This window comes from Triticum aestivum, chromosome 5D (genome assembly GCF_018294505.1).
Source record: "Triticum aestivum cultivar Chinese Spring chromosome 5D, IWGSC CS RefSeq v2.1, whole genome shotgun sequence".
NCBI classification, from domain to species: domain Eukaryota; kingdom Viridiplantae; phylum Streptophyta; class Magnoliopsida; order Poales; family Poaceae; genus Triticum; species Triticum aestivum.
Genome location: NC_057808.1, coordinates 263,898,501 through 263,970,589, shown reverse-complemented (window position 1 = coordinate 263,970,589; position 72,089 = coordinate 263,898,501).

Below are 72,089 nucleotides of genomic sequence, written 5' to 3'. Positions count from 1 at the left end.
AGTAAACTATGCATTGAAAACAGAATCTGTCAAAAGCAGAACAGTCTGTAGTAATCTGTACTCTAACCACACTTCTGATACTCCAAAAATTATGAATAAATTATGACCACGTGAGAAATTTGTATATTAATCTTCTGCAAAAAGAATAAACTCAAAAGCACTCTTCTGTTAAAATTGAGAATTCTTTTCGTGAGTGCAGAAGTTTCTGTTTTTCAGCAAGATCAAACCAACTATCACCCAACATGATCCCAAAGGCTTTACTTGGCACTTTATTGAAACAAAAGCAATAAAACGTGTTGGGCCTCCAAGTGCAGAGTTTTGTAGGACAGTAGCAATTTTCAATCAAGTGGATGACCTAAAGTTTATCAATCCGTGAGAGGTGAGGATGAAGATGGTCTCTCTCAAACGTCCCTGCAACCAAATACAAGAAATATCTTGTGTCCCCAACACACACAATACAATGGAAATTATATAGGTGCACTAGTTCGGCAAAGATATGGTGATAAAAGTGTAATATTGATGGTAGAAATATATTTTTATAATCTGAATAAATAAAATAGCAAGGTAGCAAATAGTAAACGAGCACAAAAACGGTATTGCAATGCTTGAAAATGAGGCCTAGGGTCCGTACTTTCACTAGTGCAACCTCTCAACAATGCTAAAATAGTTGGATCATATAACCACCCCTCAAAGTGCGATGAAGAATCACTCCAAAGTTCTTATCTAGCGGAGAACATAAGAATAAATTGTTTGTAGGGTACGAAACCACCTCAAAGCTATTCTTTCCGTTCGATCTATTCAAGAGTTTGTACTAAAATAACACAAAGCTATTCTTTCCTTTCGATCTATCCTAGAGTTCGCACTAAAATAACACCAAAGCAAATTCATATTCATAATACTCAATCCAACACAAAGAACTTCAAAGAGTGCCCCAAGATTTCTACCGGAGAAACAAAGACAAGAACGTGCATCAACCCCTGTGCATAGATTACCCCAATGTCACCTCGGGAATCCGCGAGTTGAGTGCCAAAACATATATCAAGTGAATGAATGCGATACCCCATTGTCACCACGAGTATTCAATTGCAAGACATATAACAAGTGTTCACAAATCCATAAAAGTATTCAATCCCATAACAACGAAATCTCAAAGGGAAAAACTCAATTCATCACAACAAGATAGAGAGGGGAAAACACCATATGAGCCGACTATATTAACAAATCCCGCGATACATCAAGATCGTGACATCTGAAGAACATGAGAGAGAGAGAGGGATTAAACACATAGCTATTGGTACAAACCCTCAGCCCCGAGCGTGGACTACTCCCTCCTCATTGTGGTGGCCGCCGGGATGATGAAGATGGCTACCGGAGATGATTCCCCCCCCCTCCGGCAGAGTGCTGGAAAGGGTCTAGATTGGTTTTCGGTGGCTACGGAGCTTTGCGGCGGTGGAACTTCTGATCTAGGTTAACCCCGAGGGGGTTTTCAGAATATTTGTGAATTTATAGGGTAAAGAGGGGGTGCGGGAGGCCACCGAGGTGGGCACAACCCACCTGGGCGCGCCTGGGCCCCCAGGTGCGCCCTGGTGGGTTGTGCCCCCCTCGGGCACCCCCCAGGTGCTTCTCTGGCCCATCCTGGGTGTTCTGGTCCATAAAAAATCTCCAAAAAGTTTCGCGGTGTTTGGACTCCATTTGATATTGATTTCATGCAATGTAAAAAACAAGCAAAAACAGCAACTCGCACTTGGCACTAGGTCAATAGGTTAGTCCCAAAAAATGATATAAAGTTGCTATAAAATGATTGGAAAACATCCAAGAATGATAATATATTTGCATGAATACTTCATAAATTATAGATACGTTGGAGACGTATCACCACCACGGAGGTGGAGCACGATGCCCCTCCCCCGGACAGGTGACCTTATACACAGTGATCTTTTGAAGATTACCTCGGCATTGAGTGCTTAACTATCTGATCTTCCATGCAGGCAGCCTACTCATGCGTCATCAACCGAGGAGGCAAATGCCATGGGAACCTCGGCCCCAAAGACCAGTGCCAGGCCAATACCCGCTTCAGGGAACGTTCCCGATGTACCTTAATCGGAGACTTCGGGGACTTGTTCGGCCACCACCTCAGAGGTCAAAAGCGGTATGAACCATCGGCGGAGAAGGGCTTCTTTAAGGAACCCCGCGTTCTCCAGCTAAGAGTTCAACACACTCAGTTTGGTGGATGCCTATCTTGGTGTGACCCGTTCCGTCTTTGAGAAGGCGTGGATGTTTTGTCCAAGGATTGCACGTAAGATGCCTCCAAGCTCAATAGCCTTAGTCATCCTTTCGTACCAGTTGATACCAGACCCTCTGGATGTCCGTACTCCCGTTCGAGCTTTATTAATACTTGGTTACATCTGACGACTCTCAAGGATAGACTGAGCTGCCGCATATGGTAGTAGCACCTAAGGCACTTGTCGGATGACACGTTCGATGAGTGGATTCAGAGTGACTGAAAAGTCTTTTAAATGAGCACGAATCCTAGTAGCCCCAAGCCTTGATTTGGACACGGGTGGCCATATTAAGGGTTGATTTGATGGAAACATGCTTTTAATTTGTAGACCTCTCGGAGAAAAATGGAAGTCTCTCCGAGGTACTGATCCAGACCAAGACGAAGCTTGATGTCGCGTAGTCTGAGGTGGAGTACATTAAAAAATTCACTAGAGAAGCTCATAGTACTTGCATCCAATTTATAGTTTTTTGTTTATAAAGAACGTGAGGGCTCTATTAATGGGGCTTTTATTCATAGCAGTGGAAGCCATTGATCAAATGGAGAAGAACCTGAAGTAGGCCCGAGAGGAACTCCTATATGCCGAGTCACAATGATTGGCCGGGCACCATTTGTTGACCCGAATTAGAGAGGACACTAATGTGCTCAAGGCAAAAAATGATCCGCAAGCGCAGAAGATTGAGAGGCTAAAGGCTCAACTGGATACTGCTGACGCAAAGAACCATAAAATGAGCAAGGTTGTGTCCGGTAAGTGCACCTATCCCTTTAAATGGCTCTTGACACATGATATGTTACCAATGGGAGCTAACCCTTGGAGCGCACAGTTTTGTTGACAGGTCAGCCACAAGAAACCAGTGATCCTTTGTCTGAAGACGCCCTGTTGGAGCTGACCGAGGTATACGAGAGGTCTTGGAAATCTATGAAGATCGTTTTTAAATCTCTATGGCCCGATGAAGAGAATGTGCCCGAAGGCATGTTCGAGCTCGCCGAGCACCTCAAGGTGGATCGACACCGAATACAGGCTTGGAATATATCGACCTATCGGGAGGGAGCACGAGAGGCGTGGCAATGGTTAAGACCCGCTTCACCGCCATAGAGACGGGACACCTTGCCGAAGTAGGACCTGTAGGGGCTGGCGGGAAGGAGGTGCCGACTTGCCTGGTGTATGAAAATGTGATGCCTGTCGCTCGTCTTTCTCAGTGGGACTGGGCCCTTAATTCTTTAATATACGGTCTTGATAAGGTGTAACGAATAACGTATAATGACTCTATGTATCAAAGTACTTTACATCATTTTGTGCCAATCTATGCACTTAGACTTTTTAACCGGACATCGGCTTCCACCTCCTTGTCTAGTTGCCAAGGAGTGTCTCCTACTCCTAGTGTGAATGCCCAGGCTAGATACTTCAGAAGACAAGGCAATCCGGCCATGTGGTGCGAAAAATAAAAGTGAGGCAGAGAGTTGTGTTATGTTACTATTTAACGTAAGAAACATCTTCCAAGAAAAATAGTTCTTCCAACAGTTCCTCTTATCCCGGTGTCATGTTGACCATGCGTGTCAGAGGACATGTGATCTCGGTGGCGAAGCCCATGGCCATGGTTTAAAAGAACCCTACTATGTTTCACTTCCATCGTTGCCGACCGATTATGTTCGTTAAGAATGCTAGCTTTCGGCTTTACCCGTCTGAGGTACTAGCCCGAATGACTCAAAAGTAACAATCATAGCGGTGCTCCCTTTGCCCCTTAGCCGAAGAGTCGGGAACATAAGGGGCAAGCACAGTGTCGGTGGGAACGACACCTATGGGATCACTGGAATCCCTTCTATGGTCGGCGGGCGCGGGGTTGTGAGAAGAGCAGGTCCAGGAGCCAGCACAAGGATCGTTTACCCAGGTTCAGGCTGCGTGGATGCGTAAAACCCTAGTCCTGCTTTGGTGGATGTATTGAGTGTTCTCGAGCTTTTGAACTAGCTACGGTGGCTGTGTAGTTCCAAAGAGCCGAATCCCTCTCCAGTATGCCTTGGGCCTCCTTTTATAGTCGAAAAAGGGGTTGCCACAGTGGCACACAGGAGGTGGAAAGGCGTACAGTTCGCGAGCTTATCGCTCGACATTACGGGACAAAGCGCATTAAATGCGCTACTTAGGTGTCCATTAGCTTTATCGGGGACGGAAACGAGGCCCGTCCCGTCCGTCACCGCTCCGTCTCGCTTCAACACATGCCTAGGCCAGCGATGCGTGCGGTGCCATGTAGGCAGGCAGGCTGCTGAGGTGGCGCGGTGGCAGGGTCTTCATGAAGATCTGCATGCCACCACGCAAGTGCTTGCTGAGCTGGTTTGGAAGCCGCGTGTTGCCACGCAGGTGCCTGCCCAACTGGTTGGGCTGGCAGCTGCATGCGAATGGCGGCGGAGTCTTGGCTGGTGCGGGCCCGGCAGTGGCCCTGCTGGCGCCCATGGCAAGGGCCTTGCCGGGGGCCTGGCAAGGGCCTTGCCGAGGGCCTGGCAAGGGTCTTGCCGTGGCGTCGTAGTCGTCCCCGGCAAGGCGCTTGCCGGGGGTCTTGCGGATCTCCTCGGCTAGGATCCCGCTGAGGGTCGCCGTCTTCTGGTCCTCATCTGATCTTGTGTGTTTATGATCTTGACAAAGATCTGCATGCCACCATGGAGGTGCCTCCCGAGCCTTCGTTCCAAAGTAGTTGTTGACGGTGTTAGGAACCCTTGGGCTCAAGGGTGGCTTGCTCTGCTGGTGTTGGGCAAGTTGCCCCGACAAGGCCCTTGCCAGGGCTGCGGAGGCTGCCTCGGCAAGAACCTTGCCGAGGGAGTCCACCTCGCCTCCTTGCCCTCTTGTGTTCCTAGTCTTGGCGTTGCCTTGGCCGTCTTGTGCTTTGGCTTCTTCCCAGTTTCCCACCTCTGCCCTGCTTAGCGTGGCCGTGGGCACGGCTCTGACTGTCCGTGTACAAGTAAAGGGGTATAAAGGAGTGCCCCTACTTTAGTACACCGACCGGAGCCCCCGGGCCTGGGCCACACATAGGCGCGACACGTTGTTGGGCCAGGCCCAGAACGGTGCGTGGGCAGTCGGGGCGGGATTTTACTGCAGTAATTTTTCGCCCGCTGCGCTTCCCCATGACCTGTGCGCGATGTGGACGGTCGTGCGTGACGTGGGGGTCATGCGTGGGGCGGTTCCCGCACGCATGCGTCATGTCGCAGTTAATGGGAAAAGAGGCGGCCCGCGCCTTCCCCGTAAAAAGGAATAACCGCGGGCGCGCTGCTCATTTACCCTTCGTGCCTTCCCCAATCTCGGAACCGCCGTCCCCTTCTCCTTCCTTCGCAAGCCTTCGCCTTCACTCGTTGCCGCCACATCTCCGCCGTCTTCTGTCCCTTGCTCTCTGCAGCCGCCATGGCACCCAAGACCAGCAGAGGCAAGGGAGTGGCCAAGGACGCCGGGACGAGTGAGCCGCCGAAGAGCGAGTTGGCGGCGTAGCGGACGCAGCTCGCCATTTCCCCTCGACGGTCGATGTGTTCGAGCTTCGGGACTGCTTCAAGCCCCGATGGGGATGCAAGACGGGGGGGAGACGACGGGGCATCCAGCCACGCGTGTTATCCCTGCCAATTGCGCCGAGGCCGCCCCGAATCGGTACCTGTTCTTCGTAGATTACTTTTCTTGCGGCCTTTGCCCCCTTTCTCTGATTTCTTCAACAATATCATGCACACATTTGGCTTCCACCTTTTGGATTTTACTCCAAACGCTGTGGCGTGCATGGCTCTGTTCGCCCACCTCTGTGAGGACGTCGCCGGAGTTCTTCCCAACACGGCGCTCTTCCACCATTATTTTTACCCCCGCATCCAGAAGGGAGGCGCCATTTCTGGCTGCATCACCTGGATCCCAAGGTCCAAAGGGACGTACCCGGAGGGTGCCCAGAAGGAGAGGTGGGAAGAATGGCGGGGCCGGTGGTGCTGGATTGAGGAGGACGATCCACATGAGTTTTGCCGGGTCCGCCAGGCGCCGGCGGTCCGCAGGAACGACTGGGGCGACGTCGACGCCCAAGACGACAAGCTCGAGATCACCACCTCCAGGATCCACCGCCTCACCGTTGCCGGGCTTACCCTGGAGATGATTGGGGCGGATTTCCTCCGTCACCGAATCGCTCCTCTGCACAACAAGGGGAGGCCGGCCTGGCTTTTCCAGAACGCAGCTGACATCATGAGGCTTCACCCCGGCCTCAATCACAACTTCACGGTGATGGGGCACGCTCACTTCTGCTAGCGGATCTTTCAGCTTGACGTGAACCATGAAGGCTGGGCCGAGAGGTCCGGCAAGGCTGCGAAGGCCGGCAAGGTCGTCAAGGGGCCCTTGTTTGGCTTGCCGGTGGGGGTGATCCCGCTGAGCAACAACTCGCGCCAGACCAACATCATCGCCATGATGCCGGACTGCAACGCTCACGGTCCCGTCCAAAATTGGGCCCCGCCGCTGGAGGAGCAGGTGCAGGAGTTCTTTGACGGCCTGGCGGAGGTGTACGTCCGCAACGAGCCGCTGCTCATTCAGGACACCACCCAGGCTGAGTTGGATTACATCGCCGCCAGGGCGGCGGAGGCGGAGCTCGTCGGGTAGGCCGGCAGCACCGGCGGCGTGGAGGACGAGGTCGCGGCAGCCGTGGAGGAGAAAGAGCTCGCCCAGTGGGCGGAGTTTGCTGGGGAGGCCAGCAGCGCCGGCGCCAGGGCCCCTCTTGTCGAAGATGTGGTCGACAAGTCGTCATCGGAGGAGGCCGAGGCTGTCGACCCTCTGGCCACGGGGAGAGGGCGAGTCCTGCGGTGGGCCACCTATAGCGAGCCAGTTCGGCCCGACAGGGTCGTGTTGCCCCGGCAAGCTCAGGAGGCGTCCGCGCGCCAAATGAGGGCCGCGGCTGTGAAGAAATCGGCAAAGGCCGCGGTGGCGAAGGAGAAAGCATCTGCCTCCTCCTCATCCAAGCGCATCCAGACTCCACCCTCCTCCCCTCCTCTGGCAGACGTCGACGCGGAGGTCACCTTTGACTTCGGGTCCCTCAGCCCAAGGAGGAAGAGGAAAGCAGCAGAGGAGGAGGTGGAGAACGAGTAAGTATCTTGTCCCTTTCTGTCATCTCCGTCTCCTCGGATCGTGCCACTTATCTTGATTCGTCTTCATCTTTGCAGGGATGCGGAGACACTGGCCCAAAGGGTGAAGAGGGCCAGGGCTTCGGCGAGCATACAGCCCCCGGCAGGGATTTCCGGTACTCCGCTGGTGGTGTTGAGAAGCCCGGATAGCATCTCCCGGCACAGCCCCCAGCGTAAGTTCACCACTCACCCCTCGTCGACGTGTGTCGGGGGCACGATCTATTGGTGCTAACCTTGCTGTGGTTGCAGGAGGAGGATAGCAGCAGGAGGAGCCACAGAGGGCTACCTCCAACACGCCACCCCCATCAACCACGCCGCCCCGAGGGGCGTCCCTAGCAAGGGCGCTAAGCACCGAGCCCGTGCACACGGAGGAGGAGGAGGAGAACCCCGGTGCTGGTGGCTTCGCCTCGGTGCCAAATGTTGGCGGGGAGGGGACCTCTGCCTCCCAGCCCAGCATGGGTAAGTCACTCGTCTTCCGTCCCTGTCTTTTCTTTTTTTTTGTTCTTGGCTTCGCCTTATCCCCTTTTCGGTATCGAGGCCCTTCTTTGGTGGACCCGGAGGACATAGACACCGTCATTGATGACGTTACCAAGGACGCCGCGATGGAGGCCGACAATATCGCCGCCAAGGAGGCCGCCAGGGGCACTGCCGAAGACGCCACCAAGGGGCCTGCCGGGGAGCCCGGCGAGGCTACTGCCGAGGAGGCCGGCAAGGGGCCCGCCGGGGAGGCCGGCAAGGCTGCTGCCGAGGAGGAGGTGGTTGACGACCAGCCTTCCTCCTCCGCTGCCTCTGGCTCCGGCAAGTACCTGAGGGTGAGCGACGACCTTTTCGTCCACCTTCCAGGAGCATCGAGCTCCAGGGCGCCCGTCGAGGGAGAGGTGTTCGACGAGGAGGTGCTTGCCGCCGCCGGGCTCGAGGTTGTTGACGAGCCGAGCACTCGCGGCGACGGTTCTTAGGAGGAGCGGCTTCTCCAGGCCATGGGCGCCAATTTTCGGAAGCTCCAGGCGCTCCACCGCGGCCCGTCTGGACAAGGCCAAGTCCAGGATGGCAATGGTGGACAAGGTGGAGGTGGACCTCAAGGTGCGCGTCGCCGCGACGCAGACTTGGTTCCGCCAGGCTTGCGAGGAGCTGAAGGTCGCCCAGGGTGAGCTGGCCATGCGTGACGTGGAGCTCACCATGAAGCGGGCCGACATCAAGAAGGCCCAGGAGACAGCGGAGAGCTTGGCCACCGCAGCCGAGGCCACTCGGGCCCAGGACCAGGCCACGCTGAACTCCCAGGAGGAGGACCTTGCCACGCGTGAGGAGAAGCTTGCCGCAATGCTCCGCGGCAAGGATGAAGAGGTGGAAAAGCTCGTCGTGCAGCGGACCCGGGAGCTGGGGCAGAGGCACAAAGAGGTGCTTGATGCCCAGGATCTGGTTCATGCCTGCAGGGTGAAGGAGCTGGAGGTGGAGCGGGACGAGCTGAAGGACCAGGCCCTGAAGCTGTCCAAGGAGAAGGACACGCTCAACGGTGCCCTGACGGAGGCGCAGGGCGCGGCCGTCAGCAGGGTCGGGGAGCTCTCTGAGGCCAACAACTCCATTAAAGACCTCAAGCTGAAGCTGGAGGGTCTCGAGGGGATGTTGTCGGAGAGCAAGGCCCGGGAGGAGACCCTGACCAAAGATCTGGAGAACGAGAAGTAGCTGCGGAAGGACGAGACCGCCAACCACAAAGACTTTGTGGAGGGTGAGAATCGCTGGATCGGCCGCCTTGAAGACGTCACTGGCAGGATCACCATGCAGCTGGCCACCATGGGGATGCCAACTGTGAGGTACGCTCCTGATCGCAGCACGACTCCCAACGCCAGGCTAACCCTGTTCTTTGAGGGTGTTCTTGGAGCCCTGGAGCATTTCCGCTCTACCAGGGCAACTTTCCTGGCCAATGAGGTCCGGAGGCTTTGCCGGGGTGCCATGACCAAGGTTCTCACCAAGGTGGCATACTGGAATCCCAACCTCGACTTCGATGCTGCGCTGGAGAGCTTGCTGGAGGGTGTGGACCTCGCGGCGCTCAGGGAGCGGATCGAGCCCATCATCAGCGGCATCGAAAAAATCCAGAGGGTAGAGGGCCAACGCCGGGACTAGGAACCCCGCTTCTTATCCTCGCTGCAGGTTCATGGCCAAGACAATTTCTATCTTTAGTTAGAACCGCAGCAATAACTGATGTAATATAACTCTGCAGTACTTCTGAATCATCGCATGTTATTTTCCTGTTCAATCTCTCTCTCTGTATGTCCACCCTACGTTAATCGGGTAGGCTTGCCGGCGCGTAACCCAGGGCGCGGCGCCTCGAGGACGGATCCTTGATAGTGTCGGGTGGTAGGTGCGACATATGCCAACGGGTGGCTTATCATGGTGGGTGCCAGTAAGACGTCGCCGGTGCCTGGAAAAGGGATGAGGCGAAGACATGCACGCCGGCGAATCTTACCCAGGTTCGGGGCTCTCTGTGGAGATAACACCCCTAGTCCTGCTCTACGGGATCTCCGCATGATCACTAGATCAGAAAGAGTAGCTACAAACGCTCCTAGAGCTGTTGGGTTCAAGGGAGAAGAAGAGCAAGGCTAGCTCTCACTTCCCTCTCTATATGGTGTGTGTGTTACTCTAAGAAGCCAACCCTTTGCATGGGTGCCCCGGGGGGTTTATATAGGCCTACCCCCCGGGGGTACAATTGTAATCCGGCTGGGCGCGGGTCCTAGTCGTCAGTGTCTGCGCTCGCCGGCTTCTTCGCCGGCCGTTGGGGCCCGCCGACTAGTCGGTCCCGCCGGCTGCCGGCCTCTTGGTCGACAGGCCGGCCCCACTACCTAGGGTCTTGTCGGCGGCTGCTTACTGTAGCCTCATCCCTGATGACGAGGGCTTCGTCGAGGTAAGCGTGGCTACAGTGTGCCGCCTCGAGGGCTCTCACTGTAGCCTTACCTCGTCTTGTCTCCTTAATGTGGCACATGCTTCGAGGGAGGGGGTAGCCGGCTTCTGGGGGCCGGCTACGCCCTTGGCCGACTGGGGGAGGCCGGGCCGCCTTCGCGCCTCTCTCTGGCTAAAGGGGCCCGCCGCCCGTGGGCCGTACTGGCGTTGGTCGTGGATGACGTTGAGGCCAGCATGGCTACAGTGCCGAGCCGGACGGGGGATGGCTGACCCGTACGGCGTCCTGTGGCCATGCCTGCCTCGGGCTTCGGGGGTAGTGGGCCGCACTGTGGCCACACCCCGTCTTGTTACCGTTATGTGGGTGTAGCTTTGGTGGGTGCGGTCTTCGCCGGCTTTGTGGAGTCGGCGCGCTTCATGGCTGGCTCTTGGGAGTCGGTCCTCTTGGCGCCGGCTTCCTGGAGTCGGCCATCTCGCAGCCATCTTGGGGAGGTTACCGGGGCCGGGTCGCCTTTGGAGAGCCGGCCCCTGCGGTAGTTGGCTAGGGGAAGTCGGCCCAATGCTTCGAACGCTTGAAGGCTCAATTGGCCTGATAATTTTTGAAGAACCAGGGGTAGTCGGTTAGGCTACCCGTGGCCATTTACTCCGACAGTAGTCCCCGAAGCTGATTGGGCTTCGAGGTTGGGTGGGAGTCGACAAGCTCGATCAGCTTCCTATCTTGACGAGCCGGCAGCTAGGAGCTGACTTTGGTTGGGGGCGTCGTCTCGGCGAAAATTTCTTAGGAGTCGGAGGGCGGGAGCGGGCCAGCGCGCGCACCGGGCCACGGGCCGGCCAGTTGTCGGCTGCGAACCACGTGGCAAAAAAGCCTGCCAGCCCACGCGCGCGACGGGACGTCGCCACAGGTCGGGGGCCCGCCACGCCCACGCCCGGGCCCAGGCGTGGATTCTCTTCGGCCCGAAGCCACCCGCACGTCTCCCTGCGGCGGTTTCGGCATGCTTTTAGGGCGTAATAATCGCGAGGCGTGGGGGGAGTGGGTGCAGTTAATCCCACGTCTCACCCCACGCCCTGCCTCCCCGGCTTCACCTTGCGAAGCTATAAGTAGGGGGAGGGGGAGAGCGGCAGGCTCTCGCACGCTCCTCCTCTTTCCACCATCTTCTTCGTCCTGCCCTTTCTTGCAACAGCGCCTCGCCGCCGCGCAGTTCCACCACTCGCTCCTCCGCCGCCGCGCTCGTTCTCGCCAGCCCCACGCCACGATGCAGTACGGCGGGGATTGGGATGGCTCCAACGTCCACGAGGATCACGTCGAGTTCCTCCGCAAGACGCGGCAGCTGCCCGGCGCGGACAAGGTGGAGGTCCGTCTCGCGCCGGCGAAGGAGATTACGCCGGAGCCGCAGGAAGGCGAGCGGGTAGTCTTCCGCTCGCACTTCTTGCGCGGCATCGGCCTGCCCGTGAGCGCCTTCTTCCGCTCTTGGCTCGAGTTCTACCAACTCCAGCCGCACCACCTCCCCCCGAACACGGTGGTGCTGCTGTCCGCCTTCGTCACCTTGTGCGAAGGCTACCTCGGCGTCCTCCCGACCCTCGAGCTCTGGGGGGAGTTCTTCCAGTCCAAGCTGGGCACACGCATGCAAGGCGTGCCACCTCAGAGTGGCGCCTTCATCGCGATGCGGAGGGTGGCTGCCGACAACCCCTTCCCCGTCATCACGCTGGTCCAGTCGGTGAAGCTATGGCAAAAGTCATACTTCTATGTGAGGAACGTCGCCCCGCAGGGCGACTACGTCAATCTGTCGGCTTACGTAGCCGGCCCACCGGCGGGCAGGCGGCCCCAGTGGTCCTACCGGGCCGTGACACTGACGACGGCTGGAACCGCAGCCGTCGCCCGAGTGCGAGCGATGATCCAGTCGGAGGGCTTGTCGGGGCCCGACATGCTGGCCGCCTTCGTCACGCGCCGGGTACTCCCACTCCAGAGCCGCCCTCATCTGATCTGTCAGATGAGCGGCCAGCTCGATCTGAGCCGGATGTGTACCAAAGACATGCCGCACGACGAGGTGGCCTATATGGTGAACTACCTTGCGAACTGCAAACTCTCCGCAGAGTGGCAGTTCGGCAAGGAGCCATATTGCCGAGCCAATCCGCCGCCCACGGTATGTTCTCCTTGTCTCTTCTTCTTCTCTCAGTTTTGTCGCCGAGTTCCTTTTGGCCGACTCTGACTAGTCGGCTTGCCTCGACAGAGCCCTCTTCTTCGTCCTGCAGGCGGGTCGGACGCGGAGCACCGATTCGTCCCCAACCGGACAGAGCATGATCTGGAGGACCCCGACTTGGGGGCGGCTGCTATGGACGACAACACCGAGGCGGGTGGTGGCCAAGCCGTGTCACGACCAGTTTTTCAATAAAATATTTATTGAGAGACCAATCCCTTTTACGGACCAACGAGGAAGAATTCCTTCTCACTTGTAGACAATATCTTGGTCACAGAAGAAAAATACCAGGAGTTCTAAATATAATACAAGGTTGAGCAGAGACTGCCCAACAATTTATTACATGCACGCCGCTAAAACAAGACGGCGGATAGGGTGGCAAACTACTAACTTACGATAATGACGGTGGTGGAAAATATCACCGCGAAGTGAGTGATATGATTCCAGAAGACTACAGCTCTTCGAGCGTCGGAGTGAGGCTCGAGGAGACTTATTGCGGGTGGCGGAAGCGTATACAATACAAGTGACCAATGTCCGGGATCGCGCAGGACTGACTGGGACTCCTCTAGGCATCGGACGCGCTATCAAACTCTTCATCCAAGAGATCGCCTTCATCAACATCTGGCCAAATCAACAAGCCAGGTGAGTACTATGAAAGTACTCGCAAGACAGTTCGGACACAAGATATAACAAATGTAAACATGAAGCATATGAACAAGTTAACCGGTGCGATTAGACATAGCGGTAATAAATATTGGGTGCCAAGCGAGGGTCTGAATGACGCCTCGAGCGGAAACTGCAGAATAGTAATACTGGTGCCAAACGAGTGTCTGAAAGACTCCTCGAGCGGAAAATGCGGAATATTAATGCGGGTGCCAAACGAGTGTCTGAAAGACTCCTCGAGCGGAAAATGCGGAATATTAATACGGGTGCCAAACGAGTGTCTGAAAGACTCCTCGAGCGGAAAATGCGGAATAATAATGCCACAGTCGGGCGTCGGGGCGACACCACATAAAGGGCTTATAACAGAAAATAATAGACAGTGCATGCCGCAGTCGGACGTCTGAGCGACATCACATAAAGGGCTTATATTTAAAGTGAAAAACGAGTACACGCCACAGTCGGACGTCTGCGCGACGTCTCATAAAGGGCTTATATCACAACTCATTAATACAATAGTTCGGGAACATAAATTATCACAAGCATGAGGCAAATATAAAGTTAGTCCATCCACAGGAATAACAATAAATCTGAATTTACCACTTGAGCTTGTTCACCGCGGACAAGTTTTTCACACAGATAGATATGGATATAATACTTACACTGCTTGATCATGGATACGATGATTTGGAAAGAATTGACTCTGCAGAGTTTGTACTTAACCACAGCCAACGGATTTCAGTAGTCACGGGGACTAGTTCCGTCTACGGTGTTTTGGAAGAAACACGTCTAACCAGTACACACCCAATTCAACCATCCGAAGCCAGGGATCACCCTCGGCAACATTCAAGAAAAACCTTGAGACGGGGAGGCTACAACCTCGCGTAGCATGGGATCAAATTTTTATACGCGCGCTCTAAGGGGGTGCCCCCCCTCTCGGTCCCAACCGGAAACACCCATGCCCCCTGACCGGATGACTGGCTTTAATCCTGGGCCAAGGTACCATCATCCCGGCCTCTCTGTTTGGTGTGTACACGGAAAGAGGTTACCAACTTACTAAACCGCATCCTGGCAATGAGACATGTGGTAGCACGGAAAGGGGAAAGAACGGTAACGCGGCTCCAACCACGTTAACGTCGGAGAAATTCGGATGACGCAAGGCTGGCATGCTACAACAGTACCACCTTGCTGCCCTTCATGTCACCACATGATTAGGCCATCTCTCATCAGAGATCATCGCAACTTTGGAACATGCGGGAAAAAATGATAACGTGGCTCCAACCACGTCAACGTCGAAGAAAGTCGGATGACGCAAGGCTGGCATGCTACAATAGTACCACCTTGCTGCCCTTCATGTCACCACATGATTAGGCCATCTCTCATCAGAGATTATCGCAACTTTGGAACAACCGGGTCGTTGCCTTACAAGCAACGAGGTATTTACCGACACTCATTTGCCACGCACAAACTCTCACGTGAACATGTAAAACACCTATCATATCAAATGTTCAAAACATGCTTGCCTAGTTCGGAGAAGTCGGAGTCTAGCTCGGCGAAGTTCGCGGCTCCGTCACCTCTCCCGGAACCTACGGCAATCACGAAACGGGTACTAACGTGAAAACCAACACATGCACAGAAACTTTTCCAAATATTTTTCAAATAAATCCCATAAAAAACTAGACAAAATTTGAAGATTTTCAGAAAAAGAATCACTCAAAAATACCTTTTTATTAAAAAGTTATAAAGGTTTCTGTCCAGGGACTTATTTGTAATGAAACAGAAAAGTTCCAGGGTTTTAACTGAGAAAACAGAAAACGCTTCGGTTGGGAATGCGCAAGCGCAAAGGAGAAAACGTATTCTGCCTGAAGGCGCCAACAGAAAACGGTTCGCGAATAAAAGAACAGAGGCTGACACGCGGGGTCCACATGTCAGGTTTGAAAAGCTCGCCGGCGCCCGAAGACTGCGGTGGACGCCGGCGTCGAACCACGGCGAGTTAGGAGGAACGGAGGGTACCAAGAGCTTCAGCGTCCTCTTCCGCGTTGGTGGGTGGTGGACTCGTCCAACGGGGAGCACCACGTCGACGGCGACAGTTTCTCCGGCGGACGGCGGCTCGGGTGAGGATGGGGAACTCCGGTGGAGGGCTGCAAGCTTCAAATTGAAGTGCGGGTCAGAAAGAGGGATGCATGGTGAAGCTACTGGCAAGAGAATGGAGGCGGAGGAGCACACACGGGGGCGAATCGGGCTGGATCCCGTGGCGGGTCGCGGCGGCCGGAGTCGAGGAAGGAGACCTCCTCGGGGCTCTTCTAGTGGCTAGGCGTGCTCTAGGGGGAGTGCAGGGCTGGTGGGTGCTCGGGTTGAAGCTCGGGGCCTCTATTTATAGGCAGATCGACGGGGTGGCCGTGAACGGAGAATCTCCGGCGAGCGATTATGGCGGAGCAGTGGATTGGCAGGGGGTTTGAGCGGCCGGGCAGCATCAGTGGAGGTTACTGGATTCGTTTTGCAACTAAACGGGGTCGGTCTTGGCGTAATGGCGTCGGGCCACGGTGAGGTGACCGCACGGGCTCAACGGCGGCAGAGAGCACGCTCCACGCCTTGCGGTTCACGACGAGAGCGGCAGCGCGTTCGGGGGAGTGGAAGGCCACGCGGCGAGGTCCGGTGGTTTGGGCGGTGCTGGGTGGCGTCGTCGGCGCCGTGTCTCCCGCTGGCGTCCGCAAAGCCGCCGCCGGCGTCGGTCATGGGGCGGCGCACCTTCTGCTGCTCGTCACCGACGCCCGCAAGGCGCCAGGCATTCGTGCGGTGTAGGAACAAGGGGGCGGGGACGAGGAGCAAGGCGACGCGGTGGCACTGGCGAGATCGACGTCCTCCTCTGAAGAAAACGACAGCAGCCACTGACTGAATCTCTGAACTTTCTGAACTTTGACAAAGGCAGTGCACTGCAGGTGTTCGACAGGAGGTTTTGGCTATGAGATAAATTTTTCTGGAGCTGTAACTTGGTGAGATGACCACTCAATGCACCCAGAGGCTGCCTGATTTTACTTGGAATTTTTGGAGAAGGTTTGGAATGAATTTCACCAAATTTGACAAATCTGGTCCAAACTTGCAGCAAGTGTAGTTTGAAAATTTTGAACTGAAGACCAGTGGATCTTCATGGTTCTAGGTTGAGGGTACAAAGGACCAGGGAGGAGAGTTGGTTTGGAGGCAAAAATCAAAACAGAAAATGGAGTTCCTTTGTAAATCTCCAAGTGGTAGAATAGAAGACAGAAATTTGTTTGAATATAATTTGAATGGAAATATTCACATGGGGAGGTTCAACTTGCTGGATTTGATGCAAATCATGATCCAGAGGTGAGGGAGTGGTTAGGAGAGAGGATTTGAACTAATGCCATGGCAAGAAGGAATTGTTGAAAGTGGCAAAGGATTTTCCAAAAGCCATAGTGCAAATTCAAAAAGGTTTTCAAAAGTTATTTTCCCCAAAAGAAAAACATTTTGTCTTGAGTCCAAATGAAAGGCAAGAACTTCCAAGACCAAAGGCAGATCTTGGGTGAATCCAAATAAAACTTTTGCCATAAGGAAAAATATTTGAGAGTGAGAGTTCTCTTAAAGGAAAAATTTTAAATCACTCCCCTCAAGTCAAATAGAAATCTTTTGAAAAATCCAAATAAAAACTTGGGTGTCACAACACCTACCCCCTTAGGAAAAATCTCATCCTCGAGATTTCTGCTGATCCTCAAATAGATGTGGATACTCTGCTCGAAGGAAATCTTCCCTTTCCCATGTAGCTTCATCCTCAGTGTGGTTGCTCCACTTAACCCTGAAAAATCTTGTCGTTTTCTGACGGGTCCTCCGTTCAGACTCTTCTAAAATCTTTACTGGCCTTTCTCTGTAGGTGAGATCTGGTTGCATATCAATGTCCTCATGAGGTACATGTTTTTCTGGGTTGCTCACACATTTTCTTAACTGTGAGACGTGGAACACGTCATGGACGTCTGACAACTCCTTGGGGAGGTCTAGTTGGTAGGCCACCGTGCCTCTTCGTGCCTTTACACAAAATGGTCCAATAAATCTTGGGGCTAGCTTCCCCTTAATTTTGAACCGTTGCAGACCCCTCATAGGAGATACTTGGAGGTATACCGAATCACCAGGTTCAAAGCTGACCTCACGGTGCTTCTGATCATAGTAGCTCTTTTGTCGGCTCTGTGCTGTCTTGAGTCTGTCCCTGATTTGTTTAACTTTCTCCTTGGCCTCTTTAAGCATGTCTGGGCCGAAGATACGGCTGCCACCTGTTTCTGACCAATTCAGAGGGGTACGACATCTTCGTCCATACAACGCTTCAAAGGGTGCCATTTGTAAGCTGGCTTGGTAACTGTTGTTGTAAGCAAATTCGGCATACGGCAAACTCTCTTCCCAACTGGATCCATAGGTGAGCACACATGCTCTTAGCATATCCTCTAGGATTTGGTTTACACGTTCTGTTTGTCCATCGGTCTGAGGGTGGTATGCTGTACTGAAAGCCAGTTGCGCGCCCAGAGCTTGTTGTAGGTGATCCCAAAATTTGGAGACGAATTGGGTGCCTCGGTCTGATATTATAGTCTTTGGGACTCCGTGCAAGCAAACTATACGGGAGAGATAAAGTTTTGCCAGTCTTTGTGTGGAGTAGGTAGTCTTCACGGGAATGAAATGAGCAACCTTGGTTAGTCGGTCTGTGATTACCCATATGGCGTCATTTCCGCGTTGTGATCGGGGTAATCCGACAATGAAGTCCATTCCGATTTCATCCCATTTCCACTCCGGTATCCTGTTAGGCTGGAGTAGCCCTGCTGGCTTTTGGTGCTCGGCCTTGATGCGCTGACATGAATCGCAACAAGCAATGAACGTGGCTATATCTCTTTTCATACCGTGCCACCAAAATCTTTCCTGGATGTCCTTGTACATTTTGGTTCCTCCAGGATGGATCGAGTATGGGGCGGTGTGGCTTTCCGTCAAGATCTGTTGCTTGAGTTCCTCAATGTTAGGTACGCAAAGTCTGTCTCGGTACCATAATGTTCCTTCACTGTCCGTGACGAATTCTGAAGTCTTACTAAGATTCATTTTCTTCTTTATGCCTTCGATACTGGGATGTCCCTGTTGAGCCTTCTTGATTTGTTCCACTAGGGTGGGTTGTACCTCCAGGTTCGATACGGTGCCCTCAAAGACTAACATCATGTTGAGCCTAGTGAACTTTCGCTGAAACTCAGGCCTCAAATTTTGCTGACCGTCACTGTCCGGGCTGGGGTTTCGACTAAGGGCATCGGCCACTACATTTGCTTTCCCTGGGTGGTAGTGAATACCGACGTCATAGTCCTTGACCAGTTCCAACCAGCGTCGTTGGCGTAAATTCAGCTCTGGCTGTGTGAAAATATATTTGAGGCTCTTATGGTCCATATATATTTCACAGCGATTTCCCAACAGAAAGTGCCTCCACTCCTTGAGTGCATGTATAACTGCTGCTAGCTCCAGGTCATGTGTTGGGTAATTTTCCTCATGTTTTCGCAGCTGAGGCATATGCGAAAACCATGCCATCCTGCATTAGCACACATCCGAGACCTTTTCGGGACGCGTCACAATACACTTCAAAGCTCTTGTGTATGTCTGGTACGGTTAAGACCGGTGCGGTTGTCAGTTTCTTCTTGAGTTCTTGGAAGCTCTACTCGCATGCTTCCGTCCATACAAATTTCTTGTCCTTCTTGAGTAACTATGTTATAGGTTTTGCCACAGTGGAGAATCCTTCAATAAATCTCCTGTAGTATCCGGCCATTCCTAGGAAACTCCGCACATCGGTAACATTCGCGGGTGGCTTCCAGTCTAGTATGGCCTTGACTTTTTCTGGGTCTACGGCCACGCCTTCTTGGTTCAATATATGGCCCAAGAAACCAACTTGTCTTAGCCAAAATTCGCATTTGCTAAATTTGGCGTACAACTGATGTTTCCTCAATTCTCCCAAAACAATTCTGAGGTGCTCAGCATGCTCTTCTGGTGTCCTTGAGTAAACCAGAATATCGTCAATGAATACCACCACAAATTTGTCCATGAATTTCATGAACACTTTGGTCATGAGGTGGACGAAATATGCGGGGGCGTTCGTTAGTCCAAAAGGCATCACTGTAAACTCGTATAACCCATATCTGGAAGTGAAAGCTGTCTTGGGAATATCTTCCGTCCGTACCTTCAATTGGTGATATCCCGATCTCAAATCAATTTTTGAGAATACCTTGGCCTGTGCGAGCTGGTCAAACAAATCATTTATTCGTGGCATCGGATATTTGTTTTGATGGTGACCATATTGAGGGCTCGATAGTCTATGCACAGCCTCAGTGTCCCATCTTTCTTTTTGGCGAACAACACAGGCGAACCCCAAGGTGAGGAGCTGGCTCGAATAAATCCTTTGTCCAACAATTCCTTTATCTGCTTCTTCAACTCCACCAATTCTGAGGGTGCCATTCTATACGGCTTTTTATAGATGGGAGCGGTGCCAGGTGCTAGTTCAATGCTGAATTCTATCTCTCGGTCTGGTGGCATGCCTGGTAGTTCTTCCGGGAACACATCAAGGAACTCGCATACCACTGGAACTTTTCTCAGTTCCGCAATGTCCATTTTGTTCAGTTTTGGTTTCTGGGATCGTGGCCTTTCTTGAGCGGAAACTCTTATAGTCTTGCCGTGATGGTGAGTGAGAATCACTGTCCGATTGAAACAGTCGATGAATCCTTTGTTGGTGGTCCACCAGTCCATCCCTAAAATGACATCCAGTCCTTTACTTTCCAACACGATGAGATTCGCGGGGAATTGTAGTCCTTCGAACTCAATGACCACTCCTTGGCACTAACCTTGAGCGATTTGCTTATTTCCGGGGGACTTGATGATCATAGATTTTTCCAAGGGAAGTATCAGAAAACCATGTTGCGAAACAAAACTCTTCGAAACGAACGAATGGGAAGCTCCAGAATCAAACAAAACCGTGGCAGGTACTGTGTTGACAGGGAACGTACCGAGCATGATGTCTGGGGCATTCTGCGCTTCTTCCCTGGTCACATGGTTCAGGTGACCCTTCCTGTGGTTGTTGCTGGGGTTGAAGTTGTTGCGCTTGGGGGCTGGATTGTTCCCACCATTGTTCGGCTTGGGTGCCGAGTCTCTCGGCTTCGGGCACTGTTTAGCATAATGCCCTTGTTGACCACAAGCATAGCAGGTGACCCCTGGACGGTATGTGAACTCCTTGTCCCTGGCATGAAACTGTCTGACGGGCCTTGGCTCAGTAGTCATGGATCTCCTTGCGTCTGTCCTTGGGACCTCAGTCTTGCCTCGGTTGCTGCGGGCAAGAGTCGTCTTGTCCCTCTTCCGCTTACGGATATCTTCTAGACTACGGCGCTCATTCTCCAAGGTGATGGCCTTGTCCACTAGCGTCTTAAAATCCGGAAAGGTGTGTACGATCAATTGGCATCTTAACGCTGGTGCCAGGCCGTCCAGGAATTTTTCCATCTTCTTGTTTTCTATCATGTGCTCGTCGTAGGCATAATGAGACAGCTGGGTGAACTGACTGTTGTATTCTGTGACGGACATGCCTCTTTGCTTTAGGTCATCAAACTCTCTCTTCTTGATCTTTAGGATGCTCCTGGGGATGTGTGCCCCACGGAAGCCTTCCTTGAATTCTTCCCAGGTGATGTTGTGTTCCCTGGGATGCATGTGTAGGAAGTTTTCCCACCATGTTGCGGCTGCTCCAGTAAGGTAGTGTGGTGCATAAAGCACCTTCTCATGATCTGAGCACTGAGCAATAATCAGTTTCCTTTCAATCTCACGAAGCCAATCATCGGCTTCCAGCGGTCTATCGGTGTGAGCAAAATTGAGGGGCGAGTCTTCTGTAACTCAGATAACTTGGAATGTGGTTGATAGGGTTCACGGTGGTTTCCCATATTGATGACATGATTCATCATCTCTTGGTGCTGTTGCTGGCTTTGCTCGAAGAGATGGCATACTTGAGACAGTGCTGCTTCGCTGTCTGGTTGGCTGGACTGACCCTGAGTGAAATTGTTGCTGGTCTGCGTCCCGTAAACCTCTTCTGGCTGATTGGGCATGGAGCGAGTCCATGGGCGAGACATTTTTCCAGTCTGGGGTATTATTTGCAAAACCCATGAGAAAAACTGTGTAGCACAAGAAAAATCTTGCAAAGGCGATAATTAAAGAGGCTTCAAGGTTTTCAAAGAAACACAAATGATTCTTCACGGAGAAGAAGTGCTTAACATAAAACTTACATGCGAAAAGCAAACACATGATACAGCACTCAGGATGCGCGTACACATCCTGACATGTTATTTAAAAACTAGCGTACTACTCCGGATTGCAGCAACCACACCAATACAAACTAGCGTACAGATAAAACAACACGTCATACAAGCAGGCATAACACGTGGCTACTCGGTGCTCTCAGTCGGAGATGGTGAAGATCTCCTTCCCCTTGCCGATGGCAAGGCTCAGCGGTCCAGGAGAATCAACCTCCTCCTCTCTAGCTGGCTCCTGGCGCGCGACGCTGCGCGGCGGTGATGGTGCGGGGGCGACTGGTGGTAGAGCGCGCGCGGCAGGCGGTGCGGCTCTGACTGGAGTAGGAGCGATGACTCGGTCGAACTCCTCAGTGGTAGGCAGACGGCGAGCAGTGGCCAAAACGGCCGGTGCATACGAGGCTGAAGACGAGACGAATGTCAGAGGCGGCGCCGTGTGGAGAAGCTCCTTCCTGCTGGCTGGACCGCCCCGGACTAAGTCCATGCGGGCAGCCACAAGATCATCTACGAGGTTGTCGAAAGACTCCTCCAGAGCCTTGAGATACTCCACAACCATCTCGATGGCTTCATCTCGTTCTCCCCAATGGCAGGCGAACGCATAGTGGCTGGTGTAAGGCACATGGCATGGGAGGTAGCGGTAGCGACGAGCCTTCATCGTAGGAAGGATGTCCCGAAGGCGAGCTATCGCCTCGCGGGCAGCCATCTGCATGGCATGCCTCTCCGTAGGCATGGCCCTTCCCGTAAAACGGAAGTGGCGAGCAGCAGAACGTCCTCCCCTGAACTGCACCACGGCTTGGTGCATAGACACGTCGTCACTGAGCTTGTGCTGATAGAGCGTGAACTCCGGGCGAGCTGCTGGCCCGATCGCGAGCTTGGTGATGGAGACGAGGAGCTTGACAAACCCCTCGGGCACGTTGGTGAACACTCGATTCTCACAGCTGCTGCCAGCCATCTACAAAAGTAGGCAAAAATTCTGAGTAGTCATGTCATAAATTTATGATGACCAACAGAAAATAGCTACAATTGCAAAAATGCTGAAAAAGCAAAAGAGACGCTAATAACCGATTAGCGATCGCACCTAGTGGCTTCCTACAGTCAGCCTGGCTCTGATACCAAGCTTGTCACGACCGGTTTTTCAATAAAATATTTATTGAGAGACCAATCCCTTTTACGGACCAGCGAGGAAGAATTCCTTCTCACTGGTAGACAATATCTTGGTCACAGAAGAAAAATACCAGGAGTACTAAATATAATACAAGGTTGAGCAGAGACTGCCCAACAATTTATTACATGCACGCCGCTAAAACAAGACGGCGGATAGGGTGGCAAACTACTAACTTACGATAATAACGGTGGTGGAAAATATCACCGCGAAGCGAGTGATATGATTCCAGAAGACTACAGCTCTTCGAGCGTCGGAGTGAGGCTCGAGGAGACTTATTGCGGGTGGCGGAAGCGTATACAATACAAGTGACCAATGTCCGGGATCGCGCAGGACTGACTGGGACTCCTCTAGGCATCGGACGCGCTATCAAACTCTTCATCCAAGAGATCGCCTTCGTCAACATCTAGCCAAATCAACAAGCCAGGTGAGTACTATGAAAGTACTCGCAAGACAGTTCGGACACAAGATATAACAAATGTAAACATGAAGCATATGAACAAGTTAACCGGTGCGATTAGACATAGCGGTAATAAATACTGGGTGCCAAGTGAGGGTCTGAATGACGCCTCGAGCGGAAACTGCAGAATAGTAATACTGGTGCCAAACGAGTGTCTGAAAGATTCCTCGAGCGGAAAATGCGGAATATTAATGCGGGTGCCAAACGAGTGTCTGAAAGACTCCTCGAGCGGAAAATGCGGAATATTAATGCGGGTGCCAAACGAGTGTCTGAAAGACTCCTCGAGCGGAAAATGCGGAATAATAATGCCACAGTCGGGCGTCGGGGCGACACCACATAAAGGGCTTATAACAGAAAATAATAGACAGTGCATGCCGCAGTCGGACGTCTGAGCGACATCACATGAAGGGCTTATATTTAAAGTGAAAAACGAGTACACGCCACAGTCGGACGTCTGCGCGACGTCTCATAAAGGGCTTATATCACAACTCATTAATACAATAGTTCGGGAACATAAATTATCACAAGCATGAGGCAAATATAAAGTTAGTCCATCCACGGGAATAACAATAAATCTGAATTTACCACTTGAGCTTGTTCACCGGGGACAAATTTTTCACACAGATAGATATGGATATAATACTTACACTGCTTGATCATGGATACGATGATTTGGAAAGAATTGACTCTGCAGAGTTTGTACTTAACCACAGCCAACGGATTTCAGTAGTCACGGGGACTAGTTCCGTCTACGGTGTTTTGGAAGAAACACGTCTAACCAGTACACACCCAATTCAACCATCCGAAGCTAGGGATCACCCTCGGCAACATTCAAGAAAAACCTTGAGACGGGGAGGCTACAACCTCGCGTAGCATGGGATCAAATTTTTATACGCGCGCTTTAAGGGGGTGCCCCCCCTCTCGGTCCCAACCGGAAACACCCATGCCCCCTGACCGGATGACTGGCTTTAATCCTGGGCCAAGGTACCATCATCCCGGCCTCTCTGTTTGGTGTGTACACGGAAAGAGGTTACCAACTTACTAAACCGCATCCTGGCAATGAGACATGTGGTAGCACGGAAAGGGGAAAGAACGGTAACGCGGCTCCAACCACGTTAACGTCGGAGAAAGTCAGATGACGCAAGGCTGGCATGCTACAACAGTACCACCTTGCTGCCCTTCATGTCACCACATGATTAGGCCATCTCTCATCAGAGATCATCGCAACTTTGGAACATGCGGGAAAAAATGATAACGTGGCTCCAACCACGTCAACATCGAAGAAAGTCGGATGACGCAAGGCTGGCATGCTACAACAGTACCACCTTGCTGCCCTTCATGTCACCACATGATTAGGCCATCTCTCATCAGAGATTATCGCAACTTTGGAACAACCGGGTCGTTGCCTTACAAGCAACGAGGTATTTACCGACACTCATTTGCCACGCACAAACTCTCACGTGAACATGTAAAACACCTGTCATATCAAATGTTCAAAACATGCTTGCCTGGTTCGGAGAAGTCGGAGTCTAGCTCGGCGAAGTTCGCGGCTCCGTCACCTCTCCCGGAACCTACGGCAATCACGAAACGGGTACTAACGTGAAAACCAACACATGCACAGAAACTTTTCCAAATATTTTTCAAATAAATCCCATAAAAAACTAGACAAAATTTGAAGATTGCTAGAAAAAGAATCACTCAAAAATACCTTTTTATTAAAAAGCTATGAAGGTTTCTGTCCAGGGACTTATCTGTAATGAAACAGAAAAGTTCCAGGGTTTTAACTGAGAAAACAGAAAACTCTTCGGTTGGGAATGCGCAAGCGCAAAGGAGAAAACGTATTCTGCCCGAAGGCGCCAACAGAAAACGGTTCGCGAATAAAAGAACAGAGGCTGACACGCGGGGTCCACATGTCAGGTTTGAAAAGCTCGCCGGCGCCCGAAGACTGCGGTGGGCGCCGGCATCGAACCACGGCGAGTTAGGAGGAACGGAGGGTACCAAGAGCTTCAGCGTCCTCTTCAGCATCGGTGGGTGGTGGACTCGTCCAACGGGGAGCACCACGTCGACGGCGACAGTTTCTCCGGCGGACGGCGGCTCGGGTGAGGATGGGGAACTCCGGTGGAGGGCTGCAAGCTTCAAATTGAAGTGCGGGTCAGAAAGAGGGATGCATGGTGAAGCTACTGGCAAGAGAATGGAGGCGGAGGAGCACACACGGGGGCGAATCGGGCTGGATCCCGTGGCGGGTCGCGGCGGCCGGAGTCGAGGAAGGAGACCTCCTCGGGGCTGTTCCAGTGGCTAGGCGTGCTCTAGGGGGAGTGCAGGGCTGGTGGGTGCTCGGTTTGAAGCTCGGGGCCTCTATTTATAGGCAGATCGACGGGGTGGCCGTGAACGGAGAATCTTCGGCGAGCGATTACGGCGGAGCAGTGGATTGGCAGGGGGTTTGAGCGGCCGGGCAGCATCAGTGGAGGTTACTGGATCCGTTTTGCAGCTAAACGGGGTCGGTCTTGGCGTAATGGCGTCGGTCCACGGTGAGGTGACCGCACGGGCTCAACGACGGCATAGAGCGTGCTCCGCGCCCTGCGGTTCACGACGAGAGCAGCAGCGCGTTCGGGGGAGTGGAAGGCCACGCGGCGAGCTCCGGTGGTTTGGGCGGCGCTGGGTGGCGTCGTCGGCGCCGTGTCTCCCGCTGGCGTCCGCAAATCCGCCGCCGGCGTCGGTCACGGGGCGGCGCACCTTCTGCTGCTCGTCGCCGACGCCCGCAAGGCGCCAGGCGTTCGTGCGGTGCAGGAACAAGGTGGCGGGTACGAGGAGCAAGGCAACGCGGTGGCACTGGCGAGATCGACGTCCTCCTCTGAAGAAAACGACAGCAGCCACTGACTGAATCTCTGAACTTTCTGAACTTTGAGAAAGACAGTGCACTGCAGGTGTTCGACAGGAGGTTTTGGCTATGAGATAAATTTTTCTGGAGCTGTAACTTGGTGAGATGACCACTCAATGCACCCAGAGGCTGCCTGATTTTACTTGGAATTTTTGGAGAAGGTTTGGAATGAATTTCACCAAATTTGACAAATCTGGTCCAAACTTGCAGCAAGTGTAGTTTGAAAATTTTGAACTGAAGACCAGTGGATCTTCATGGTTCTAGGTTGAGGGTACAAAGGACCAGGGAGGAGAGTTGGTTTGGGGGCAAAAATCAAAACAGAAAATGGAGTTCCTTTGTAAATCTCCAAGTGGTAGAATAGAAGACAGAAATTTGTTTGAATATAATTTGAATGGAAATAATCACATGGGGAGGTTCAACTTGCTGGATTTGATGCAAATCATGATCCAGAGGTGAGGGAGTGGTTAGGAGAGAGGATTTGCACTAATGCCATGACAAGAAGGAATTGTTGAAAGTGGCAAAGGATTTTCCAAAAGCCATAGTGCAAATTCAAAAAGGTTTTCAAAAGTTATTTTCCGCAAAAGAAAAACATTTTGTCTTGAGTCCAAATGAAAGGCAAGAACTTCCAAGACCAAAGGTAGATCTTGGGTGAATCCAAATAAAACTTTTGCCATAAGGAAAAATATTTGAGAGTGAGAGTTCTCTTAAAGGAAAATTTTTAAATCACTCCCCTCAAGTCAAATAGAAATCTTTTGAAAAATCCAAATAAAAACTTGGGTGTCACAAGCCGGCGGCGAAGCAGGCGGCTCCGGGCTTGGAGTCAGCTTCGACGACTGGTCGGACGACGACGAGGCTGAAGTCGTCCCACGCTGTCAGCCGGCGTCTGGGCACGGCGCGGGTTCCTCTGCTGCGCCACCTGCTCGGGGCGGCGGGCAAAAGCGTCGTGCCACGCAGGGTTTGTTCGGCAGTCGGCCGAAGAAGCCCCGTGGCGGGGCTACAGCGACTAGGCGGGCGGAGGCGGCCGCGAAGGCGGCCCGCTTCCGCAAGGCGGTGAAGCAACCGCAGACGGTGTCGGCGTAAGTACATACTCCTTCGTGTACTCTTTTTTCTTTTCTCTGGTAACTCCTGAATCCTTGTCTTTTTCTCTGAATAACCAGAGCTCCATTATTGCTCGAGCGGGCTGCTGCCGCCTCCGTTGTTGGGTCGCCGGGAGGATCTGGGAGCACCACTCGCCGCGTGGACCCCCGTGCCGATCTTCTGGCGGCGACGGAGCGGAACGCGCGGGAGGCGCGGGAGGAGCGGGAGGCGCGGGAGGCAGAGGCGTTGAAGGCGGCTGCCGCCAAGGCGGCGCAGGAGGAGGAGCCGGCGAAGGCGCGTGCTGACGCTGCAGCCAAGGCCCAAGCAGAGGCTGCAGCTGCGGAGATGGCGGAGGGGGCCTTGTTGGTCACCCCACTACGCGTCGCGGTGCCTGGGGCCCCGGAGCCCCCGCCAGAAGAAGCCGGCGGTGACCAGCCGGGGCTGGAGAGGGATGACGACATCGTCATCCTGGAGAGGGCGGCGGTACCGACCCCGCCGACTGGGGCGGCTCAAGGCGGCCGTCTTGATCTGCCGCCTGCGCAGTCGGCGGGGGGCGAGCCGGCCGCGAGGACTGAGCTGGCGGTCCGGATGCCGCTGAGCCGGCGCGCGGGGAAGGCTGCGTCAGAGCCACAGAAAGTTGGGTCGGAGCCGCAGCCTGCCGCGGGCTCTAGCTCGTCGGCCCAGGATGTGGAGGTGGCCAGCGTCACCTCGGGGTGGACGCCGGGCGGAGGGACGGCCGTGATGAACGTGGCCGCGCAGGACGTCCGGACCTGGCTCCAGGCCCAGGCTACGACGCTGAGGCGATATACCGATGAATTCCTTGCAACGCGGGCGGCCATCCGGGTTAGTCTTCTTATCTTGCTTCTTCTTGATCTTGGTTTCTTCCATGGGGGCGCGTCAGCGCACCCACTGGGTGTAGTCCCCGAGTTCCGAGTCGGCTGCTGAGCAGGCGGCTTGGAACTTCTTAGTGGATTTGGCTTTGCTATTTTTGTTCTTACTTCGATCTTCTGCCTGTCTTGCAGGACTACCACAATCTTCGCGCGGCTGCCTTCAACTCCCAGGCTCGGGAGCTGACCTAGAAGACCGCCGACCGAACTGAGAGCCGGGGTAAGTGCTTTGTTCTTTATCTCACGTGGGGGCGCGTCAGCGCACCCACTGGGTGTAGTCCCCGAGATTCAGGCCGACTGCTGAGCAGTCGGATCGGATCTTCCTTGACAACTTCCTCTTATTGTTTCTTCTTTTTCTGCCGTCCCTGCAGCGGCCAATGCCAGTCTGAGGGCATAGCTGGGAGGGTCTCAGACTGCCCTTCGTGCCAAGGAGGCCGAGTTTGCCGCCTTGGTGCAGGAACGTGACCGCCTGGCCAAGAGGTGGGCCGACCAGGAGGAGGGCCACAAGGCGGCTCTGAAGGCGGTGCAGGACCGTGAAGCCGCCCTCCAGTCCGAGTATGAGACAGAAGCGGCTGGCTGGGCTGAAGCAAAGCAGACTCTGATCAATGGCTATGGCCAGATCGAAGATCTGGTTGACGGTAAGCCGCCTACTTCTTCGTCCTTTCTTGCCGTCTGCCGCTTTTTGGCTCGTTTTCTGACTTGGTGTTTTCTCTTCTTTCTCTTTCTTTCTTGCGCAGAGTACTTGCCTGGCTACTCTACCACCGCCAACCAGATCATCGAGGCCCGCCGCGAGGCACGGAGGCAGGCTGGCGCTGAGATTGCGCCAAACGCTGGTCGGTCGCTGGAGGAGCAGCTCTTGGCGATCCAGGCCCGCCTCCAGCCGGCTCACCGACTGCTCCGCCGGCTTCAACGTGCCAGGGTGCAGGTGTTGGCCGCCCTCTGGCCCGGCGAAGTGGTTCCCCGCACCCCTAGTCGGACTGCCGACTGGCTGGAGGTGGCGGTCGGTCGCTTCGAAGCCTGGAAGGCCTCGGCGGCTCGGTCCGGCGCCAAGCGGGCGCTGGAGTTCGTTAAGGCCTGGTACCCCAGCCTGAGTCTGGACCAGCTGGCTACCTGGCGGCAGCAGGCCGACACGGAGCTGGAGTCGGCGCGGCCGGCTATCATCCGGCGGGCTTCGGCGATCGCCGACTACACCGACACCAGCGCCTTCGCCCCTGAGGTAGATGACAACGGTGTTGCCCAGCCGGAGGAATGGTTCAGGCTGAACCCGGCAGACGGCGAAGACTCGGCGGAGGAGATCGACTCCAGCGATGAGGGCGAGGAGGAGGAGGAGGAGGGTGAAGACGCCAGGCCGGATGGTGGAGCGGCCGACCAGCCTCAGCCTGACCGCGCCTCCAGCACTACGTCACGCGCGGGCGCGTCGCCTGCCACCGGTGGTGACCAGGCCGAGACCCGCCAGCCGGCCACTCCTTCAGCCGGCGACGCCGTCTCCACCGACCAACCCGGCTCCCGCACCGCGCCTTTAGTCTAGTCTGCTATCTTTTGTTTTCCTGTCTTGTCACTTTTGGAACAATATTCTGTTAAGTTTACACAATTCCATCCACTGGGGGTGTATTCGAACTATGTCAATTGCCGGCATGTTGGGGGCTTTATATGTATATATGACTATGCATGCGTTTGGCTTTTCCTCGTTCTTTTCTTTTCATCCTTCTGCTGTTTCCTTTGCCGCCCTCCCTTGGTTGCCGCCTCCCCAGTCAGACAGTTGCTCTGCAATCTGTGGCTGGAGAAGTGCTTGGCCAATTGGGAGGGCAAGTACTCTAGCTTTGTTGGATTATAGCGAAGTGTTTGGGAAGCCGGCCAGCCGGCTGTTCTGACAGCCGGCAAGCGCGGTTGGAGGCCGTCTTTTTGCTATATAAGTTCGTTAGTCCTTAGCCGTTTTTCGTGTGGGCATCCTTTCTGCCTTGGCTCTTGCTAGTCCGACAGTCGGTTCTTCGGGCTGCGACTTTCAACAAGAGAGGACTCGGGAGCCGGCACACTACTTGTCTGACTTCAGGTAGAACTTTTAATGTAGCTCAAGGCGGCCAGTCCCCGGGCCGACTAGTCGAACCCGGTGCCAGACAAGAAATCAAATGTAATAATACATTCATGGATATGACACTCGTCACTCATAGATAAATAAAGGCAGTCCCCGAGTGCTCCTCGGGGAGCCTGTTCTTTCATACTTAATACAAAAGGGTAGCATGATACATACTGCTTTCAACTGTAAAATCTTCTCAGGAGGTTCGCGTTCCATGGTCGCTCCGACTCCTTGCCGGAGTCATCCCTCTTGCGTGCTCTTGGTTTTTGCGCGTCGATCAAGTAGTAGGAGTCGTTGCCTAGTGCCTTGCTGATGACGAAGGGGCCTTCCCAAGGGGCCGAGAGCTTGTGCTGGCCGGCTGTTCGCTGGATCAGCCGAAGCACAAGGTCGCCCTCTTGGAAGGATCTTGGCTTGACCTTGCGGTTGTGGTAGCGGCGCAACCCTTGCTGGTAGATGGCGGACCGGCTGAGTGCTAACAGCCATCCTTCTTGTAGTAGGTCGACGCCGTCTTCTCTTGCTTCCTTGGCCTCCGCCTCCGTGTACATAGTGACCCGAGGCGAGTCGAACTCGATGTCGGTTGGGATGACAGCCTCGGCACCATATACAAGGAAGAACAGAGTGAAGCCGGTTGACTTGTTGGGGGTAGTGCGCAGACTCCAGAGGACAGCCGGCAGCTCATCGAGCCAGCAGCCGACCGATCGCTCCAGTGGTACAACCAGTCGGGGCTTGATGCCGGAGAGGATGAGTCCATTTGCTCGCTCGACCTGGCCGTTTGACTGCGGGTGGGCAACGGACGCTAAGTCCAGTCGGATACCCTGCGTCGCGCAGAAACGTGCCAGTGCTCCTTTGGCAAAGTTCGTGCCGTTGTCGGTGATGATGCTGTGCGGCACGCCGTACCGAGTAGTGATGTCAGTGATGAATGTCACGGCAGTCGGCCCGTTCAGCTTCTTGATCGGCTTCGCTTCGATCCACTTGGTGAACTTGTCCACGGCGACAAGCAGATGTGTCAAGCCGCCGCGGGCTGTCTTGAAAGGGCCCACCGTATCCAGTCCCTAGACGGCAAAGGGCCAGGTGAGGGGAATGGTCTTGAGTGCAGAAGCCGGCAGGTGTTGCTTGGAACTGAAAACTTGGCATCCTCTGCAGCTCTTGACTATCTCTTTGGCGTCTTCCAAAGCAGTCGGCCAAAAGAAGCCGTGGCGGAAAGCTTTGGCCACAAGTGATCTTGAGGCTGCGTGGTGGCCGCATTCGCCTTGATGGATATCCTTGAGGATTGCCACTCCTTTTTCTGGCTCGACACAGCGCTGGAAGACTCCAGTGACGCTGCGCTTAACAAGCTCTCTGTTGATTATTGCATATGCTCTGGCTCGTCGTTGCACTAGTCTTGCTGAGATCTCATCAGCCGGCATCTCTCTGCTAACTAGGAACTTGAGGATGGGCTGGGCCCATGATGGAGCTGTGACTTCTTCTTCTGTTAGGACGGCCACCATGACTCGGGTGGGTGGGTCGGGTGGCGTGGAATCGGAGTCGGCCACCGCTTCTTGTGTTGCTGCAGTCCCCGGGCCGACTGCTGCAGTCCTCGGGCCGGGTTCTGAAGTCCCCGGGCCGGGTGCGACTACGGCAGTCGGCGGGCCAGTTGTCAAAGTCCCCGTGCCGCCTGCGGGGTTCCTCTAGATGGATCCGGCTGCATCTGGCACATGCGGTACGAAGATAGAGTCTGACTCTGGAGACGGCTTGATGGACGGCTTGAGGAGGCGCTGGAGGGAGACGCCGGTCGGTATGGCCTGTCGGGTGGAGCCGATCCGTGCTAGGGCATCTGCTTGGTCGTTGTCGGCCCTTGGCACGTGAAGGAACTTGCACCCTTCGAAGTACCCACTGATCTGCTGGACGAGGAATCGATAGCTCGCCATGTTCGCGTCCTTGGCGTCCCAGTCGCCAGACGACTGCTGGACCACCAAGTCTGAGTCGCCATAACACAGGATCCGGCGTATGCCGAGTTCTTTGGCTAGCCGGAGCCCATGTATGAGCGCCTCGTACTCGGCCACGTTGTTGGAGGCGGCGAAGTGGATCTGCAGCGTGTATCTGAGTTTGTCGCCTTTGGGAGAGGTGAGGACGATGCCGGCTCCCAAGCCGGTGCGCATCTTGGACCCGTCGAAGTGCATCCGCCAATGGGTAGAGTCGGGAGCCGGCGGTAGGTACTGGGTCTCGGCCCAGTCGACGAGGAAGTCGGCCAATGCTTGGGACTTGATGGCGGTGCGGGGTTGGTAGAAGATCGTGTACGGTGTCAATGCAATGGCCCATTTAGCCACCCGGCCGGATGCATCCGGTTGCCTATGATCTCGGCGAGCGGGGCGGTGCACACGACCGTGATGGGATGCTCTTGGAAGTAGGGCTTCAGCTTCTTGGCGGCGAAGTACACCCCATAGCACATCTTCTGGTAGTGCGGGTAGTTTTGCTTTGAGCTGGATAGTACTTCGCTTAGGTAATACACCGGCCTTTGAACTAGCTGGGCTCGGCCTTCTTCCGGGCGCTGGACCACGACAACTGTACTGACCACTCGGCTAGTCGCGGCAATGTAGAGGAGCATGGGCTCCTTCTCAGTCGGCGCTGCCAAGACAGGTGGGGTGGTCAGCATCTTCTTCAGCTCATGGAATGCTTGGTCGGCTTGGTCATTCCGCTCGAAGTGAGTGGACTTCTTCATGAGTCGGTACAGGGGGAGAGCCTTCTCTCCTAGTCGGCCGATAAAGCGATTTAGGGAGGCCAGGCACCCGGTGAACTTCTGCACATCTCGCAATTTGGTGGGAATCTCCATCCTCTCGATGGCCTTGATCTTCATAGGATTGCACTCGATGCCGCGTTCGGAGACCAGAAAGCCTAACAGCTGGCCGGCTGGCACTCCGAACACGCATTTCTCAGGGTTGAGCTTGATTTGGAATCGGCGCAAGTTGGCGAATGTTTCTTTGAGGTCTTCCAGTAGGGTGCCGCGCTTCTCTGTCTTCACCACAATGTCGTCTACGTTGACGTGGGCATTTTCTGCCGAGTTGCTTGAGGAGGCATTTCTGCATGCAATGCTGAAAAGTGGCACCGGCATTCCTTAAGCCGAATGTCATAGTCAGGTAACAGAAAGCTCCGAATGGTGTGATGAAGGCAGTCTTCAGGCGGTCTGCTGGGTCCAACTTGATTTGATGGTACCCTGAGTAGGCATCCAAAAAACTCAACAGCTCGCATCTGGCTGTGGAGTCTATCACTTGGTCAATCCGTGGCAACGCAAACGGATCCTTGGGGCAGGCCTTGTTCAGGCTGGTGTAGTCTATACACATACGCCACTTGTTATTCTTTTTCAAAACCAAGACTGGGTTGGCCAGCCACTCTGGAAAAAACACTTCCATAATAAAGCCGGCGGCAAGGAGCCGGGCTATCTCTTCTCCTACGATTCTTTGCTTCTCTTCTGACAGTCGGCGGAGGGGCTGCTTGACCGGCTTCGCGTCGGCTCGGACGTGCAATTTGTGCTCGGCGAAATCCTTCGGGACGCCTGGCATGTCCTTTGGGGACCATGCGAAGACATCTCGATTCTCACGGAGGAAGTCGACGAGCTCGCCTTCCTATTTACTGTCCAGGTTTGTCCCAATGACAGCAAACCTTTCCGGGTTCTCCGGGTCCAGGGGTATCTTCTTCGTCTCTTTGGCCGGCTGGAAGGAGCCTTGTGCATCACAATCTTTGGGGTTGGGGGACAAGGCCGGCTGCTTGCCGGCCATGGCCACAACCCACTCCAGCATCTTCTTCTCTTCTGCTACTACGAGGGACTCGGCCAGCCGGCTACTGGCCATGGTGCACTCGATGGACTTCCTGTAGTCGCCGGCTACGGTGATGATCCCCTTCGAGCTCGGCATCTTCATCTTCAGGTAGGCGTAGTGGGGCACAGCCATGAACTTGGCCAGAGCAGGTCGGCCAAGCAAAGCATGATAGGGGCTCTCCAGATCCACTACTTCAAACCAGATCGCTTCTCGGCGAAAATGATCTTTGTCTCCGAAGAGAACATCCATCTTAATCTTGCCGATTGGGGAGCAAGACAAGCCGGGGACGATACCATGGAACACGGTTCGGCTTGGCATAAGCTGCTTCGCCTTGATGTTCAGCTTCTCCATGGTATCGCGGTACAGTATATTGATACTGCTTCCGCCATCTATCAGGACACGGGAGAATCGGGCGGCTCGCCTCTCCGTCGCTAGGGTGACATCCAAGACTAGTGCATAGGAGCCAGGGGATGGCATCACCACTGGGTGGTCAGCCTGGCTCCAGTTGATTGGCTTCTCTGACCAGTGCATGAACTCGGCGGCGCTTGAGGCGACTACGTTGACCTCTTGATGCTGACGGCGCCGACTGCGCTTGTCTTCGGCTTGGCTGGTGAAGACGACGTAGGCGGCGTGCTCTTCAGGGAACTCATCTAGAATGGCTCCGACTGTCGGCCGAGCCGCCGGCTGCTGAGGGGCTGGAGGCGGCGGGCCGGGAGGCGGAGGCGGCACCAGCCCTTCGCCCTTGGAGATTCGCGTGAGCCAGTGGCATTTTTGGGTCGTGTGGTTGGACGGCTTTGCGCCACTGTGGAACTTGCAGGGGGCGTCGAGAGTTTGCTCGTAAGAGAAAGCCGGCTGCCAAGCCGGCCTGCCACCCTTCTTCTTGGGAGCGGGCCGCTCTTCGGGCTGCTCATCTTCAACTGTGGCCACCTGCCGACTGGTGGAAGTCGGCATGGGGGCCTTGCGCTTGTGATCGTTCTGGTAGGGGCGCCGATTGGAGTCGCCAGCTGGCGTCTTTGGAGCCGGAGCGAGCACCTTCCCAGAGGCATCCACTCGGAGCTCGGTCTTCATCGAGGAGTCGGCCGTGGCGTACTTGTCTGCGATGATCAGCAGTTCGTTGAGGGTAGCCGGCTCGTCGCAGAGGAGTCGGTGCTTCAGGAGGGTGCCCTCTCGGCACCCGGCGGTGAAGTACTCGATGACCTGAACCTCGTGCACCCCCTCGCAGGAGTTGCGGAGCTCGGCCCACCGCGTGAGGTAGTCGCGGGTCGACTCGTTGGGCCCTTGGACGCATAGGGAGAGCTGGCGAGGCTTGGGAGGCCGCTTGTACGTGCTGGTGAAGTTGCGGACGAAGACTTCCGTGAAGTCCAGCCAGCTGTTGATGCTGTAGGGCTTGAGGCTGTTGAGCCAGGTGCGCGCCGTGCCTTGCAGCATGAGGGGGACGTACTTCACGGCTACGCGTCGGTTGCCGTTGGCTATGCTGACAGCAGTGGAGTAGTCGATGAGCCAATCTTCCGGCTTCACAGAGCCGTTGTACTTGGGCGTGTCTCTGGGGAGCGAGAACCCTTTGGGGAAGGGCTCGTCGTGGATGCGGGGGCCAAAGCATGGCGAGCCGACATCGTCTTCTTCTTCTAGCGCCAGGGATGGAGCAAGGCGGTCGATCCGGTGGCGGGCGTCGTTCTCGCCGATTCCTTCTCGGCGGCCTAGTCGGTCACCAAGAGTCGGGTGCGTGACGGGCGGCGGGGTGAGACGTCTCTCCCTTCGAGGCGGGGGAGGAGGCGGATTTCCTTGGCGCTCCACCGCTCGAGGGCGGCCTTCCGCGTCGCGCTCGATGGTGATACGAGTCTGGCCGCGGCTGGCAGCCGGCTCCTTGTCTTTCCTCTGGCAGGCGCCGCTCGCAGTCGGCGAGCGGGACGTCGCGGCGTGCTCTCGGCGCGGGGGATGACTATCAGCGCGGGCGCCGGCTTCATGCCGTTCTGCGGCCGCGTCGATCAGTTGCTGGATCCGCCTTCTCATGTAGGGGAGCTCGTCGGCTCCCAGCCCATTTAGCTCCTCAGCGGCCGCCTGGGCGGCTCGCAGATTCTCGAGCGGGGTGGCGTAGACGGGGCGATCTGCCCCCAGCATGCTGGCGATAGCCGCGCCGCGCTTCTGGACGAAGCCGGCTCGGCTTGGCCCGCTAGGCGGCGGCGTACCGAAGGCGGCGCGGTCGACTTCGCGTTGGTGAGCCTCGGTGAGGCGTGGAGGCTATCTTCTGGCCTACCCCGACGAGGGCGAGGCGGCGTGCCTCCAGGGTCTCGGCGTCGGCGTCGGCCGGGATCGGGACGGATAGGTCGCGCATCGCCGCTTGCAGGGCGTCGTGGGCGTTCTCGCCCGAGTTGGCGACGTGGCTGATGACCAACACTTCGGTGACAGCGCTGCTGCCACTGTCAGCTCGAGGGAGAGGATCGTCGAAGACCACCACGTCGGAGGGGTAGGCGTCGAGCGATGTTGTGTCGGAGTCGACGAGCATCGGGTCGGTGGAGCCGACCGACTCCACATCTGCAGCAGGCTCGCTAGAGACGTGAAGCTGGTCGAGGAGGCTGACGAGGCGGCTCTCGGGGTAGTCCGTGCCCGCGTCGGACGCGGGCTCGTCGGAGATGCGAGTCTCGCCGAGCAGATCGGCGAGGCAACTCGCCGCGCAGGCGTCGTCGACGCCTTGCAGCGCGTCGAGGCGAACGCCATCGGGCGCAGCAGGCTGGCTGCGCTCGCGGGGGAGGAAGAGGGTTCCCGTCCAGAACAGGTCTTCGGACGACAGTGCACCTGGCCCCACGGTGGGCGCCAAATGTCGGGTGGTAGGTGCGACATATGCCAACGGGTGGCTTATCATGGTGGGTGCCAGTAAGACGTCGCCGGTGCCTGGAAACGGGATGAGGCGAAGACATGCACGCCGGCGAATCTTACCCAGGTCCGGGGCTCTCCGTGGAGATAACACCCCTAGTCCTGCTCTGCGGGGTCTCCGCATGATCACTAGATCAGAAAGAGTAGCTACAAACGCTCCTAGAGCTGTTGGGTTCAAGGGAGAAGAAGAGCAAGGCTAGCTCTCACTTCCCTCTTTATATGGTGTGTGTGTAACTCTAAGAAGCCAACCCTTTGCATGGGTGCCCCGGGGGGTTTATATAGGCCTACCCCCCGGGGGTACAATTGTAATCCGGCTGGGCGCGGGTACCAGTCGTCAGTGTCTGCGCTCGCCGGCTTCTCCGCCGGCCGTTGGGGCCCGCCGACTGGTGGGTCCCGCCGGCTGCCGGCCTCTTGGTCAACAGGCCGGCCCCACTGCCTAGGGTCTTGTCGGCGGCTGCTTACTGTAGCCTCGTCCCTGATGACGAGGGCTTCGTCGAGGTAAGCGTGGCTACAGTGTGCCGCCTCGAGGGCTCTCACTGTAGCCTTACCTCGTCTTGTCTCCTTAATGTGGCACATGCTTCGAGGGAGGGGGTAGCCGGCTTCTGGGGGCCGGCTACGCCCTTGGCCGACTGGGGGAGGCCGGGCCGCCTTCGCGCCTCTCTCTGGCTAAAGGGGCCCGCCGCCCGTGGGCCGTACTGGCGTTGGTCGTGGATGACGTTGAGGCCAGCATGGCTACAGTGCCGAGCCGGACGGGGGATGGCTGACCCGTACGGCGTCCTGTGGCCATGCCTGCCTCGGGCTTCGGGGGTAGTGGGCCGCACTGTGGCCACACCCCGTCTTGTCACCGTTATGTGGGTGTAGCTTTGGTGGGTGCGGTCTTGGTCGGCTTTGTGGAGTCGACGCGCTTCATGGCTGGCTCTTGGGAGTCGGTCCTCTTGGCACCGGCTTCCTGGAGTCGGCCATCTCGCAACCATCTTGGGGGAGGTTACCGGGGCCGGGTCGCCTTTGGAGAGCCGGCCCCTGCGGTAGTCGGCCAGGGGAAGTCGTCCCAATGCTTCGAACGCTTGAAGGCTCAATCGGCCTGATAATTTTTGAAGAACCAGGGGTAGTCGGTTAGGCTACCCGTGGCCATTTACTCCGACAGATAGCCCGCCGGGTGTGCTTGCTGCCAGGCAAACCACCTTACCACTCTCGACGCGGCCGCTCGAATTGTCGAGCTTGACTCGAGTCAGAATCGAGAGCGTTGCCAATCGTGGAAGGCTACCGTGCCGCTCTCGACGCGGCCGCTTAAGCTGTTGAGCGGACTCAAAACAGGGTAAGGGCATTGCCAATAGAGGAAGGGCCCCTTTGCGTGCAGGTTTTCCATACAAAGAACGAGATCTCCGAGGGGAATAACCTTATATAAAAAGGAAATATTTAAAGTTTGGTATGACTTAGCTTTCCTGTCGCCGCACTGGCGTCCTTCGCGCTTGCAGGCGGCGTCGTCCTCTTGGCCATCTTCTTCTTTGAAAGCCGTGGCCACGAAGAACTGATAGGCTAACTGCTAGACCAGATTCTCACAACCGCGCCCCCTACCTGGCGCGACAAAGATGTCGGTGGGAACGACACCTATGGGATCACTGGAATCCCTTCTACGTTCGGTGGGCGCGGGATTGTGAGAAGAGCAGGTCCAGGAGCCAGCACAAGGATCGTTTACCCAGGTTCGGGCCGCGAGGATGTGTAAAACCCTAGTCCTGCTTTGGTGGATGTATTGAGTGTTCTTGAGCTTTCGAACTAGCTACGGTGGCCCCGTAGTTCCAAAGAGCCGAATCCCTCTCCAGTATGCCTCGGGCCTCCTTTTATAGTCGGAAAAGGGGTTGCCACAGTGGCACACAGGAGGTGGAAAGGCATATAGTGCGCGAGCTTATCGCTCGACATTATGGGACAAAGTGCATTAAATGTGCTACTTAGGTGTCCATTAGCTTTATCGGGGACAGGAGCGAGGCCCGTCCCGTCCGTCGCCGCTCCGTCTCGCTTCGACACGCGCCCAGGCCAGCGATGCGTGCGGTGCCAAGTAGGAAGGCAGGCTGCTGAGGTGGCACGGTGGCGAGGTCTTCACGAAGATCTGCATGCCACCACGCAAGTGCTTGCTAAGTTGGTCTGGAACCCGCGTGTTGCCATGCAAGTGCCTGCCCAATTGGTTGGGCTGGCAGCTGCATGCGAATGGCGGCGGAGTCTTGGCTGGTGCGGGCCCGGCAGTGGCCCTGCTGGCGCCCTTGGCAAGGGCCTTGCCGGGGGCCCGACAAGGGTCTTGCCGTGGCGTCGTAGTCGTCCCCGGCAAGGCGCTTGTCGGGGGTCTTGTGGATCTCCTCGGGTAGGATCCCGCCGAGGGTCGCCGTCTTCTGGTCCTCATCTGATCTTGTGTGTTTATGATCTTGACAAAGATCTGCATGCCACCACGGAGGTGCCTCCCGAGCCTTGGTTCCAAAGTAGTTGTTGACGGCGTTTGGAACCCTTGGGCTCAAGGGTGGCTCGCTCTGCTGGCGTTGGGCATGTTGCCCGGGCAAGGCCCTTGCCGGGGTTGCGGAGGCTGCCTCGGCAAGAACAATGCCGAGGGAGTCTACCTCTGTCAGGACCCCGATTCTAAGTCACACCGATCTAGCCTGTAACACCTCATATCACTTTGCGGCCTCACGCACGGTATTCCCACGGGTGTCGCCTTACCATGGCCCGGGACCATTTGCGCCTTTTGGCTCGCATATATGATAGTGTCGCTAGCATCCATATGACAGAGAACCCGGGCCGACATGGCTAGTCATGAACCCAAAGTGGCACTAACTTACGGTGACAGGCATACATGAATCAACATTGAGCATGTCGGTCAGCAGCGTGTGAATCCGGGCTGTAGCACTGGGCTAACAGGACTCCGGGAACCCGGGCTGTAGCAGGCTAGGCAGGACTCCGAATGTCACCGCGTGACATTTCCCCGAAGGGACAGACACAGGAGCGAAGTGAAACACATGCCGGCCAGTCAAGTGTTCCGGAGCAGTAGTGCTGGGCTAGCAGGACTCCGGTGAACCAGGCTGTAGCGGACTACTATGGCTCATGGAAGCACAAGACTACATTTCCCCATAAGAGAGGCTACCAAGGATAAACAACTAGGTTGTCGGATCCCACACATACCAAGCATTTCAATCATACACACAATATGCTCGATATGTGTAAATACAACATGGCATCACAACATAACTCTACGACTCAAGTACTTATTCATTAGGCTCCGAGGAGCGAGATATTACAAACATAGGTCTCATGACCCAACATTCAGAGCATACAAGTCAAACACATGCGGAAGCTTAACATGTCTGAGTACAGACATCTACAAATGAAAAAGGCTGAGAAGCCTGACTATTTACTAGATCCTGCCGAGGGCACAAGATCGTAGCTGAGGTATCAAGCTAAACGTCAAAGTCCACACGGAACTACTAGCGAGACTGACGTCTCTCTGCAAAACATAGAATAAGCAAACGTGAGTACAAATGTACCCAGCAAGACTTACATCAGAACTATCTACATATGCATCGGTATCAACAAAGGGGGTGGTGGAGTTTAACTGCAGCAAGCCAGCTTTGACTCGGTGGCTATCCTAACTACGACTGCAAGTAACTCTTTTGAGGTGGCGCACACGAGTCCACATATTCACCATATCAATACTCCACTATGGATCCGCTCCCGTCTCCCTACGAGAACGCCATCCATAGCACTCACGCTTATCTTGCGCATTTTAGAGTATCCACTTTCACTTGTCTATGAACTGTTATAGGCAACCCAGAAGTCCTTTACCGCGGACACGACTATTCGAATAGATCATATTAACCCTGCAGGGGTGTACTTCGTCACACACGCTCTCACCACTTACCGCCGTTTACACAGCATGTACTCGGCAACCTTCAAGCGGAAGCCCAGCGAGGGTGTCGGCCACAGCCTACCTAAACGCTCAAGTCTCTAGTCCAGGTTTATCGCCTATTCAGGTTCCATCCGCAGGGAGTCCGGCCGAGGTTTCCACATACGGCCCCGAACGATGTGTGCAGGGTTCCCGAGACACCAAACGGGCACCCAGTACACCGTGCCACGTGCCTACCGCATCACAGCCCACCCCTCGGGTCAGCGCTGTCCATGGCCTCCAGCATACTACAAACACCAGAAACTACTTGCAACTCCTGGACAGAGGACAAGGGTGATTAAGAAGCCGAGAGGGTCCATTGGTTTCGGGCCCAATGCGTGGTAGTAACTGTTTCATGGATCACAAACACAGAACTCAGTTCCTGAGGACGGCTGCAATGAGACAACCCACCATGTACTCCTACATGGCCTCTCACCGCTACCTTTACCAAATCGTGTTCACACACTTAGCTCACACACAATAGGACATGTTCATCACCATTCCAACTCATCCCCGATGAATCAGACCCGACTCAACTCTAATCAGTAGCAGGCATGACAAACAACCATGAATGAGTAGGCACATCAGGGCTCAAACAACTCCTACTCAGGCTAGTGGGTTTCATGTATTTACTGTGGCAATGACAGGTCATGCGGAGGATAAGGGGTTCAACTACCGCAACATGTAACAGTTGAATCGTTGTTGTCCTAATGCAGTAACAGAGAGTAGGAGCGAGAGAGTGGGATTGCATCGGAATGAACAAGGGGGTTATGCTTGCCTGGCACTTCCGAAGATAGCATTGGGTCTTCATCAGTGTCAACGATCACAGCGTCGGAACGACGTCTACCGAGGGGGAACAACACCGGCAAACAGAGAATAAACACAATCAATGCAATGCACAATATGATGCATGGACATGGCATGTATATGTGATGTTGTTTGTGCTAATGCAAACAGCAACAAGTTCAATGGAGCTCATTTGAATCAAGGATTCAAATGCAACTCCAAACTTAAGCATTTTAAATGCCCTTTATGTGTTTTCATCTATACAGCAGGTTTAGGTTGGTTTGTCATGCATGAAAGTGATACAGATGGATAGATTGCATTTTTCTGATAATTTTTCATATATAATTTGTTTCATTTGGAGTTACGGATTAATTTCTATGAATTTTAGAAGTTTTGGGCATTTTCTGGAATTTCCTGTATAAAAATAATTCCAGTAATTAAATTAATGCGTCAGCATTGCGTCAGGGTGACGTCAGCTGGTCAGCGGGGTCGTGCAGGTCAAACCTGACGTGTGGGTCCCCTGTGTCAGTGTCACTGTTAGTTAATTAAACTAATTAGAATTAATTTAAATCTAACCCGGGTTAATTAGCAGGCGGGCCCCACTTGTCATTGACCCAGGGGAGGTCAAACCCCTGGTCAACTGGGCTGACGCGCCGGCGTTTAGCCGCCGGCGAGGCCAGACGCGGCGGTGGGGTGCGGGATCCGTGCTCCGGCGACCAAATGGGCGGCGGAGAGCATCTACACGCAGCTGGGAACGAGCCGCATTGATTGGTGGTGGTGGTGGAGCTCGGGGTCGCCGGAATCGACGCCGGCGACGAGCTGTGCGGCTACCGGGGTACGGGTGTAGTCGAACCCGTCGCTAGAGAGCATGGCAAGGGGCGTGCGATGGTGCTACGGGCTCCTGGCGATGCTCTGAGCACGACGAAGCGCTCAGACGCAAGCTCTGGTGGCTAGGATGACGGCGGCGACATCGCCGGCGATGTGAAGCTCACGGGCACGGTGGCGGTGGGGCTAGAGCTTGCGCGGGAGTTAGGGGAGAGGGGAGAAGCAAGGGGATCTCACGGTGGACTCGCAGAGCAGGTCAGTGGGCTCGGGGGCGGCCTGGAGACGGTGAATCGGAGCCGGCGATCTTCGGTGCCCGTCGGTGAAGACGACAACGGTGGCGACGAAGGAAGGCCTCCGGCGTCGCGTAGCTCGGTGGAGAGGGCAAAGCAGACGCGGCGGAACTTCTAGGCTCAGAGGCAGGGCGAGGGGTGGCCGGTGGCCTGGGGTACGGTGCACGGCGGCGACGGCTCTCTGTTCGGGCGAAGAACGAGGAGGGAGAGGGGAAAATGGCCAGGGGAGAAGGGGGGGTCAGCACGGCCTCGTCCACGTCTCCTGGCGCGGGGTTGGGAGGAAGGAGGCGTCGACACGGCGAAGCAGGAGGTGGCCGGGGCACGCCTGCGTGCGTCGGCCACGCGCCCATCCTCCTGGCAAAGGAGGAAGACGACAGGGGAGGGGGCCAGGTGGGCTGGGCCGGCCACTTGGGCCAACAGGTGGCTCCCTCTCCTTTCTAATGTTTCTGTTTTCTACTTTCTGCAATTGTTTCTGCTTTATTAAAAATGCCAGAGCATTTTCAAAAATCCTGAAAATATTTGTGGGCACTATTGAAATTATTCCCAACAGCCCTCAACTAGTTTCAGAATTATTAGAGCATTTAAATTATTTATAGGATTTAAATGCCCCAATTCAAATACAACATGAGTTAATTCAAAAATCCATAAATGACCTAGAAATATGTTCATCACTTTTGGCAGAGGTTTTTACCTTTATCAGAAATGATGAACATTTCCAAAGGGCATTTTGGGTTCATTTAAAATATTTCTTTGTGATCCTAGTTGGATTTCATTTGGTGCTAGGGTTTGAACATCCCCATTTCAAGTTTAGGCAAATTTAAACATGATGCACACATGAAGCTAGCCTAGTGCAATGCCAGGAGCTAGGGATGTGACAACTCACCCCCACTAAACAAGAATCTCGTCCCGAGATTCAAGACGTGAGGTAAGAAGACAGAGGGGACACAAACTAACACGATCTTCATGATCCAATTGCTCTTCTCGAAGATGTTGATTCATTGCATCACCTTGACCTCGACGTCTTGCTTTGAGAACTACATCCAACATGACAACGAATAGAAAGAGAGAATTTTAGAAGAATCGATCTTTCTGAGATTCGAGCAACTTAGGATCATCTTAATGATCACAAGATCAATTCACGGAATGAGATATAGAAACATCTCTGGAGCTGAGAGGCAAAACATGCATCAGGAGGGGTGGAAGAAACAATTTGACGAGGGTTTCAAAGCAGCGAGGAAAATTGCCATGATTCCATAACGGGGCACCTTGGGAAAGGTGACTCATAGAATTATTACCTTAAGTGGCAAAAAGAATTACCTATGATATAGAGATCATTGAGACTCTTATATCAGCCTAAGGCAAATCGCAGCAATCGTTTGGCGGAGTTCGAAGTAATGGCATACTCGGACTAGGATGGATGATGTGGACTACCTTGTTGAAGACAACGCAAGGGATGACTTTGCTTGCGCGTGCTCTCAAGAACTTGAGCATTTCTATATTCATCAAGGTTTTACCAACATTCGCGGCAAGGATCCCGGCAACACGACATACTACCATGATGACTAGTGATGGATGATGCGGATACAAAGGAAGATAACACCTTTCTCGGACTTCCCCTTAGCGAGGCTAAGGGAACCGAATCTGAATGATCGACCGAGAGACATTTAGCACTCCGCTTTCTAATGTTCTCCTTGATGTGCTAGCGTAATCCATTCATAGATATGGTTTGATATCTAGGACATCAAGTAAAAGGTCGGACTTCGGGAACACAAAAATCCATAAGGAACATCTATTGGAATAAATTCTACGAGATCCTTATGGGGGGGTGGCCAACTTCCTCAATCAAGATACTACAATAATAGGCCTTCCGGCTGGATGTGTTGGCCACGACATCCACTTTACCGGTTATCGAGAGGGCAATATTATAATTCTTGGGAAATGTTCCAACCATCATATCTGCCTGAGATTCAGATCTAGTTGGTGTCAGAATATTCCAGACTCATCAAGTCTAGAAAGAAAATTAAAGTTTGCAACACAAATCGACGAGAAGACGTTGCAAGATTCTCGGGAGATGGACTACGGTAGTAAGCTCCAAAACATGAGCTGGTTCTGCTACAAACATGTGAACACGTTGTCCCAGACAAGCATGCCCAAATGGTAGTCTTACAATGAAACACTACCGAGTTCTGGTTGGGAACCATCAACGAGGATGTCGAAGTTCTTTCATGAGTCCGGATTAGCTCTTATGAAGGAACTCCTTCTCCTTGAACAAATCAGTCAGTGGCTTAGTGTGCTAGAGAATTCATATGGAATGAAGATGATCAGTCTACCAGACCACGGAATACTTCGCACATGCATAACTGACTTGGGATGATTCCAGAGGAAGCGAAACAAACTTTCTCAAGTTCACGGCGGCAACTTGCATCATATGCACGTGAACTAGAGGAAGTCACTTCTTCCATCAAAACATAAACTTCATGAGCTAACACGAGGAAGATGCTTTCAAAAGTTTTCAACGCTAACTTAGATGTTCAACCAAATCATGGAGGAGATAAGGATGTTGTCGATGGGCTCAACAACAAACCATCTAGGCTTCCATATAGATGGAATTCCACAATTAAGTGAACACGGTGATAGCATTTGTCAGACCAAAAGATGTAATGGTGTATGCTCGAGGGATCAACCACGAGTAAGACAACATTATGCATATCGTTGGTTCTGACTTGATTTGATGATAGCCCATACGGAAATCAAAGATTTGGGTAAGACAATAGATCCAACAATTGATCACGAGGATCAATCAATGAAGATATCATCTTTCTTCAACACACACACAGACACAACATATCCCTTTGGAAATGAACTAAGTTAGACAAGCTTTTATCTTCCAACTCTCCAAGTTGTTGTTTAGCTTGACCAACTAGCTCAGGGGTATCCAACACAGATTCTTGGAGAAGGGGTGGTTTATTAGAAAACCAACTTGTTCACGAACTCAACATATCGGTCAGGGACAACCTGGTGGTACTTCCAAGAAGATATTTGGAAAATCACGATCCCCCGACATGTTATTAAGATCGAGAACAATCTTGCTTTTCAGGGCAAGACGATATGACCGAATAAGCAAGGACTGACACTATCCTAACTCATTGATCGAAAAGGGCACCGGGAATAAGGACTAGGTAGCACGATCAACCTTAGAATGATGATTCAATAGCCAACATGCTAAGAATGAGAATATTGTCCATTTACTACCAAGCAACGGAGTTGCTAGGAGTATAAATTTCACACATCATAGTTCACTTGTCGGTTCCGATTGCAACAACACGGGACCAAGAAATGAATGATGATGGCGAGGAGTATCACTGCGTCAAGAATGCATAAGAGTTGGTGCAATTTTCATGACATTCCTGACATCAAGAGGGCAATACTTCGGGGTAGAACAGAATCAAAAGCTGGATTGGCATTTTGATCCGCGAGATACAACTACTTTGACCAGTCCAAGAAATGGATGTGGTACTGGAGTTTGTTTCTCCTAGTCATTCCGGATTAGAATGGCTTGACGGACCACAAGAATAATAAGCATCGATAACACGAATGCACAATTACTCCTGACTATCAATTGATAGACGAAGGTTAGAAGACAACTAAAGATGGACAACTCAAAGGAACATATGATTTTCTGAGTTATGGATGCATGGTTTAGCATGTCGAACAAGTTCAACATATTTCTTCCGGATAACCCATGCAGAAGAAGAAGGACTGGCAGAATCACAATATGGATGGAGAACTCGTCAAGAGCACTCTGGTTGTGATCTTTTGGTTCAAGAGAACTTCTGCCATAAGTGGTTCATAGTATTTGGAAGAAGGAAATACCACGGACCTCGAGGACTAATGCAAAGGTTACTAATAACCTAAAGGAACGAGCAAACACTATCAACATGAGGTAAGTAGGATGAATCTCGGATCCAAGAACCCAGGAATAGAATGCCTACTAACTAAATGGCATCACGGGATGCTTTCGAGAATAATGGCCAGAATCATCACACTGGGGATAGAAAGCATTGCTAGATTACTGAGTGGTTCTCTAAAACACCTAGGGTCATAATAATAACTCCAACATATATGTCAAGGCAACAGAGTACCTCAACTCAACGATTAGTGTGGTTAATCTGGCCCAAAGGAACATCGATAACGGAAAGAAGGGATTTGCAAATGCATCAGATTATTTAGAAGCCTGGGATGACTCGGACAGCATAACGGCTGTAAATGCTCAAAGGATTTGAGACATCCTACAAAATGGTGGCATAACCACTCAACATCACAATATAAACTTCCGGGATCAATGGTCAACATACGGAAGTATGAGGAACTGAACTGAGGCTTAAATCCATCAATCCTATGAGTCTACGGATTAGTAACACGTGATCCTGATAGAAAGATGAGAAGCCTAGTTCTTAATCCCCGTAGGAAAGAAAATGTTGACTCAGATCAGAAGGGCATAAGGTATAAGGAGTAAAGAAGAGACTTACGTTCCCTTCAACAATCAATTCCCTTATATAACTAAAGCATTTCTAGACTCAACTTCGACCAGTTTGGCTTGGTAATCCTACAGGCAGTCAGGCTCTGATACCAACGCTGTCAGGACCCCGATTCTAAGTCACACCGATCTAGCCTGTAACACCTCCTATCACTTTGCGGCCTCACGCACGGTATTCCCACGGGTGTCGCCTTACCATGGCCCGGGACCGTTTGCGCCTTTTGGCTCGCGTATATGATAGTGTCGCTAGCATCCATATGACAGAGAACCCGGGCCGACATGGCTAGTCGTGAACCCAAAGTGGCACTAACTTACGGGGACAGGCATACATGAATCAACATTGAGCATGTCGGTCAGCAGCGTGTGAATCCGGGCTGTAGCACTGGGCTAACAGGACTCCGGGAACCCGGGATGTAGCAGGCTAGGCAGGACTCCGGATGTCGCCGCGTGACATTTCCCCAAAGGGACAGACACAGGAGCGAAGTGAAACACCAGCCGGCCAGTAGAGTGTTCCGGAGCAGTAGTGCTGGGCTAGCAGGACTCCGGTGAACCGGGCTGTAGCAGACTACTATGGCTCATGGAAGCACAAGACTACATTTCCCCATAAGAGAGGCTACCAAGGATAAACAACTAGGTTGTCGGATCCCACACATACCAAGCATTTCAATCATACACAGAATATGCTCGATATGTGTAAATACAACATGGCATCACAACATAACTCTACGACTCAAGTACTTATTCATTAGGCTCCGAGGAGCGAGATATTACAAACATAGGTCTCATGACCCAACATTCAGAGCATACAAGTCAAACACATGAGGAAGCTTAACATGTCTGAGTACAGACATCTACAAATGAAAAAGGCTGAGAAGCCTGACTATTTACTAGATCTTGTCGAGGGCACAAGATCGTAGCTGAGGTATCAAGCTAAACGTCGAAGTCCACACGGAACTACTAGCGAGACTGACGTCTCTCTGCAAAACATAGAATAAGCAAACGTGAGTACAAATGTACCCAGCAAGACTTACATCAGAACTATCTACATATGCATCGGTATCAACAAAGGGGGTGGTGGAGTTTAACTGCAGCAAGCCAGCTTTGACTCGGTGGCTATCCTAACTACGACTGCAAGTAACTCTTTTGAGGTGGCGCACACGAGTCCACATATTCACCATATCAATACTCCACTATGGATCCGCTCCCGTCTCCCTACGAGAACGCCATCCATAGCACTCACGCTTATCTTGCGCATTTTAGAGTATCCACTTTCACTTGTCTATGAACTGTTATAGGCAACCCAGAAGTCCTTTACCGCGGACACGGCTATTCGAATAGATCATATTAACCCTGCAGGGGTGTACTTCGTCACACACGCTCTCACCACTTACCGCCGTTTACACAGCATGTACTCGGCAACCTTCAAGCGGAAGCCCAGCGAGGGTGTCGGCCACAGCCTACCTAAACGCTCAAGTCTCTAGTCCAGGTTTATCGCCTATTCAGGTTCCATCCGCAGGGAGTCCGGCCGAGGTTTCCACATACGGCCCCGAACGATGTGTGCAGGGTTCCCGAGACACCAAACGGGCACCCAGTACACCATGCCACGTGCCTACCGCATCACAGCCCACCCCTCGGGTCAGCGCTGTCCATGGCCTCCAGCATACTACAAACACCAGAAACTACTTGCAACTCCTGGACAGAGGACAAGGGTGATTAAGAAGCCGAGAGGGTCCATTGGTTTCGGGCCCAATGCGTGGTAGTAACTGTTTCATGGATCACAAACACAGAACTCAGTTCCTGAGGACGGCTGCAATGAGACAACCCACCATGTACTCCTACATGGCCTCTCACCGCTACCTTTACCAAATCGTGTTCACACACTTAGCTCACACACAATAGGACATGTTCATCACCATTCCAACTCATCCCCGATGAATCAGACCCGACTCAACTCTAAGCAGTAGCAGGCATGACAAACAACCATGAATGAGTAGGCACATCAGGGCTCAAACAACTCCTACTCAGGCTAGTGGGTTTCATGTATTTACTGTGGCAATGACAGGTCATGCAGAGGATAAGGGGTTCAACTACCGCAACATGTAACAGTTGAATCGTTGTTGTCCTAATGCAGTAACAGAGAGTAGGAGCGAGAGAGTGGGATTGTATCGGAATGAACAAGGGGGTTATGCTTGCCTGGCACTTCCGAAGATAGCATTGGGTCTTCATCAGTGTCAACGATCACAGCGTCGGAACGACGTCTACCGAGGGGGAACAACACCGGCAAACAGAGAATAAACACAATCAATGCAATGCACAATATGATGCATGGACATGGCATGTATATGTGATGTTGTTTGTGCTAATGCAAACAGCAACAAGTTCAATGGAGCTCATTTGAATCAAGGATTCAAATGCAACTCCAAACTTAAGCATTTTAAATGCCCTTTATGTGTTTTCATCTATACAGCAGGTTTAGGTTGGTTTGTCATGCATGAAAGTGATACAGATGGATAGATTGCATTTTTCTGATAATTTTTCATATATAATTTGTTCCATTTGGAGTTACTGATTAATTTCTATGAATTTTAGAAGTTTTGGGCATTTTCTGGAATTTCCTGTATAAAAATAATTCCAGTAATTAAATTAATGCGTCAGCATTGCGTCAGGGTGACGTCAGCTAGTCAGCGGGGTCGTGCAGGTCAAACCTGACGTGTGGGTCCCCTGTGTCAGTGTCACTGTTAGTTAATTAAACTAATTAGAATTAATTTAAATCTAACCCGGGTTAATTAGCAGGCGGGCCCCACTTGTCATTGACCCAGGGGAGGTCAAACCCCTGGTCAACTGGGCTGACGCGCCGGTGTTTAGCCGCCAGCGAGGCCAGACGCGGCGGTGGGGTGCGGGATCCGTGCTCCGGTGACCAAATGGGCGGCGGAGAGCATCTACACGCAGCTGGGAACGAGCCGCATCGATTGGTGGTGGTGGTGGAGCTCGGGGTTGCCGGAATCGACGCCGGCGACGAGCTGTGCGGCTGCCGGGGTAAGGGTGTAGTCGAACCCGTCGCTAGAGAGCACGGCGAGGGGCGTGTGATGGTGCTACGAGCTCCTGGCGATGCTCTGAGCACGACGAAGCGCTCAAACGCAAGCTCTGGTGGCTAGGATGACGGCGGCGACATCGCCGGCGATGTGAAGCTCACGGCCACGGTGGCAGTGGGGCTAGAGCTTGCGCGGGAGTTAGGGGAGAGGGGAGAAGCAAGGGGATCTCACGGTGGACTCGCAGAGCAGGTCAGTGGTTTCGGGGGCGGCCTGGAGATGGTGAATCGGAGCCGGCGATCTTCGGTGCCCGTCGGTGAAGACGACGATGGTGGCGACGAAGCAAGGCCTCCGGCGTCGCGTAGCTCGGTGGAGAGGGCAAGGCAGACGCGGCGGAGCTTCTAGGCTCAGAGCGAGGGGTGGCCGGTGGCCTTGGGTACGGTGAACGGCGGTGACGGCTCTCTGTTCGGGCGAAGAACGAGGAGGGAGAGGGGAAATGGCCAGGAGAGAAGGGGGGTCAGCATGGCCTCATCCACGTCTCCTGGCGCGGGGTTGGGAGGAAGGAGGCGTCGACACGGCGAAGCAGGAGGTGGCCGGGGCGCGCCTGCGTGCGTCGGCCACACGCCCATCCTCCTGGCAAAGGAGGAAGACGACAGGGGAGGGGGCCAGGTGGGCTGGGCCGGCCACTTGGGCCGCCAGCTGGCTCCCTCTCCTTTCTAATGTTTCTGTTTTCTACTTTCTGCAATTGTTTCTGCTTTATTAAAAATGCCAGAGCATTTTCAAAAATCCTGAAAATATTTGTGGGCACTATTGAAATTATTCCCAACAGCCCTCAACTAGTTTCAGAATTATTAGAGCATTTAAATTATTTATAGGATTTAAATGCCCCAATTCAAATACAACATGAGTTAATTCAAAAATCCATAAATGACCTAGAAATATGTTCATCACTTTCGGCGGAGGTTTTTACCTTTATCAGAAATGATGAACATTTCCAAAGGGCATTTTGGGTTCATTTAAAATATTTCTTTGTGATCCTAGTTGGATTTCATTTGGTGCTAGGGTTTGAACATCCCCATTTCAAGTTTAGGCAAATTTAAACATGATGCACACATGAAGCTAGCCTAGTGCAATGCCAGGAGCTAGGGATGTGACAACCTCGCCTCCTTGCCCTCTTGTGTTCCTGGTCTTGGCGTTGCCTTGGCCGTCTTGTGCTTTGGCTTCTTCCCGGTTTCCCTCCTCTGCCCTGCTTAGCGTGGCCGTGGGCGCGGGTCTGACTGTCCGTGCAGAAGTAAAGGGGTACAAAGGAGTGCCCCTACTTTAGTACACCGACACACAAGAGCCAGGAAAAATTGATGCATATAGTGACTTGAAGACAATATAATCGGAAGGGAGCACATACAGAATGGGTAGATGCTCAAAAAAGTAGGCTTTAATAAGCCAAGCCCCCAGGGCGGTGTAAGTCATACATTCAAAGATGCAACCAAAGTGTCTAAGAATGCCCCGGATTGACTTGACAACATCCCCAAGGATTAAGGCTTTAATAATCTTAAGGGAAAAAGATATATTGCTACTTGTGAGTTGCTTTGGGATTTCCTCGCAGAGGAGAGGATGATGTAGTACAATAGAGATAAGTATTTCCCCCAGTTAAGAACCAATGTTATCAATCCAGTAGGAGAACCACACAAGACCTTGTGAACAACACCTACACACAAAATAAAAAAATACTTGCACCCAACACACAAGGGGTTGTCAATCCCTTGGCGGTTAATTGCAAGGATCAAATCTTGTAGTGATATATATATATATATATAAACAATAACATAAAATAAAATAACGGTAAATAAATTGCAGCAAGGTATTTTTGGATTTTAATATATGATAAAGATAGACCCGGGGGACATAGTTTTCATTAGAGTTTTCTCTCTTGAACATATCATACGATGGGTAAACAAATTACTGTTGGGAAATTGGTATAAAAGCACATATTTATGATGATATTCGAGGCAATGATCGTGTATATAGGTATCACGTCCGAGACAAGTAGTCCGACTCTTTCCTGCATCTACTACTATTACTCCACACATCGACCGCTATCCAGCATGCCTCTAGATTATTAAGTTCATAAAGAACGGAGTAACGCCTTAAGCAAGATGACATGATGTAGACAATGTAAACCCAATCAATATGAACAAACCCCATCCTTTTATCTTTAATGGAAACGATACAAATACGTGTCATGTCCCTTTCTATCAATTTGATTGAGCAACGCAAGATCGAACCCATCACAAAGCACCTCTCCATTGCAAGATAAATCAATCTAGTTGGCCAAACCAAATGGATAGATCAGAGAGAGATGGAAAGCTATAACAATCATGCATTAAAGAGTTTAGAGAAGACTCAAATAATATTCATGAATAATCTGATCATAAACCCACAATTCATCGGATCCCAACAAACACATCGTAAAAAAGGATTACATCGAATAGATCTCCAAGAACATCGAGGAGAACATTGTATTGAAGATCAAAGAGAGAGAAGAAGCCATCTAGATACTAGCTATGGACCCATAGGCCTATGGTAAACTACTCACACATCATCGAAAGGGCAACAAGGTTGATGTAGAGGCTGATAACCCACAAGTATAGGGGATCGCAACAGTTTTCGAGGGTAGAGTATTCAACCCAAATTTATAGATTCGACACAAGGGGAGCCAAAGAATATTTGAAGGTATTAGCAACTGAGTAGTCAATTCAACCGCACATGGAAATTAATTATCTGCGGCAAGGTGATCAGTAGCAAAGTAGTATGATAGTTTTGATAATAGTAGCATCAACAACGGTAACGGTAACAGTGATAGCAGTAATTTTGTAGCAAGTGCAACAGTAACGATAGCAGTATTAACTTAGCAAGAACAATATAAGATGTAGCGACCAGACCTCAAACAGTCTACTCTCTGTGCATCAGTGTCATCCCTGGATCGGTAATGCTGACACGCACAGTACTTGAAGGATTTATAACAGAGTTGCAATCACACTTATTACATCGAATGTCTCAAAAGAGAACTTAATACAATAAATATGGCTTAAGGCCATCTAAAACGATAACAGCGGAAGGCTTGGAAGATAAAGTGAGTCCATCAACTCCAACGGCATCACTGAGTATAAGACCACGACCTATGGCACCTTACTCGTCGTCTGAAAAGTCGGCAACATGATACGTTGCAGCCCGAAAACGGGTCAGCACATGGAATATGCTGGCAATGTAACACATAGAGAGTAATGAACAGAATAATGCTATCACTACATGCATGTTTGGCTGGTGGAAAGCTCTATGGTTACAGTTTTGCGAAAAGCCAATTTTTCCCGACCACAAAGGAATAAATTTTATTTAACTATCATGGTGGTTGTTAAACATTGAGAAGGTACCTCCAACTCAATCCTAATTAAGAACGTGATTAATCCAATCAAATTAAATTAAGTAACATGATGATGAGATTCACATGATAATCCAAAAACTAGATACTCAAGATGTCCATAACCGGGGACACGGCTAACCATGATTAGATTGTACACTCTGCAGAGGTTTGCGCACTTTTCCCCACAAGACTCGATTGCCTCCGCTTGATTTCTCACACTACATGGTGTTTGAGAAACGGATGACCGAGACACAGTCTTTCAGAAACAATACTGTTTACTCCGGGTGGACAGTTACACCTACTTTCCCCTACATCTGCTAGCCCACCTCTTCAAGATGTCATGTAACCTACTCAACTATGCAAGAGCCCATAATAGTTTGTGGCTGCACACGGAAGTTTCTAGCATGAATAATCTCATGATCCCATTGAGTCTGGGTGGCGGTCCATAGGATGATCACACGGGTACTCCGGGATATCCAAAAAATACAGCCAACACTGGGTTCTCTAGGTGCCTCAATCTCACATCTGTCATGGAAAAAATTCACTCAAACCCAACCCACGTCTACGAGCATAGCATAGCAATATAAGCAAACGTAGAAGTAACTCCCAATGGTTTGATATAAATAGGGCAATAGGTACTACCTCAACTACTTCCCAAAACCCACATTTTAATCAGATCCTAATCATGCAATAGTTTGAGGATTGATCTAATGCAATAAAACTGGGTGGTAAAGAGGTATGATCAAAGTGTTACTTGCCTTGCCGATGATCCGTGAAACCTAGAGACTCGTAGTAGCACGCTTCGCACTCCGGGAACTCTATCGCAAACAAACAATACATACATAAGCAATCAAGCAAGGGTGCATGGGTAAAACTCATAATAAAAGATCTAACCAGAAATTTCAACTTAAGAACTACGGTTTGCAAAAAGAATCAAATCGAACGAAGCAACGAAACTCAAACGGCGAAAGAAACAAGCTTCATTTACTAATCTGGACCTAAGTCAAATTTTACCGTAGCAAAAACTTGTTTGAGTTGGTTAAACAGAAAGGGGGTTTCGAGACGAAACTCTAGGCGCTTGAATCGCCTGATTCCGATAAACGAGCGAAAAGTTATACTAAAACGAAAAACAGATCTGAAATCGCGATCGAAAATAATCGCGGAAAATCCGAGAAAAAGAAAAACCGACGAACAGGCTAACGAACGAACGTTCGCTGTCTGCGGTTAAACGACGAAAACCATTCGTTAAAACGAACGTACGAACGAACGTCTGCGAAATAGGCTAAACCGAAAAAAATAAAACCGATCTAATAACAAAAAATAATAATAAACCGAGGTTTTCAAAAAAACACGCACGGTTTTCCGGAGAAAACCGGCGGCGGCGGCTGTCAACCTCGGGTGGCGGGACGGCGCTGGCGGGTGCGGCTCCGGCGTCGGGCGGGGGTGCGGCAGCGGGGCGGCGACGGCGGCGGCTCCGGGCGGCGACGCGGCGGCGGCGCGGAACCGGCGGCGGCCGGGCGGTTCGGCGGCGCTAGGGTTTCACGGGGGCAGCATGGGCTGGCGGGGCGGCCTCGCGGCTTATAAAGGCTGGCCGGGCCAGAGTCCTAGCCGGACACGGCCCGCTAGGTCGGTTCGTTTTTTTTAAATCGGACGTGCAGAAAAAGAAAAAAAGAAATACTAAACGGACTCCAAAAATCCCAAAATAAATTTTCCCCGTCCTCTAAAAATAAGCCGGACAAGATGAACATTTATTTGGGCCGAAAATGCAATTTTGAAAAATGCGTATTTTCCTAATTCAATAAAATAAAAAATCCAAATAAAATCAAATATTTGTTTTTAATATTTTCCTCCAATATTTCATTATTTTTGGAGAAGTCATATTATCCCCTCTCATATATTTGATATGAAATATTTTCGGAGAGAAAATAATTAAAACAAATGATCCTATTTTTAAAATTTGAGAAAACCCAAATATGAAAATAACGAAATCCCTAACTCTCTCTGTGGGTCCTTGAGTTGCGTAGAATTTCTAGGATCGCAAAACAAAATGCAATAAAATATGTTATGCATGATGATCTAATGTATAACATTCCAAATTGAAATTTTGGGATGTTACATAAGATAAATTCGTAGGCATTGGATCGGTGACTTGTTGGATGATATTCATCATGAGACAATTATAACCTAGGGCGATACGGCACTAGCTCCAGTTCATCAATATAATGTAGGCATGTATTCCGTAAATAGTCATACGTGCTTATGGAGAGAACTTGTATGACATCTTTTGTCCTACCCTCCCGTGGCAGCGGGGTCCTATTGGAAACTAAGGGATATTAAGGCCTCCTTTTAATAGAGAACCGGAACAAAGCATTAACACATAGTGAATACATGAACTCCTCAAACTACGGTCATCACCGGGAGTGGTCCCGGCTATTGTCACTCCGGGGTTGCCGGATCATAACACATAGTAGGTGACTATAACTTGCAAGATCGGATCTAGAACATGGATATAATCATGATAACATAAACGGTTCAGATCTGAGTTCATGGCACCCGGGCCCAAAGTGACAAGCATTAAGCATGACAAAGTCATAGCAACATCAATCTTAGAACATAGTGGATACTAGGGATCCGGCCCTAACAAAACTAACTCGATTACATGATGAATCTCATCCAACTCCTCACCGACCAGCGAGCCTACAAAGGAATTACTCACTCGAGAAGGGTTGGTGATGACGAAGAACGAAGATACCCCTCTCCGGAGCCCCAAACGGACTCTAGATCTGGCATCCCAATGAAGAACAAGAGGTGACGGCGGCTCCGTCTCGTGGATCATGATAATTCTTTCTCCCTGATTTTTTTATGGGCGCGCCAGGAGGGGGGCGCCCTGGTGGGTTGTGCCCACCCAGGTGCCCCCTCCGGTGGATCTTGGCTCCAGAAATTCTTGTTTATTGTATAAAAAATCCTCGCAAAGTTTCATTCCATTCCGAGAACTTTTATTTCTGCACAGAAACAGCACCATGGTAGTTCTGCTGAAAACAGTGTCAGTCCGGAGTTAGTTTCATTCAAATCATGCAAATTAGGGTCCAAAACAAGTGGAGAAGTGTTAGGAAAAGTAGATACGTTGGAGACGTATCTACTCCCCCAATATTAAACCTTTGCTTGTCCTCAAGCAATTCAGTTGATAAACTAAAAGTGAAAAAGAAAAACTTTTACGAACTCTTTTGCTCTTGTTTGCATAAATAAGCTTAAACAGCACCCAGATTTTCAGCCAACATTATAACTTACCATGCCGACAATAACTCCTAAAGATTATATTAACTCATATCAATGACATAATTAGCTAGCGAGCAATAATAAGATATCTCAAATGGCAACATGTTGTCAAAACAACCATGATATAATATGACAACAGTGGTATCTCGCTAGCCCTTTCTGAGACCGCAAAACATAAATGCAGAGCACCTCCAAAGTTGAAGCAGCGACTAAACATTGTAATTCATGGTAGAAAAGATACAGTCATGATGCACCCAACATTAGCTACACACAATGCATAAGTCATGACAGGAGTGCACTCAGGTTCTAGCGCTTGTTTTAGAAGGTGATGACACAACATAAAAGTAAATAGATAGTCCCCTCGCAGCGGGAAGCAGTGATTTGCAGAGCTGCCAGAGCTCAAGTTTTTAAACAGAGGTAAATGGTATTTTGAGACATGCACCCTTCTAATTTCCTTCACGACCATCAGTTATCAATATCTTCCATGATAAGCACGCTAGTGGCAGTTCCCAAGCGATAAAAGTAAAGGTTTACTCCCCTCCACCAACAATCACACTCCACGGCTTGTCCGAAACAACGGGTGTCATCCAAACCAACAACAGTCCCGGGGGGTTTTGTTTAATTATTTGCATTTTTAGTTCGGGACTGGGAATCCCTATTACCGCCCTTTTCTCATGCGATGGTGTGACACCCAAAATTTCATTTGGATTTTTCAAAAAAATTTATTTGACTTAAGGGAGGTGATTTAAGTTTTTCCTTCAAAAGAACCCTCCCTTTCAAAATATTTTTATGGCAAGAGTTTTATTTGGTTTCACCCAAGACTTGATTTTTGGTCTTGGAGATTCTTTCTTTTTATTTGGACTCAAACCAAAATACTTCTTTCTTGGAAAAATGTCTTTTGACAATTTCTTGAAAAGCCCTATAGCTTTTGGAATGATCTTTTCCCACTTTCAACAAATCTCCCTTGCCATGACCTATGTACAAATCCTCTTCCATAAACCTTTCCCCACCTTTGGATCATGATGTACTTCAAATCCAGCAAGTTGAACCTCTCCATATATTTATTTTTCATTTATTTCTTATCAAAAACAATTTCTGCCTTATATCTTGATCCTTGGAGATTTACAAAGGAGCTACCATTTCTGTTTTGATTTTTGCCCTCAAACCAATTTCCCTTCCTAGTCCTTTGAACCCTCAACCAAGATCCATGAAGATCCACTGGTCTTCAGTTCAAATTTTTCAAACTAGACTTGCTGCAAGTTTGGACCAGATTTGCCAAATTTGATGAAATTCATTCAAACCCTTCTCCAAAAATTCTGAGAAAAATCAGGCAGCCTCTGGGTGCATTGAGAGGTCAGCTCACCAAGTCCCAGCTCCAGGAAAATTTTTCTGCTTGCCAAATCATTTCATCGAACACCTGCTGGGCACTGTTGCTATCAAGTTCAGTTAACAGTGGCTGAAACCACTGTCGTTTTCTTCAGTGTTCGATCTCAATCTCGCCAGTGCCCCGGTGTCGCCTTGCTCCCCGTCCCCCCCCCTTGTTCCTGCGCCGCACGATCCCCTAGAACCTTGCGGACGTCGGCGACGAGCAGGAGGAGGTGCGCCGCCCCGTGACTGATGCCAGCGGCGGCTTTGCGGCCGCCAGAGAGAGGCGCAGCGCAGACGGCGCCACCCAGCGCCGCCCAAGCCACCGGAGATCGCCGCGTGGTCTTCCACTCCCCAGTGTGCGCTGCCACCCTCGTCGTGAACCGCTGGGCGCGGAGCGCGCTCTCTACCACCGTCGTGCCCGTGCGGCCACCCCACCGTGGACCGGCGCCATTACGCCATGCCCGACCGAGTTTAGCAGTGGAACGGGACCAGTAACCCCCACTGATGCTGCCTGGCCACCTAAAACCCCTGCCAATCCACTGCCTCGCCGTAATTGCTCGCCGGAGATTCTCCGTTCACGGCCACCCCCTCGAGCCGCCTATAATTAGAGGCCCCGAGCTCCAGCTAGTACCCACACCACCTCTGCACTCCACCAAGACCCTGCCTAGCCACTGGAAGAGCCCCGAGGAAGTCCCCTTCCTCAACTCCGGCCGCCGTGACACGCCACGGCATCCAGCTCGATTCGCTCCCGTGCGTGCACCTCTGCCTCCCATCTATTGCCAGTAGCTCTCTAGTGCATCCCTCCTTCTGACCCGCGCTTCAATTCGAAGTTTGCAGCACACCACCGGAGTTCCCCACCATCGCCCGAGCCGCCGTCCGCTGGAGAAAGTGTCGCCGACGACGTGGTGCTCCCCGACGCCCAAGTCCACCACCCACCGACGCGGAAGGACACGCTGAAGCTCTTGGTACACTCCGATCTCCCTGTCTCGCCGTGGTTCGACGCCGGCGACCACCGCAGTCTTCGGGCCCCGGCGAACTTTTTAAACCTGACATGTGGACCCCCCCCCCTGTCAGCCTCTATTCTCTTCTCCCTCGAAATGTTTTCTGTTGGCGCCTTCGGGCAAATACGTTTTCTCTTTGGGCTTGCGCGTTTCTATTCGAACCGTTTTCTGTTTTCTCAGTTAAACCCCTGGAACTTTTCTGTTTCATTACAGATGAGTCCCTAGACAGAAACCCTTATAACTTTTTAATAAAAAGTGATTTTTGAGTGATTCTTTTTTTGACAGTCTTATAATTTTGTCTAGTTTTTATGAGATTTATTTGGAAAAATTTTGGGACAACTTTTATGCACGCGTTGGTTTTCACATTAGTATGCATTTTTCGCTATACCGTAGGTTCCGGGAGAGGTGACGGAGCCGTGAACTTCGCCGAGCTAGACTCCGACTTCTCCGAACCAGGCAAGCATGTTTGAACCTTTGATATGATGGGTGTTTTGCATGTTTGCTTGAATGGTTTGTGCGTGGCATATGAGCATTGGTGAGCATCTCGTTGCATGTAAGGCAACTATTCGTGTGCTCCAAAGTTACTGTGATCTCTGATGAGAGATGGCCTAGTCATGTGGTGACATGAAAGGCAGTAAGGTGGTGTTGTTGTAGCATGCCAGCCTTACGATATCCGATAAATTCCGACGTTAACGTGAGCTGAGTCACGTTATCGTTCTTCCCCTTTCCGTGCTGCCACATGTTTTCTGCCAAGAATGCGGTGTAGTAAGTTGGTAACCTCTTTCCGTGTACACACCAAATAGAGGGGCCGGGATGAGGGTTCCATGGCCCTGGATTAAAGCCAGTCATCCGGTCAGGGGCATGGGTGTTTCCGGTTGGGACCGAGAGGGGGGCACCCCTTAGAGCGCGCGTATATAAATTTGATCCCATGCTACGCGAGGTTGTAGCCTCCCCGTCTCAAGGTTTTTCTTGAACGTTGCCGAGGGTGATTCCTGGCTTCGGAATGTTGAATGGGTGTGTACTGGTTAGACGTGTTTCTTCCAAAACACCGTAGACGGAACTAGTCCCCGTGACTACTGAAATCCGTTGGCTGTGGTTAAAGTACAAACTCTGCAGAGTCAAATCCTTCCGAGTCATCGTATCCATGGTCCAGTAACGTGATAAGCGTATCCATGTCTATGTCATAGCCTCGTGGTATATTCTTCTTTCCGGTAAGCGAGCATGAGTAGTAAACTTAGCTGAACGTTATTCCTGTGGATGGACTAACCCTGTTGTTTATCACATGTCTGATTATTCTCTTGATATGATTTAAGATTCATGAGTTACTAAGTTATGAATATAAGACCTTTATGTGATGTCGCTCAGACGTCCGACTGTGGCATGTTTGTCTCTTACTTTCAATATAAGCCCTTTATGTGATGTCGCTCAGACGTCGGACTGTGGCATGTTTGTCTCTTATTTTCAATATAAGCCCTTTATGTGATGTCGCTCAGACGTCCGACTGTGGCACGCACTGTATTTTATTTTCTATTATAAGCCCTTTATGTGGTGCCGCCCCGACGCCCGACTGCGGCATTATTATTCTTGCAGTTTCCTCTCGAGGAGTCATTCAGACCCTCGTTTGGCACCCAGTATTTATTTTGGGATTTCGGGAGGACTACCGCCCGACTTCTCTGATATTTCCCCATGCATTATTGCCTCTATGTCTGAACGCACTTGTTATTCTGTTCATACGCTTCATGTTTACATTTGTTATATCTTATGTCCGAACTGTCTTGCGAGTACTTTCATAGTACTCACCTGGCTTGTTGATTTGGCCAGATGTTGACGAAGGCGATCTCATGGATGAAGAGTTTGATAGTGAGTCCGACGCCTAGAGGAATCCCAGTCAGTCCCGTGCGATCCTGGACATTGGTCACTTGTATCATATACGCTTCCGCCACCCGCAATAAGTCTCCTCGAGCCTCACTCCGACGCTCGAAGAGCTGTAGTTTTCAGGAGTCATATCACCCACTCCGCTGTGATATTTCCACCACCGTTGTCATCGGGAGTTAGTAGTTATGCCACCCTATCCGCCGTTATGTTTTATCGGCGTGCATGTAATAAAATTGTTGAGCAGTCTCCGCTCAACCTTGTATTATATTCAGTACTCCTGGTATTTTTCTTCTGTGACCAAGGTATTGTCTATCAGTGAGAAGGAATTCTTCTCTACTGGTCCGTAAAAGGGATTGGTCTCTCAATAAATATTTTATTAAAAACCGGTCGTGACAAGCTTGGTATCAGAGCCAGGCTGACTGTAGGAAGCCACTAGGTGCGATCGCTAATCGGTTATTAGCGTCTTTTGTGCTTTTTCAGCATTTTGCAAATTGTAGCTATTTTCTGTTGGTCATCATAAATTTATGACATGACTACTCAGAATTTTTGCCTACTTTTGTAGATGGCTGGCAGCAACTGTGAGACTCGAGTGTTCACGAAAGTGCCCGAGGGGTTTGTCAAACTCCTCGTCTCCATCACCAAGCTCGCGATCGGGCCAGCGACTCGTCCGGAGTTCACGCTCTATCAGCACAAGCTCAGCGACGACGTGTCTATGCACCAGGCCGTGGTGCAATTCAAGGGAGGACGTTCTGCGTCTCGCCACTTTCGTTTTGTGGGAAGGGCCATGCCTACGGAGAGGCATGCCATGCAGATGGCCGCCCGTGAGGCGATAGCTCGCCTTCGGGACATTCTTCCTATGATGAAGACTCGTCGCTACCGCTATCTCCCATGCCATGTGCCATATACTTGTCACTATGCATTCGCCTGCCATAGGGGAGAACGAGATGAAGCCATCGAGATGCTTGTGGAGTACCTCAAGGCTCTGGAAGAATCTTTCGACAACCTCGTGGATGATCTTGTGGCTGCCCGCATGGACTTAGTCCGGGGCGGTCCTGCCAGCAGGAAGGAGCTTCTCCACACGGCACCGCCTCTGACATTCGTCTCATCCTCAGCATCTTATGCACCGGCCATTTTGGCCACTGCTCGCCGTCTGCCTACCACTGAGGAGTTCAACCGAGTCATCGCTCCTACTCCAGTCAGAGCTGCACCGCCTGCCACCCCCGCTCTGCCGCCTGTCGCCCCGTACCATCACCGCAGCGCAGTGCTACGCGCCAGAAGCCTGCTAGAGAGGAGGTGGAGGTTGATTCTCCTGCACCGCTGAGTCTTGCCCTCGGCAAGGGAAAGGACATCGTCACCATCTCCGATTGAGAGCGCCGAGTAGCCGCGCGTTATGTCTACTTGTATGATGTGTTTTTATCTGTGCGCTAGTTTGTATTAGTGTGTTCGCTGCTTTCCGGAGGAGTATGCTAGTCTAAATAACATGTCAGGATTGTGTACGCACATCCTGAGTGCTGTATCGTGTGTTTGCTTTTCGCGTGTAAGATTTGGGTTAAACAGATCGCCTCCACGCAATATCGTTTATGCTTTCTTGAAAAATCTTGAGGTCTTTTAAGTTTTTGCCTTTGCAAGATTTTCCTTGTGCCACACAGTTCTTCTCATGAGTTTTGCAAAATAATACCCCAGACTGGAAAAATGTCTCGTCCGTGTACTCGTTCCATGCCCAATCAGCCAGAAGAAGCTTATGGGACACAGACTAGCAACAACTTCACTCAGGGTCAGTCCAGTCAACAGGACAGTGAAGCAGCCCTGTCTCAAGTATGCCGTCTCTTCGAACAAAGCCAGCAACAGCACCAAGAGATGATGAATCACGTCATCAATATAGGAAACCACCGTGAACCCTATCAACCACATTCCAAGTTATCTGAGTTACAGAAGACTCGCCCTTCAACGTTTGCTCACGCCGATAGGCCGCTAGAAGCCGATGATTGGCTTCGTGACATCGAAAGGAAGCTGATTATTGCTCAGTGTTCAGATCATGAGAAGGTGCTTTATGCACCCCACTACCTTACTGGAGCAGCTGCAGCATGGTGGGAAAACTTCCTACACATGCATCCCAGTGAACACAACATCACCTGGGAAGAGTTCAAGGAAGGCTTTCGTGGGGCACACATCCCCAGGAGCATCATAAAAATCAAGAAGAGAGAGTTTGATGACCTCAAGCAGAGAGGCATGTCAGTGACAGAATACAACGGCCAGTTTACCCAGCTATCTCGTTATGCCTACGACGAGCATATGATTGAGAACAAGAGGATGGAGAAATTCTTGGACGGCCTGGCACCAGCTCTAAGATGCCAACTGGTGGTACACACTTTCCCGGATTTTAAAACTCTGGTTGACAAGGCTATTACCTTGGAGAATGAGCGCCTTAGTCTGGAAGATCTCCGTAAGCGAAAGAGGGACAAGACGACTCTTGCTCGCAACAACCGAAGCAAGACTGAGGTTCCAAGGACAGAAGCAAGGAAATCCGCGACTACTGATCTAAGGCCCGTCAGACAGTTCCATTCAAGGGACAAGGACTTCACGTACCGTCCAGGGGTCACTTGCTACGCTTGTGGTGAAGAGGGGCACTATGCCAAACAGTGCCCAAAGCCGAGGAACGCGGCCCCCAAGCCAAACAATGGTGGGAACAATCCAGCCCCCAAGCGCAACAATTTCAACCCCAACAACAACCACAGGAAGGGTCACCTGAACCATGTGACCAGGGAAGAAGCGCAGAATGCCCCAGACATCGTGCTCGGTACATTCCCTGTCAACACAGTACCTGCCACGGTTTTGTTTGATTCTGGAGCTTCCCATTCGTTCATTTCAAAGAGTTTTGTTTTGCAACATGGTTTTCCAACACTTCCCTTGGAAAAATCTATGGTCATCAAGTCCCCCGGAAATAAGCAGATCGCTCAGAGTTACTGCCAAGGGGTGATCATTGAGTTCGAAGGACTAAAGTTCCAAGCTAATCTCATCGTGTTGGAAAATAAAGGACTGGATGTCATTTTAGGGATGGACTGGTTGACCACCAACAAAGGATTTATTGACTGTTTCAATCGGACTGTGATCCTCACTCATCATCACGGCAAGACAATAAAGGTCACAGCTCAAGAAAGACCACGGTCACAGCACCCAAAGCTGAACAAAGTGGACATGTCAGAACTGAGAAAAGTTCCAGTGTTATGCGAGTTTCCTGACGTGTTTCCTGAAGAACTACCAGGCATGCCACCAGACCGAGAAATAGAATTCAGCATCGAACTAGCACCTGGCACCGCTCCCATCTATAAGAAACCTTATAGAATGGCACCTTCAGAATTGGTAGAGTTGAAGAAGCAGATAAAGGAATTATTGGACAAAGGCTTTATTCGAGCCAGCTCCTCACCATGGGGTTCGCCAGTTTTATTCGCCAAGAAAAAGGATGGGACACTGAGACTGTGTATAGACTATCGAGCTCTCAATATGGTCACCATCAAAAACAAATAACTGATGCCACGGATAAATGATTTATTTGACCAGCTCGCACAAGCCAAGGTGTTCTCAAAAATTGATTTGAGATCTGGATATCATCAATTGAAAGTACGGACAGAAGATATCCCTAAAACAGCATTCACCTCCAGATACGGATTATATGAGTTCACAGTGATGCCTTTTGGACTAACGAACGCCCCCGCATACTTCGTCCACCTCTGAACAAAGTGTTCATGAAATTCATGGACAAATTTGTTGTGGTGTTCATTGACGATATTCTGGTATATTCAAGGACACCAGAAGAGCATGCTGAGCATCTCAGAATTGTTTTGGGAGAATTAAGGAAACATCAATTGTACGCCAAGTTTAGCAAGTGTGAGTTTTGGCTAAGGCAAGTTGGTTTCCTAGGCCATATATTGAACCAAGAAGGCGTGGCCGTAGACCCAGAAAAAGTCAAAGCCATACTTGACTGGAAGCCACCTGCCAATGTTACAGATGTGCGGAGTTTCCTGGGAATGGCCGGATATTACAGAAGATTTATTGAAGGATTCTCCACTGTGGCAAAACCAATAACACAGTTGCTCAAGAAAGACAAGAAATTTGTATGGACGGAAGCATGCGAGAGAAGCTTCCAAGAACTTAAGAAGAAGCTAACAACCGCACCGGTATTAACCGTGCCAGACATACACAAGAGTTTTGAAGTATATTGTGACGCGTCCCGAAAAGGCCTCGGATGTGTACTAATGCAGGATGGCAAAGTTGTCGCGTATGCCTCCAGGCAGCTGCGAAAACATGAGGAAAATTACCCAACACATGACTTGGAGCTAGCAGCAGTCATACATGCACTCAAGGAGTGGAGGCACTTTCTGTTGGGAAATCATTGTGAAATATATACGAACCATAAGAGCCTCAAATATATTTTCACACAGCCAGAGCTAAATTTACGCCAACGACGCTGGTTGGAATTGGTCAGGGACTATGATGTCGGCATTCACTACCATCCATGGAAAGCAAATGTAGTGGCTGATGCCCTTAGTCGAAACCCCAGCCCGGACAACGACGGTCCGCAAAACTTGAGGCCTGAGTTTCAGCAAGAGTTCGCTAGGCTCAACATGGTGTTAGTCTCGGAGGGCACTGTATCAAATCTGGAGATACAATCCACCCTAATGGAGCAAATTAAGAAGGCACAGCAAGGACATCCCAGCATCGAAGGAATAAAGAAGAAAATGAACTTTGGTAAGGCCTCAGAGTTCGTCACAGACAGTGAAGGAATATTATGGTACGGAGACAGACTTTGCGTACCTAACATTGAGGAACTCAAGCAACAAATCCTAACCGAAAGCCACACCGCTCCATACTCGATCCACCCTGGAGGAACCAAAATGTACAAGGACATTCAGGAAAGACTTTGGTGGCACGGTATGAAAAGGGATATAGCCACATTTATTGCTTGTTGCGATTCATGTCAGCGCATCAAGGCCGAGCATCAAAAGCCAGCAGGGCTACTCCAGCCAAACAGGATACCTGAGTGGAAATGGGATGAGATTGGGATGGACTTCATCGTCGGACTACCTCGATCGCAACGCGGAAATGATGCCATATGGGTCATCACAGATAGGCTAACCAAGGTAGCCCATTTCATTCCAGTAAAGACGACCTACTCCACACAAAGACTAGCCAAGCTTTATCTCTCTCGTATAGTCTGTCTACATGGAGTCCCAAAAACTATAATATCCGACCGAGGCACTCAATTTGTCTCAAAATTTTGGGATCACTTGCAACAAGCTCTGGGCACGCAACTAGCATTCAGTACAGCGTACCACCCTCAGACTGATGGACAAACGGAACGTGTGAACCAAATCCTAGAGGATATGCTGAGAGCCTGTGTGCTCACCTATGGGTCCAGTTGGGAAGAGATTTTGCCATATGCCGAGTTTGCTTACAACAACAGTTACCAAGCCAGCTTGCAAATGGCACCCTTTGAAGCATTGTACGGACGGAGGTGTCGTACCCCACTGAATTGGTCAGAGACAGGAGACAGTCGTATCTTTGGCCCACACATGCTCAAGGAGGCCGAGGAGAAAGTTAAGCAGATCAGGGACAGACTCAAGACAGCGCAGAGCCGACAAAAGAGCTATTACGATCAAAAGCATCGTGAGGTCAGCTTTGAACCCGGTGACTCTGTATACCTATGAGTGTCACCTATGAGGGGCCTGCAACGGTTCAAAATTAAGGGGAAGCTAGCCCCGAGATTTATTGGACCATTCTGTATAGTTGCACGAAGAGGCACGGTAGCCTACCAACTAGACCTACCCATGGAGCTGTCAGACGTCCACGATGTGTTCCACGTCTCACAATTAAGGAAATGTATGAGTAACCTGGAAAAGCATGTGTCACATGGAAGCATTGATGTGCAACCAGATCTCACCTACAGAGAGCGGCCAGTAAAGATTTTGGAAGAGTCTGAACGGAGGACCCGACAGAAAACAACTAAATTTTTCAAAGTTCAGTGGAGCAACCACACTGAGGATGAAGCGACATGGGAAAGGGAAGATTTCCTTCAGGCAGAGTATCCATATCTATTTGAGGATCAGCAGTAATCTCAAGGACGAGATTTTTCCTAAGGGGGTAGGTGTTGTGACACCCAAAATTTCATTTGTATTTTTCAAAAAAAATTATTTGACTTAAGGGAGGTGATTTAAGTTTTTCCTTCAAAAGAACCCTCCCTTTCAAAATATTTTTATGGCAAGAGTTTTATTTGGTTTCACCCAAGACTTGATTTTGGTCTTGGAGATTCTTTCTTTTTATTTGGTCTCAAACCAAAATACTTCTCTCTTGGAAAAATGTCTTTTGACAATTTCTTGAAAAGCCCTATAGCTTTTGGAATGATCTTTTCCCACTTTCAACAAATCTCCCTTGCCATGACCTATGTACAAATCCTCTTCCATAAACCTTTCCCCACCTTTGGATCATGATGTACCTCAAATACAGCAAGTTGAACCTCTCCATATATTTATTTTTCCACTTATTTCTTATCAAAACAATTTCTACCTTATATCTTGATCCTTGGAGATTTACAAAGGAGCTACCCTTTCTGTTTTGATTTTTGCCCCCAAACCAATTTCCCTTCCTAGTCCTTTGAACCCTCAACCAAGATCCATGAAGATCCACTGGTCTTCAGTTCAAATTTTTCACACTAGACTTGCTGCAAGTTTGGACCAGATTTGCCAAATTTGATGAAATTCATTCAAATCCTTCTCCAAAAATTCTGAGAAAAATCAGGCAGCCTCTGGGTGCATTGAGAGGTCACCTCACCAAGTCCCAGCTCCAGGAAAAATTTTCTGCTTGCCAAATCATTTCATCGAACACCTGCTGGGCACTGTTGCTATCAAGTTCAGTTAACAGTGGCTGAAACCACTGTCGTTTTCTTCAGTGTTCGATCTCAATCTCGCCAGTGCCCCGGTGTCGCCTTGCTCCCCGTCCCCTCCCCCTTGTTCCTGCGCCGCACGATCCCCTGGAACCTTGCGGACGTCGGCGACGAGCAGGAGGAGGTGCGCCGCCCCGTGACCGACGCCAGCGGCGGCTTTGCGGCCGCCAGAGAGAGGCGCAGCGCAGACGGCGCCACCCAGCGCCGCCCAAGCCACCTGAGATCGCCGCGTGGTCTTCCACTCCCCAGTGCGCGCTGCCACCCTCGTTGTGAACCGCTGGGCGCGGAGCGCGCTCTCTGCCACCGTCGTGCCCGTGCGGCCACCCCACCGTGGACCGGCGCCATTACGCCATGCCCGACCGAGTTTAGCAGTGGAACGGGACCAGTAACTCCCACTGATGCTGCCTGGCCACCTAAACCCCCTGCCAATCCACTGCCTCGCCGTAATTGCTTGCCGGAGATTCTCCGTTCATGGCCACCCCCTCGAGCCACCTATAAATAGAGGCCCCGAGCTCCAGCTAGTACCCACACCACCTCTGCACTCCACCAAGACCCTGCCTAGCCACTGGAAGAGCCCCGAGGAAGTCCCCTTCCTCAACTCCGGCCGCCGCGACCCGCCACGGGATCCAGCTCAATTCGCTCCCGTGCGTGCACCTCTGCCTCCCATCTCTTGCCAGTAGCTCTCTAGTGCATCCCTCCTTCTGACCCGCGCTTCAATTCGAAGTTTGCAGCACACCACCGGAGTTCCCCACCATCGCCCGAGCCGCCGTCCGCCGGAGAAAGTGTCGCCGACGACGTGGTGCTCCCCGACGCCCAAGTCCACCACCCACCGACGCGGAAGGACACGCTGAAGCTCTTGGTACACTCCGATCTCCCTGTCTCGCCGTGGTTCGACGCCGGCGACCACCGCAGTCTTCGGGCGCCGGCGAACTTTTTAAACCTGACATGTGGACCCCCCCTGTCAGCCTCTATTCTCTTCTCCCTCGAAACGTTTTCTGTTGGCGCCTTCGGGCAAATACGTTTTCTCTTTGGGCTTGCGCGTTTCTATTCGAACCGTTTTCTGTTTTCTCAGTTAAACCCCTGGAACTTTTCTGTTTCATTACAGATGAGTCCCTAGACAGAAACCCTTATAACTTTTTAATAAAAAGTGATTTTTGAGTGATTCTTTTTCTGACAGTTTTATAATTTTGTCTAGTTTTTTATGGGATTTATTTGGAAAAATTTTGGGACAACTTTTATGCACGCGTTGGTTTTCACGTTAGTATGCATTTTTCGCTATACCGTAGGTTCCGGGAGAGGTGACGGAGCCGCGAACTTCGCCGAGCTAGACTGCGACTTCTCTGAACCAGGCAAGCATGTTTGAACCTTTGATATGACGGGTGTTTTGCATGTTTGCTTGAATGGTTTGTGCGTGGCATATGAGCATCGGTGAGCATCTCGTTGCATGTAAGGCAACTATCCGTGTGCTCCAAAGTTACTGTGATCTCTGATGAGAGATGGCCTAGTCATGTGGTGACATGAAAGGCAGTAAGGTGGTGTTGTTGTAGCATGCCAGCCTTACGATATCCGATAAATTCCGACGTTAACGTGAGCTGAGTCACGTTATCGTTCTTCCCCTTTCCGTGCTGCCACATGTTTTCTGCCAAGAATGCGGTGTAGTAAGTTGGTAACCTCTTTCCGTGTACACACCAAATAGAGGGGCCGGGATGAGGGTTCCATGGCCCTGGATTAAAGCCAGTCATCCGGTCAGGGGGCATGGGTGTTTCCGGTTGGGACCGAGAGGGGGGTACCCCTTAGAGCGCGCGTATATAAATTTGATCCCATGCTACGCGAGGTTGTAGCCTCCCCGTCTCAAGGTTTTTCTTGAACGTTGCCGAGGGTGATTCCTGGCTTCGGAATGTTGAATGGGTGTGTACTGGTTAGACGTGTTTCTTCCAAAACACCATAGACGGAACTAGTCCCCGTGACTACTGAAATCCGTTGGATCTGGTTAAAGTACAAACTCTGCAGAGTCAAATCCTTCCGAGTCATCGTATCCATGGTCCAGTAACGTGATAAGCGTATCCATGTCTATGTCATAGCCTCGTGGTATATTCTTCTTTCCGGTAAGCGAGCATGAGTAGTAAACTTAGCTGAACGTTATTCCTGTGGATGGACTAACCCTGTTGTTTATCACATGTCTGATTATTCTCTTGATATGATTTAAGATTCATGAGTTACTAAGTTATGAATATAAGCCCTTTATGTGATGTCGCTCAGACGTCCGACTGTGGCATGTTTGTCTCTTACTTTCAATATAAGCCCTTTATGTGATGAAGCTCAGACGTCGGACTGTGGCATGTTTGTCTCTTATTTTCAATATAAGCCCTTTATGTGATGTCGCTCAGACGTCCGACTGTGGCACGCACTGTATTTTATTTTCTGTTATAAGCCCTTTATGTGGTGCCGCCCCGACGCCCGACTGCGGCATTATTATTCTTGCAGTTTCCTCTCGAGGAGTCATTCAGACCCTCGTTTGGCACCCAGTATTTATTTTGGGATTTCGGGAGGACTACCGCCCGACTTCTCTGATATTTCCCCATGCATTATTGCCTCTATGTCTGAACGCACTTGTTATTCTGTTCATATGCTTCATGTTTACATTTGTTATATCTTATGTTCGAACTGTCTTGCGAGTACTTTCATAGTACTCACCTGGCTTGTTGATTTGGCCAGATGTTGACGAAGGCGATCTCATGGATGAAGAGTTTGATAGTGAGTCCGACGCCTAGAGGAATCCCAGTCAGTCCCGTGCGATCCTGGACATTGGTCACTTGTATCATATACGCTTCCGCCACCCGCAATAAGTCTCCTCGAGCCTCACTCCGACGCTCGAAGAGCTGTAGTTTTCAGGAGTCATATCACCCACTCCGCTGTGATATTTCCACCACCGTTGTCATCGGGAGTTAGTAGTTATGCCACCCTATCCGCCGTTATGTTTTATCGGCGTGCATGTAATAAAATTGTTGAGCAGTCTCCGCTCAACCTTGTATTATATTCAGTACTCCTGGTATTTTTCTTCTGTGACCAAGGTATTGTCTATCAGTGAGAAGGAATTCTTCTCTACTGGTCCGTAAAAGGGATTGGTCTCTCAATAAATATTTTATTGAAAAACCGGCCGTGACAGATGGCGAGTGAATAAACACTCGACCTGAGAATAACCCGCTTAGCATGGAAGATACCGACCACCTCCTGTCGTTCCATGAACGATCCAGGCACACAAAAAGGATATTTATTAGAAGTTTTTAGAGGTGGCACATGCAAATTTACTTAGGACGACAGGGTAATACCACATATAGGTAGATATGGTGGACTCATCTGGAATAACTTTGGGTTCAAGGTTTTTGATGTACAAGCAGAATTCCCACTTAGTACAGGCGAAGGCTAGCAATTAGATTGAGAAGCAGCCAGCTAGAGAGCAACAACGGTCATAAAAATGCATTATGCATAAGTAACATTGGACACTAGCATGAGTTGGATATGAACACCATGAACATAAATATCATAGAGGCTATGTTGGTTTTGATTCAAATACATGCATGAACATGTGCCAAGTCGAGCCACTCGAACATTCAGAGGAGGATACCATATCATCATACTACATCAAAATCATTTTAACACAATGTTGATATCCAAGATAAATCATTATCCACTCCTAGCTACTTATGCATGGCATGAGAAACTATAATCTCTAATTGTCATTGCAAACATGTTTAATCATAACGGGCTGAATCATGGATAGTAGGTTAAACATATTTACACAAACAGAACAAGTCGAGTTAATACTCGTTTCTCTCTGCCACGACCAGTTCATCGAATATCGTCATTATTGCCTTTCACTTGCACGACCGAATGATATGAAAATAATAACAGTGCAAGAGTGCCGTGGACTATGCTGGAATCTGCAAAGCATTTTATTCAACAGGAGAAGACAAGGTAAAATGGGCTCTTTATTAGATCAACAATTATTCATATGAGAGCCACTCAACGTTTTCATTGTGGTCTTCTCCTCGGTATGACTCGAATAAAAAGAAAAGAAATTCAGAGAAACACACGGAAATATTTTTGGATTTTTTGGTTTTCTTGAACAAACAAATAAAAGAGGAAAGCAAAAACGAGAAAAACTCTTTACACGGGAAAGCTCCC